At 39.1% G+C, this 72089-nt stretch overlaps 2 protein-coding genes and 1 long non-coding RNA gene across 4 annotated transcripts; 1 reads left to right on the forward strand and 2 right to left on the reverse strand.

Moving 5' to 3' along the window:
* Nucleotides 1–296: 296 nt before the first annotated feature.
* On the reverse strand, nucleotides 297–27871 carry kcnc4 (potassium voltage-gated channel, Shaw-related subfamily, member 4). 2 transcript variants are annotated; one of them, XM_057830687.1, is made up of 4 exons: nucleotides 27028–27871; nucleotides 13436–14360; nucleotides 11290–11466; nucleotides 297–3934 (listed from the first exon to the last, which is right to left on the reverse strand). In XM_057830687.1, the coding sequence occupies exons 1-4, from the start codon at nucleotides 27685–27687 to the stop codon at nucleotides 3867–3869; spliced, it is 1830 nt and encodes a 609-aa protein (XP_057686670.1). In that variant the 5' UTR covers nucleotides 27688–27871; the 3' UTR covers nucleotides 297–3866. The 2 variants fall into 2 exon arrangements, with proteins under 2 accessions (XP_057686670.1, XP_057686669.1); XM_057830686.1 differs by lacking the exon at nucleotides 297–3934 and having other exon boundaries at nucleotides 11203–11466.
* Nucleotides 27872–33297: 5426 nt separating this feature from the next.
* Nucleotides 33298–35506, forward strand: LOC130912190 (uncharacterized). Its single transcript, XR_009062563.1, has 3 exons — nucleotides 33298–33425; nucleotides 33621–33756; nucleotides 33994–35506. It is a non-coding gene; the product is annotated as an uncharacterized LOC130912190 (long non-coding RNA).
* A 2228-nt stretch (nucleotides 35507–37734) lies between these two features.
* Nucleotides 37735–46125, reverse strand: mmp9 (matrix metallopeptidase 9). The gene is made up of 13 exons (XM_057830086.1): nucleotides 45881–46125; nucleotides 43900–44138; nucleotides 42937–43085; nucleotides 42569–42697; nucleotides 42324–42497; nucleotides 42055–42228; nucleotides 41680–41853; nucleotides 40965–41120; nucleotides 40696–40876; nucleotides 40480–40622; nucleotides 38738–38888; nucleotides 38555–38658; nucleotides 37735–38292 (listed from the first exon to the last, which is right to left on the reverse strand). The coding sequence occupies exons 1-13, from the start codon at nucleotides 46019–46021 to the stop codon at nucleotides 38183–38185; spliced, it is 2025 nt and encodes a 674-aa protein (XP_057686069.1). The 5' UTR covers nucleotides 46022–46125; the 3' UTR covers nucleotides 37735–38182.
* Between the last annotated feature and the right edge of the window lie 25964 nt (nucleotides 46126–72089).

Raw genomic sequence — 72089 nt, forward strand, 5'->3', positions numbered from 1 at the left:
AATATTTGCAGGTTATGTGGAAAGCAAATGTTATCAAATAATTTTGAGTGTTATTTTTTGCTTGTGAAAGGTCACATTAAGAAAGGGATTTTGGTGTTATTTTTTTGGTGAAGGTCTGGAAAAGTTAACTTTCATTTCCATTCATTGCACAGGGGAAAGATGATTTGACGTATGAGTGTTTTGAGATGCTGTATTCACAGAAAAAAATTAAAGGCACTACTATAACAACATGTGCAGTAGTAACACAGTATGTGGATGTGCTGGAAAAAAACAGTGTACTGCACATTTCATTCAATATGGAAAAAACCCAACACTTTTTATTTTTATTTGCGACACCGCGCTTAAAGGGGACTCTATTTAGTTCATATGTGCATAGAACACAAGACTATCTTACAAGCACATTAATGCATAAACAACTGATGTGCTTCTTTGTTATTAGGAAAATAATACATTCTTCATTCATGGTACATACACATATCATATATTTACAAACTTACAAAAAGAAAATAAAAACAATCAGAATAAGCCACATCCTGTACAAACAGTACAACTGTGCTTATTATATACACACTGTCTAGACATGGATTTGAATGAACTTGTAATAAACATAAGGCCACTATGGTAGACTGTGAAGAGGATTACTGTATACAATGTGTAATGCAAATGTCAATAGCAGCTGGTTTCAACACAGGAAGTAAACCAATTACGTTACAGCACATAGTCCAGCTGCATTACTCAACATGAGACCTCACTGGAATGTGAGCAAAATGGATGCTAAGGCTGGATTTACACAGCACAATTAAGTGCAAAATTGCTATTCCAATCATGTATGCATTTTTAAAAACTGTTTATTAAATCTACATTTCCAGAGTCCTGCACCGTGTGACTCTTTGCGACAGTATAAAAATAAATTAATATAAAAAAATATGTAAAAAAAACAAAATAAATAATAACAATTGGGCAATGAGCACATTGAATTTTAAAAAAAAGTAGTACCTTGACATAAGATCGCTTTGACACACGATCTTTTCGACATCCGACGTAAAATTTGACTTGCCATGCCATTTGTTTATACATCTGACGACATGCTCGAAATACGACGATTTATGACAGCGCCGCAGTCTCATTGATTTCCCGCAAGACGGGTGTACAGGTGATTTTTTTCTTGTGAGAGAAATCAACATGGGTTCCAAGAAGGTTAGTGCAGGTGGTGAAAAAAGGAAAAAGGTGACGCTTACCATTAAAATGAAGATGTAAATGATAAAAAAATATGAGCGTGGTTTGTGCATCCGTGCAGTGGCTCGACAATACCGCTGTAGAATGTCTACGAGCTCGACGGTCCTCCTCTGACCTCTGTTCGCCAGTCTTTATACGTTAAGGTGACAATTAGTATTGTGGTAACATCTCCCAAGAAATTGCCAGCTTCTTCAGGTTTTATTTATTTCAGACCTTGTGAAACACAGGACGCCTACTGTCCGCCTCAGTTGACGTCAACAACAGAAAATTAAAAGAGAAGATTAAATCTCTACTGCATATATCTCACTATCACTTCAGCCACGGGATGCATTTAGGTATAGCACGCAAAACACATCCGCCACATTAGAACCCGATTCTTTACATTATTACAGGAAATATTATTATTAGTCTGATTTTTATTTATAATTCATTTGTTTTGCTATGTGTAATTGCCATTTGTAATTGTACCAGCAGTATTTATTTAGTGTAGGTTTTCGGACTTTGGAAATAACTAATGGTTATTCTTATGGGAAAATCCTGCTAGACATACTGTACAACCTTTTCGACTTACAAACAAGGTCGTGGAACGAATTAACTTCGTATGTAGAGGTACCACTGTATACTGTATATGTAATATAGATATCAAATAAATATTACAATGGAAAGTGTTCAGTCCAAGTCCTTCACCCATGAGCGGAGCATCTACATGAAACTTGTCATAATTTTCGCTTTGTAAAATCAGTTTGGCATAACTATTTATTCATATATATATATTTCACCAAATGCCCAAACAAATTCTAAAAGCATTTTTGTCTTTGCTTTGGACAAGCAATGGCTGCATATTTTGGATTGGTATGGTTTTGAATTTCCGCCGTCTGCATGAAAGACACCAGCATACGTCTTTACAGCACTACACTTATTTAGTTCATATACACCTTAATTAAATTGAACATATTCACATTTGATTCGATGGCCATACCCAAATGTAACTTATTGATTATATCTCTATTTTGTGTTCTATACACCATTTTATATCGCCAACCTCTTATTAATTTTCATTCATTTATGCAAGTCCTTTTGGACACAATTTTCAAAATTGATCATAATTAGCAAAATATCATCATATTGTTAATTTTTTGTGTTTCCTAAAATTTTTTTTTTTTTTAAAGATGACGTCGGTATATGCGTACATCCTGTTTAATATCTATATACTGTACCTCTAGTGCCGCATGTTTTGTACTGAACGTAAATCCCTTTTATATTCCTTTTCCTATCCCTGTAGTGTTGTTTTTAACCCATATTCAATGTTCCACATGGTTTTGATGTTATTATTATTATTTTTTTTATCATGAGTTAATATTGTAAATATTAGCCGCCTGAATTTAGCATATTTACGTCAGTCAGTGGATATAAAAAGTCTTTATGCTCTAGAATCTGGTTGTGTTCAGAATTCACCAGTCAACATTAAAACTCATGTTCCAACGGATTGAGCACACACCTGCCACCATATTGAGTGCTTTTCCTGAACCCTCCCCCCAAAAAAACCCTTGGCATTTCAAGAGGTGTTGTAGACTTTTTATACCTACTGCATTTACCGAGTTGCCCAGATTTCTGTAATATCGTATATTTAAACTATCGTAATAAATTCCCCATGCTTTTGCTATTGTTTAAATTTACAGCAGATGTATCTTAATGTATTTAAAGACTGACAGATATATTTTTTTGGCCTGATTCCTATTCGGATATCTGATTCACCCTCCCTTCCCCCCTTTGTTCTTCCATGACACATCTCCCATTTGTGCCACTTAAGAGTAAAACACGGGAATTGCCACTTGATCTTCAGCATGCAGTGTGAATCCAGCCTTTTTGTTGCTGTTTTCTACTACATGAGTCAACATTTGGTCCTAACTCAACCAGCATTTACAGTAAATGTCATAAGCAGACAACATTGCACCAAATGGATTTGATTTGTCTCAAGACAAAATAAAAGTGGGATAAAATTGGGTAACTTTACAAATGCTGTGTTGCGCATAAATACATTACTCCTTAATCCTAATCCCAAACACAAAAACAAAAGGATTGTTTTCCCTTCGAAACCTAGTTCACAGTTACTGTTATGCTGTACATACAAAATCACAAGGTTAGAAGTATATCCGACATACCCACTGGCTATTCCCAGCGCAGCACTCAGCGGCTATGCAATGTTGAGTTCAGGACAGTATTGCATTTGATTTATTGTTTGTAGTTTGGTGATCTGTTCTTATAGACAGAGTGACAAGTTCATCAACAATTAATCCAAAATGGGAGCAGGGGGGAAAGGTGCATAGTTAGAAAACAAAACAAAAAGGTAGCCAAAAGCAGAGGTAGCCAAAAGCAAAGGTAACAGATGTAAAACTAAAGGCAAATGTTGCTACATTACTAAATAGTGACGGGACCTACTGTACAGCATTCGATCATGCAATACATGCTGTCAAACATGTGTTATGTACATGGTCAAAGATGCAACTCATATTCACCTTGTTATGTGTGGAGGAGGGGAATCTGAAGAATTGAGTCTAGAATCCTTCAGAAAGTGTAAAATAAATACAGACAAGTTCATGCCCCCACCCCCTTATCCTAGCCAATCAGCATCAGGTCATTGAGGTGACATCTGCTTTCGTATAGGTTGCAGGGCCTGCCATCTTGTCTTTACAAGTTTCTGTTAGACACAAAATAATAAAAATTGAGAAAAACATGTCCCAAATGCTATGCTACGATGGAAAAATAGCAACATCTGGACAACATATGAGGTTATGTTGCCCACACAACATTATTAAGTATGTGAATTAAAAACACTTTAACATTAACATAAAAATAACCAATAAAAGCATGAAATATCCCAGATCAAAAAATCACACTTTGTTCTGGTGTTTGAGTACAGTAAAAATCAGCGCAGATTTTTTGTGTTGCCCAGCAGAAAAAAATAAGGCTCTGAAGGGGTTAAAAAAATACACCAAAAAAACCCCCAACTTCTTATTATCATTATTATTATATACGATTTATAATTATTACAATATAATGGGTACCTTTGGTGTAGATGTTAACTTCCAATAGCAACCTGAAAAAAAAATCATCATATTCTGTATATACTGTTTTTTTTTTTTTTTAAACGGTTCTTGATGAAACGTCTAAGACGTAGCAAAACAAGCAACACAAGGAAAAACGTTCATTGTAATTGAATTAATGCTAGCCTGTTAAAATGATAGAGTATGCTAACTTGTACTAGGATGCAGACATCCCAAATTTCCCGGAAGTTCTGGGAGTCACCCTGATATTAATATTGGCTCCCTGATGCCCGTGAGTCAGAAAAAATATCCAGGATTTTTGACGATGCAAGGGAGTGTCTTTTTTTCTTTTCTTCTTTTGTGCGAATGACAGTGCGCAGGCAAAATAATAACTTGACTCGACTTGACAGAGAGCGCGTTGGTTGGCTTTGTCAGCAAAATTAGCCAACTGGCTTCCGGTGTAGGCGGACTCTGCCGTCACCGAAGTTATCACTCAATCAGGGAAGCCCGCAGCATGGCAGAGGGCAAATCCTCCAGTAAAAAATGAAAATACAAAACCCACTTTACGGCAGAATATACTGGAATATATCCATCCATCATCTTCCGCTTGCTCCGGGGTCGGGTCGCGGGGGCAGCAGCTTTAACAGGGAAGCCCAGACTTCCCTCTCCCCAGCCACTTCAACCAGCTCCTCCGGCGGGATCCCAAGGCGTTCCCAGGCTAGCCGAGAGACCTAGTCTCTCCAGCGTGCCCCCAGGGCCTCCTGCCGGTGGAACATGCCCGGAATACCTCTCCGGGGAGGCGTCCAAGAGGCATCTGAACCGGATGCCCGAGCCACCTCAGCTGGCTCCTCTCAACACAGAGGAGTTGCGGCTCGACGCCGAGTCCCTCCCGGATGACCGAGCTTCTCACTCTCACTCTAAAGGTCAGCCCGGACACCTTGTGTAGGAAACTCATTTCGGCCGCTTGTATCCTAGACCTTGTTCTTTCCGTCACGACTCACAGCTCGTGACCATAGATGAGGGTAGGAACGTAGATCCACTGGTAAATCAAGAGCTTTGCCTTTCAGCTCAGCTCCTTCTTCACCACTATGGACCGGTGCAGAGTCCGCATTACTGCAGACGCTGCATCAATCTGCCTGTCGATCTCCCAAATAGTGACCGGCTCCTACTCTATAGCATGGCTTCTGCAGCTGGGGGTTGGACTGCCAACTACCTATGCACGTGACCCCTTTGGCCCATCCCACAGGTGGTGAGCCCATGGGAAGGGGACTCCAAGTTGCCTTTTTGGGCTGTGCCCGGCCGGGCCCCATTGGGACAGGCCCGGCCACCAGATGCTCGCCATTGAGCCCCACCTCCAGGACTGGCTCCAGAGGGGGCCCCCAATAACCTGCGTCCGAGCAAGGGAAACCTGAGTCTATTTATTTTATTTGTCATAAGGGCTCATTTTGAGCCATGCTTTGTCTGGCCCATCACCTAGGACCTGTTTGCCATGGGTGATCCTGCCAGGGTCTTAAAGCCCCAGAAAACATAGCTCCTAGGATCATTGGGACACACAAACCCCTCCACTACGATAAGGTGATGACTCACGGAGGGGCTGAAATATATCCCTGTCTGGTTAAGGGGAAGAATGATGACACAGTGTTGAGGTGTGCTGTGTGCAACAATATTGCCCAGGAAAGACTTAATGATTGTAGAAGACATGTTGAGGTAGGCTAAGTTTAACAAAGAATAACCTGCATTCTATTTCTGTAGGTTAAAGACTATCATAAAATTATTGTAGACTAAATTATTGAAAAACAACAACAACAACAACCATTAGTTAATAATTAATTGATTCTTTTTCTTTTGTTTTTATAAATTGTTTATCATATTTTCCGCGCTATAAGGCACATCATCAGAGTATAAGGTGCAACTTCAATAAATGGCTTATTCAAAGACTGTTTTCATATATAGGGCACACCGCATTATAAGGCACAGAAGTAGTACTAGTAGTAGTAGTAGTACTGGTTGGGGTTGTGTTATGCATCCACTAGATCGAGCTGCACTAATGGGAATGTCACGCCAGGATTAAACAATATCTATAGCGGAAAACAGATGACTTGAAGTTCTGCTTTGAGACCCCCAATTTGGCCAAACTCAAAATTGTCCAATATGCATGTGTGATGCATCATTGTAAAGCTTAAAATCTCAATTTTCTGGGGAAGGAAAAATTTTGGACAGGAGAGCATTTAAAAAAAAAAATAAATAAATAAACAGCGAAACCCTATCTGGAGGTGAGATCACGCGAGAGCAGAATTACAGACGCCATGACTTTAACAAGATATTATCGCGTACTTACCTTGTTTCGATCCAAAAACTCCATGTAGCATGTATCACTGAGTGTCAAGAAAGAGCTGTGAAGGACCACAGCTGGATATTTGGGGGATTTTATCGGTGAAACATGGTAATATAACAAGGGTCGCGAGATTTTCTTTTTCATTTATTTACCCTTTTAAACTTTTTTTTTTTTTTCAATTTTTCTTTGCTTGGATCCATTATTTATCATCTAACATATTGGAGAAAATGCAACGGCAAAAAAAAAAAGAAAAAAAAAAATACAATTAAGTAATAGTTATGAGGTAGATATCAATGACTTTTTTACAGACGCCATTTTTTTCATTGTGACGTAATTTGTTTAAATGTTTAAAATATGCGAGTGAATAATTTTTTAAAGTCATTAAAAAAAAAAAAAGACAAAATAAATATCATTAATCAGTTAATGATTCTAAGCTAAAATGACAGACATTTTGAATAATACATATAATTAATTACCTTCGTTTTATGGCTGGGTTGAAACAAAAGCGGCGGTTGCGCGACATCTGTAAACGGGGGTTTCCAGGGTAAAACAAACACATTTTAAAATAGTTCGGGGACTTAATGCACCATGAATCTGCTATGGCAGCATATAGACATATTGTTCTATCAAACACAACAGTTGTTTTGGCTTAAAATATAGCAGTTTCTTTTAAAAAGGAGTGCAAGACCAGAAACTGCTTTTTCAATCTTGTCTGTTTACCGCCCTATCCATACGTAAGGCGCTTTAGATTACAAGGCGCACTGTCGGCTTTTGAGAAAATTGAACTTTTAGGTGCACCTAATAATGCAGAAAATACAGTTTGAAATTATTATTATTAATTTATTAATAATAAAAAAATTGGGAAAATTAAGTGACCTTAAGTGTGTACTGTATGTATGGTGCATGGTCGGACGATGGTGGTGGTGGGAGGCTGGGGGGTTAAATGGGCAGAATGGGCCCCGAAATTAGTTTTTGTAACCTGGGATGTCTGAAGATGTGTTAGGTCTAAACTTAATACTTGCACTAAGAAAACAACAAAGACCTAGGAGAGGGACCGGAGTAGGATCAGACTAGGAACGAGATACGTTTTTACGCTAACGGCCGTCAGGAGAAAAGGTTGATGCGAAGTGCGTGGCTTACAACAAGCTTATCTGCCTTTCCCCTGAGGAGCGCAGCCTTTTATTGACAGAGTGAGAAAGTTTCAACATACATGTGTGAGTTTCACATCTTGAGAAATAGCTGTTATCTTGAGAAAAGAATGCGGGCAGTTATTTGTCTTGTCTCATTGTGTTGAAACTTTATGGTCAGCAATAGAAACCTAAAACAGGAAATCTGGCCCTCTGGGTCATGCTGGCATCTGTCCTTCAGTTGAATGTGACCTTCCGCGACACATTCTTTCTTTTGTAAGGCCTTAAGACTGTTAAATAAGACTGTAGCTATAACTATTAGTTTTAAACACATATTATTAACCTTAGCACGCAAAAGCATTAAAGCACATCTTACAAGATGTCAACACGCATTTTGTTCACTTGCACTTGATAATATTTTTAATATGCTTGCAAATGGTACTCTAACAACTTTACTTGATAAAATTAATATTAAGTTATACACTTGCTATTCTGACAAATGTATGTTAACGTAGTAAGATAGTAACATATGGATGAAACAACCCACATGACAGATTGATATGGATTTAGCATTTTCCCCGTAGTAAATAGCAGAGTTAAATGATGGAAATGATGTCAGTGGTACACTGTATAAAATTGCCGTAAATTTACAGCACATTTTGAACACTAAAATACAGTTTTCCTGGATTACAGACTACTACTGTAAAGCAATTTTACATGATCAGGACTGTACAATAACAGTACATTAATGGCAACCCTGCTGCCAGGTCTTTAGTGTTATTTTACACTCATGTTTTTTTACATTGTAGTGTTTCTATTCCGATTTCCATGCTTCAGGAAGAGGAGATGTCCACTCTTTCAGTCCCTTCTCTTAATGGAGACCTTTTAGTGGCAATCATGCAGACGCTTAAGGATGCAGAAAGACGTTGAGGCCATGCAGCTCTTGGCAACACACAAGAGTTCAGCTTGGCAATGCTGTTTTTCAGAAACAAGCTGTCTGGCTGTTCTTTCACGCAAATAATAATGTGCTTCTTTCAACTAGGTTTGCATCAGAGTACGTTTGTACAAATCCACAATTTCAGCGAATGCTTTGAAGCTGGGTACAACCCGCTCAATTCCTTTATTCCAGCCCACCGTATATTTCTGTTATCAGGAATCTTTCTTTTCTTTTTCCCTAAATTGAAATATTTGCTCTTGATTATTTTTTAAAATTACACAATTGTTTGATCACATTAAAAACCAATCATTTATATTTAATCATTTCATTAAATAATTGATTATTTATTGCAAACAATGCAATGAAAATAGTCACATTTAAAAAGTTCATCAAGCCTTATTTTTATATTAAATTATTTTGGGGAATTTACTTTAAGGACAAGAAACTGATTGAATTGCTAATACAGTAATGCCTTAGCAATTGTGTTACTTCTGTAACGCGTTATCCTTAACACTGACTATGATGTGGCTCACGAACGGCGCACTCATGGCTCAGAATTGAATTACCCCCCTCCTCTCTCTCTTGAAGATTGAGTTTTGAGCTGTTGTGTTCTGCTTTCTACTGTAGAGCTTTCTTTGTTGAGCGTATTAGTTGACAAAAAATCTGACATGTCCACAATAAGACCCTTCATTATCGTGACAGTTGTGGAACCTGCTTGACATTTCACACATCCAGGAGCTTTTAGGAAGGGTTTGCCGATAATTGTTTGTAAGGTTAAAAAAAGAAAAAAAAAAAATCTATGAGTCGTCTCACCGGAGCCAAACTCCAGTAAGTGGCCCATTTTGATGTTGTTGTTGTTTTTCCTTTGACATTCTAATGAGCTTTTATCGAAACAAAGTGCAGTTTTGCACGAAAACGTATTTGGTGGGAGTATTGAGTGGTTCGATTAGAGCTTGATATATCTAGATTTTTTATTTTTTTTTGTAAACCACGCAGACGTGAATTACTGTGCACTTCTGGTTTTAAAATTTTGTAACATGAATAATTAATTGTCTGTTTACCTCGTGTATAATATTTAAGCCTTAGTTAGTGGTTTGTGCCTATTCTGGCGCCCTAGTGTGACAGTTTAGACTGTGCGAAATGGTGTGTGTGCCTCTAATGGAGCATGTTTGCCCTTTAATAATATGTGAACCATTAATGTAGAATACTGGATATTCTACATGGCCTTTAAGCTTCTCGTGTAGCATTTTAGATCATACGGAATGGCTTACACACCCAAAGCGTATAATTTTAAGTAGAGCTGTCCCGACTAGTCGACATAGTCGACGTAATCGATGACGTAAATCCGTCGAAGAGCACAACATGCCGTCGACGGTTAATGAAGGGTTAAAAAAATATATGCGTGGAAAGTTAGAATGTCGGATGCTCTGTTTGCAAGCGGGGAAAGCGGCACAAAGCCAAAAAAAGTGCACCAGAGTGTCCAAAACATCGACTTATTTCAAAGAAACAAAGGAGAGTACACTCTTCTGTCCTGTCTCTTCAGTGCCAAGCTTGGCTGCACGTCGGCCGTGAATAAACACCTCAAGCGCCTTCACGCAGTTTGTAATTAAAAAAAAAAATTTTTTTCATTTTTTGTACACCAGAGGGTGTTGTCGCCTTACTAAATAATAATGTTTAATTGACAATGGGCCTATAAGTGCTATTAGTATTGTTCTTAATTCTAATTGAAAGGTTTATTTCATGTATGTTATGGTTTATTTTATGGTATAGAAAATTATATAAGGTTAAAAGGTCATAAATATATACAGTGATTGCACTCAAGGGAGAGATTGTCAATGATAAGGTAAAGGCAATTCATATAGGCAATTCATTGATATATAAATAAGGTTTAAAAGTAAAAAAGGTGAAAAGTTTTTGTTAATTTCTAATTGTGTTGCTTTATTTGTGTGCACCGTAGCCTTTACAGTGTGTTTACATCAAGGATGGAATAAAAGTTGTAAACCATCAGTTTAAGAGACCATCTTTTCAATCGGGATGCTACATTAGTTAATTCTATCAGCATTTGAACTCATTGTTTATTTGTGATTTATTATTGTTATTTACGTGTTTATTTGTACTTTAATAAATGATTTGAGTGTTCCAATATGTTTTTTGTGAATTGATAAGCGTCAACAAAAATTTCATTGCTAAATTAGTAAAAAAAAAATAATAATAAAAAAAAAATTTAATTATTAGATTAGTCGACTAATCGTAAAAATAGTCGGCTGACTAATCGGGAGAAAATTAGTCGTTTGGGACAGCCCTAATTTTAAGCCATGTGTGATTGTCAAGCTCAACATTTCAGACTTAACGGTCTGTGCGGCTTTAATGTACCCTTTCTGACTAGATGTGATAGCCAATGCACATCTAGGGTAGCATAGTTATGACCATATTATAGTTTGTGAACCTCTAATTCAGCATTAACATATTTGCATGTCCTATAGACCATGAATTAGCCACATGCAATGGTCTGGACACCTCCAGTGTGTCATAATGACAATTTGATGTGAAAAAGGAAGGTGATGCTAAGTAAACCTCCCAAACTTTGCGCTGTGTGGAGTAGTAAGTCACCATAGTGGACGCTGGGCTCTCCAGGGGTTAGCAGGAAACAGGTGGCTTCCTTCTTGGTGCGATCTCTCCCCCGGGGACAGCGCAGGGACCATTTCTCACTGGGGGACAGCGGCTGGGTCAGGCTGCAGCCTTCCTCCTCAGAAAGGGCCACGTTGGCGTCGCCGTTCTGCTTGGAGTCTGACAACAATACACACACAAAAAAAGCACACACACACCGCCAGATAAATGCCAACGCTTTTAGCCACTGCCCCCGCAGGTCCTGACAACTAGTGATTGCTGCATGAGACCTGCCTTAGATCAAATTCTCTTTCTGCAACATATTCAGCACACCTCTATGAAGCATACTGGTGTCATATTTCAATGTCTTTTTACCTGCCATTAAACATTCACATCATACTATACAGTATTTAATGCTTGCCTTGCCTTGCCTTTGGAACCCCTATCTTGGACTACACTTACCTTGCATTTTATGGTCTGTGTTAATTGTAATGCTGCATATTTATACTGTATTGTACATACAGTATAATTGTCCGTGTATAGACCCTACCCACATGACGTCACAACTCCTTCCTCCTGACTGGTGCCGCCCAATTGTCCGTCAACACATCATGTTTACCTGTTACGGCTACGTACATTCCTCCTATTTACGACGTGTTTTTCTGCTCGTTAACATTAATAATCAAAATGGTGAAGGCGTGTGTGGCGGTCGGTTGCAATAACAGAGAAGATAGACGGAGAAGACGGAGAGACTACCGGATTCCGAGAGACCCGGAGAGAAGAGAGCGAGACGGGCTGCTGCAATTCGACGAGAAAACTGGGCTCCAAACGATTACCACAGATTATGTAGTAGTCATTTTATATCTGGTAAGATGCATTTAATATATATTTAGAGGGTTTTGGGCTGACAACCACAATTAAGATAATTGCTAGGCTAATCGCCGACAACATACACGTATGTATGTAGTGAGAGTGCTATCGCTAAACCATATAAACATTAAAAGCCCTAACTCCATTGACAAACGACATGAAATACCTTAGACTTGACAGTGGATGTTAGCAATAACAAAAGATTTTGAATTGAAAATTTCGTAACTCACCTTTCCAAGCACAAGATAGATTCCTGCCGAATTTTCGTGGACGAGGACCTGTTTCACCCAACCAGCAACGAAGTATTTATAAGCCTCCAAGCTCTTAAAGTTTTTCAAACTTTCGTGAGAATAGGCTGATTTTGTGTGGACAAGATAGTTGTACATATCAGGGTAGCTAGCAGATGTCAGGCAAATACGGCGGCGACAGCGGGTCAAAAAACATCGATTTAGGCATCAAATATGGATCTGGCAAATGGATAAACTGAAGCTTTTCCACATAACGCCTTTTATGCAACGCATCAAGTGAGTTTACGGCATCCAAAAGCACCGGGTCTTCCATGAAATGCATTATAAATAGCTCGATCAATTGAGACCATTGATAATACAGACACAAAATGACGGACAAGGGGGCGGAACCATACAGCGAGCACGTGATTTTGTGACGTCGGTGGGTAGGGTCTATTGTCTGTGTGCTTGTGAGGATTAGCAGTAAAGATTAAGTATGTATAATAGCTTTTTCATCTCTCCTAGCCTACCATAATTACATGATGCTTACAAGGTCTGTGCAAAAGTGTAAAATAGTGACCTCATATTCAATGTTTGGTGTACCTTTGGTATACCATCATGGTATTACCATGGTATAACATCATACAAAATGGTTGGCGCACATGTAATGTATCAAAATGACACTTATTGGTTGGTACATTTTATTGTGTACCATATTTACATAGTGTTCTGTGCACTTCTGCTGCAGCAGATTTACAACATATACTGTATATAAATGATTCTAGTCCTAGTAATATATCATTGACATTTTATTCATAGGTCTGGACAACTGTATTGGGCTCTTTTTATGTCATACCCAACTGTTTTCGCTCTCTGCTGGCCAGTTGTGTCAGCCTTTCTTTCTTTTTTTGTTTTAGCTTTACTAGTGTTAATATGATGGAGTTTTTTTGTTTGATTTTGTAATTTCCATAATCTGCTTTGTAAATATACAGTATTTACAGCCCTCTTATCTAGCAATGGACATAGATCCACAAAGAAAGCGGCGATCTGACCTGTTCGGTTGTCGTCGGCAGCGAGTGGACACATGTCACTCTGAGTGCTTTCCCTGCATGAATTGCTATCCGACTTGCCGAAGGAAGCCGAGTCGGTCTGCGCGTCGGGGTTGGGGTTGTGCTTTTTCTTTTTCTTAGGGAGCTTCTGCTTTGCCATGGCCAGTGAGTAGTACATCCCAAAATTGTTGACGATAACCGGCACGGGCATGGCGATTGTCAGCACTCCTGCCAGGGCGCACAAGGCCCCCACCATCATGCCCAGCCACGTCTGCGGGTACATGTCTCCGTAGCCTAGTGTGGTCATGGTGACAACAGCCCACCAGAAGCTGATGGGGATGTTCTTGAAGTGTGTGTGTTTGGCACCGGTGGGATCTTGTGGACTGGCTCCGATGCGTTCGGCGTAGTAAATCATGGTGGCGAATATAAGAACTCCCAGAGCCAAGAAGATGATGAGTAGCAGAAACTCGTTGACGCTCGCCCTTAGCGTGTGCCCAAGTACGCGCAGACCCACAAAGTGTCGAGTAAGCTTGAAAATCCGAAGGATGCGGACGAAGCGGACCACTCGTAGGAAACCTAGGACGTCATTGGCCGCCTTGGCCGACAGGCCGCTCAGGCCCATCTCCAAATAGAAGGGCAGGATGGCCACAAAGTCGATGATGTTCAGTGAGTTCTTGATAAAAAGCAGCTTGTCTGGGCAGCATGCAATCCTCACCATGAACTCAAAAGTGAACCAAAGCACGCATATGCCTTCCACCAGGGTGAGGATCGGCTTAGTCACCATCTCCACACGCACCTCTTCCCGTGTCACGTTGCCCACAAGCACGCGCTCTGTGCGGTTCTGGAGCTCGTTGAATGCTTGGTGGGTCTCCAGGCAGAAGGTGGTGATGGACACCAGAATGAAGAAAAGGGATGCCAAGGCCACTCCCTGGTGAGAAAAAAAAAATCGGATGACACTTGATCAGCATCTTAACTAATGCAATGCACATGGAGTACATTTGTAGAGATTTGTTTTGTTGTTGTTGTTTTTATTTTTCTTATAAATACAGAACATGTGCATTTATCTTTTAAGATTGTTTTCAGACATCTATATAGGTATCAGTTGGGCCTTCTTGCCTGTGCCTTTGAGGTTCTACATATGCCATTAGCCAGGTTACTTCCATGTGGCTTGAATTGAATGACGACGAGATAGAGGCGCTCCTTTCATTTAACATTTTAAATCGGACATTTTTTAAATTTTTTTATTTATTTTGAGGTCTGCGGATATGTGATACTTGACTCAGCAGTCATGTTTTTGTCCTTCAGTTGAACCTTAAACTTTGGTTAAGTTTTTTAAAATCTGTCTAACAATTAATTGGATTATAGTGTCATCTGGTATGCAATATAAGCAGAAATTTTCTACTTTACTTTCTAAATGCTAACAATATACCGCCGATTCAAAATAATCGGTGAAGATTGGGTTGCGCTGACAGATATACTCAGGAAATGTAAAAACAGACTGAACTGTTCGATTGTCACTGGCCAACAGCATACTTTATCACCCCACCTCAACATTTTTTTCAGCTCTTGAGTGCGTTACGCATTTCTGCGTCAAAAAAGCATTAATATGAGGAACAGAAAAGTCAATTAATTAGCCAGTCCGTCGTGTTCACCGTGTCTGATTTTCCACCATCTCAATTTTCTAATCAACTCACTCGTTAAAATGAGAATCACAACCAGCCGCTATCCTCTCTTCCAACGAAGCAATCTACCTCATGTAAAAGCCTTTCAACAAAGATATCACATTCAAAATACTGTAGAATAAGTAAGGCTGAAAATAATCATTTATCCCATTCACTTCTGCATTGGTCTATTGACATACAAGGGCTTTGCTTACACTTGGTCAGTTAAGTGCATTATTATCACCATCTTGAAAAGGGCTATTCTACGTACAGTGGGGGCAAATAAGTATTTAGTCAACCACCAATTGTGCAAGTTCTCCTACTTGAAAAGATTAGAGAGGCCTGTATTTGTCAACATGGGTAAACCTCAACCATGAGAGACAGAATGTGGAAAAAAAACAGAAAATCACATTGTTCGATTTTTATAGAATTTATTTCAAAATTAGAGTGGAAAATAAGTATTTGGTCGCCAACAAACAAGCAAGATTTCTGTCTGTCAAAGAGGTCTAACTTTTTATAACGAGGTCTAACATGGTCTAACGAGGCTCCACTCGTTACCTGTATTAATGGCACCTGTTTTAACTCATTATCGGTATAAAAGACACCTGTCCACAATCTCAGTCAGTCACACTCCAAACTCCACTATGGCCAAGACCAAAGGGCTGTCGAATGACACCAGAGACAAAACTGTAGACCCGCACCAGAATGGGAAGAGTGAATCTGCAATAGGTAAAACGCTTGTGTAAAGAAATCTACTGTGGGAGCATTTATTAGAAAATGGAAGACATACAAGACCACTGATAATCTCCCTCGATCTGGGGCTCCATGCAAGATCTCACCCCGTGGCGTCAAAATGATCACAAGAACGGTGAACAAAAATCCCAGAACCACACGGGGGGACCTAGTGAATGACCTACAGAGAGCTGGGACCACAGTAACAAAGGCTACTATCAGTAACACAATGCGCCGCCACGGACTCAAATCCTGCAATGTGTTATGATCAGATGAAACCAAAATAGAACTTTTTGGTAGAAACACAGGTTCTCATGTTTGGAGGAGAAAGAATACTGAATTGCATCCGAAGAACATCATACCCACTGTGAAGCATGGGGGTGGAAACATCATGCTTTGGGGCTGTTTTTCTGCAAAGGGACCAGGATGACTGATCTGTGTAAAGGAAAGAATGAATGGAGCCATGTATTGAGAGATTTTGAGTAAAAATTTCCTTCAATCAGCAAGGGCATTGAAGATGAGACATGGCTGGGTCTCTCAGCATGACAATGATCCCAAACACACAGACAGGGCAAGAAAGGAGTGGCTTCGTAAGAAGCATTTCAAGGTCCTGGAGTGGCCTAGCCAGTCTCCAGATCTCAACCCCATAGAAAATCTGTGGAGGGAGTTGAAAGTCCATGTTGCCCAATGACAGCCCCAAACCATCACTGCTCTAGAGGAGATCCGCATGGAGGAATGGGCCAATACCAGCAACAGTTTGTGTCTCTCATAAATATGTTCAATTAGAGGTGCACATTTGATCAATACATACGGTAGTGTCAGGTCCAACATTACTGTATTAGTAAATGGACGTGTTAGACAATGAATAGTGTGTAACACATGTACTCAAAGACAAACTATGGATTTGTCATACCGCCCTGTTTTCAATGAACAATATTGCAGGCAGCTAAAAGATTGAATGGAGGTCTGTTTGACTTTACATCGTAGGCAGCCTGTCTTGATTGTTTACTAAAAGCCAGAACAAATTGTATCGCCCTCACTAAATAAATATTCCCGCAGCTGGATAAATAAGTCTGGTGCGTATGTGCTTGAGTGTCTGCGTGTATTCCGTGAATGTGTTTACATTGTTTAGCGACTCATCTCCCTTTTAGGATGAAACGCTACCACTGCTTTTGAGTCAAGCTAGGTAAAAGTGTGTGTGTGTTTGTGTGTAGATTCGTGAATGTGCGTCTCCATCTGTATGTTTACTAATAATGCATGCGTTTGTATTGACCGTGTCTTGGTGACATACTGTAGATCCGTTTCCACCTTCACTCATGGGTCACTCCCTTAGTGGACAACTATTCTGGGCATAGAATAATTATGTAGCCGGGCTGTGCATGGATTACAATTACATACACACGGCACTATTTGTACGTATGAAGTCTGTTCTTTCCTATAGAAGTCCTAATATACATTTATGGGCACTAAAAGCCTTCATTCATTATTTCTATTCTGAATAATGTTTTGGGTCTTTATAAATGGAAAAGAAAAATCTTTCCACAAACAATGTTGTGCCTGGCAGTGACTGCATACTGGATTAATTTGGTCATTGTCAAGAGCACTTCCAGTTCGGCCCGATAGATGAGAAGCAGCCAGGGAATTTTCTAACGGTGCAATGCCCCATTGTTTCTGCAAAAAACGTCAAAGAATCTATCAATTACTTACTGGTATATAGGTGACTGGTCAGATAAGATTGGCACAAATGTGAATCAGTGTGCTCTCATACACCCTCTTCAGTGTGGTAGCCACAGCCATCCTAAAGCAGGTTACTGACCACAATGAAGAGGTTGAATCCTGTCTACTTCACCTCACACTATACAGCATCTGCGGTTTCATGCACACAGAAAATTAAATGAGTGTCAAAGTATTTGAACCGGAAATACTATTCATATATTTACAATTTATATATGACATAATGAACATTATTAGATAAAAAGAAATTAAATATGCACAAGAGACTAAAGCTGTAAAAGGAAAAATGAATTTAGGTAAAGTTATTTCTTTTTGTTGTGTTGATTAAATTGCTTTTATATGTTTCCGCATTCTGCAAGGCCATGACAGTTTAACTAAGATCAATGGGGAAAGTGAGTGAGCCAACTGATGATTGGAGAAAAAAAAATGACTTGGGCAGTTAGTCAAACTTGGTTCGTTTATCACCACCTTTGCGTTGGCTTCAAAACCCTGACGTCGTTCAATCTCTAGTATGTATCCACAATGTAAGAAAGACAGAGTGTGATCACACTTGAGTAAAAACTTTAAACACATCGTATGGCTTTATAAGTGTGAGCGCCGTGGCACATTGTTGTCAACAAACGTACAGATACACAGACACACATATACGTGTACAATCAACTTTTTCCATTTGTCCACTAGGACCGTGAATATGATGTGAACACCGTAAGTTCTACAGTGTATCACAAAAGTGAGTACACCCCTCTCATTTCTACAGATATTTAATTATATCTTTTCATGGGATAACACTGACAAAATGACATTGAGTACTGCTTGTCATTTTCCCTCCAAAATGTCATGTGACTCGTTACAGGAGTGCTGTCAGCATTGCTGCAGAGATTGAAGAGGTGGGGGGGGGGGGTCAGCCTGGTAGTGCTCAGACCATACGCCGCACTCTACATCAAATTGATGTGCATGGCTGTCACCTCAGGAGGAAGCGTCTTCTGAAGACGGTACACAAGAAAGCCTGCCTGTCTCATTTCAGTGTGCCTCATCAGAACATAGGACATGGTTCCAGTAATCCATGTGCTTTGTTGACATGTCTTCAGCAAACCGTTTGCGGGCTTTCTTGTGTACCGTCTTCAGAAGAGGCTTCCTCATGGGGTGACAGCCATGCACACCAATTTGATGTACAGTATGGTCTGAGCATTTACAGGCTGACCCCCCCCCTCTTCAATCTCTGCAGCAATGCTGACCAGCAGACCTGTAACGAGTCACATGTTATTTTGGAGGGAAAATGACAAGCAGTACTCAATTTGGACATTTAGGGATTAATGTTTTTTCATAAGGGTGAACTCACTTTTGTTGCCAGGGGTTTAGATATCAATGGCTATGTTTTGAGTTATTTTCGCTTCAGACCCTTCACACCTCCTTCCTATCACCCCCCCACCTCCCCATTAACCACCCCAAGATGACTATTTTCCTATTTTGTTATTTTTAATATTATTGCATACAAAATAGAGAAATAAATGAATTATGTTATATAGGCAGCACACAGACTACTTTTCATTGTGTCAAAGTTTCATTTTGTCAGCGTTGTCCCATGAAAAGGTATACTTAAATATCTGCAGAAATGCGAGGAGCCTACTCACTTTTGTGATACACTGTATGCTGCTTTTGTACAGAGGGCCGACAGCAGTGGCATATGTACAGCCACCACACAAGAATTTAATGGTCTGTGTACTTGCTAACATAACATTTTTACAAATTACATCATATTCAAGGCCCTTGCACTGGAAATGTGCCGATTACAGGTTTCAAGGTATACTGTGGTATGAAAACATCAAGGTTTTAAAACTGCAAAAATTTTCCGTCATACCGTCCTTAAGGTGTTAGCTATTTTTTATGTCCCAAAAATGCATGGAGAAATCCCTTGATTGCACCTGTAAGGCTCAACCCTCCATCACGGTTGTTGCTCAGTGTCAGTGAGTCAGCTGTTCTACACGATGGGTAGAGGAGGTGAAACTTTTTCCCCCATCAAAGAAAATGAAATCGCTGGTATGGGGATACTTCGGTTACAGAGAAGTTAGAGACAGCCGCGGCTTAGAGGAGGAAGGCCAACCGACATGTAAGACATGTCTGCGGAGGGTAGCTGCGTCGGAGGCAATACCTCCAATATGATTTTGCATTTATACAAAATTAAAGATTAGTAAATACTGTCATGAACGTTTCCTGCCAGCTACGAGAGTTAACTCCAGCGTGTTTAGTGTGTCTAGTGGTGGTAAAACGTGGTGTTTTTTTTCTCTCTGGCAACTGTCTATGTTGAGAAAGAGAGTGTATATATAATGTAAACATGATACGAGTCATACACACGTGCTTTTTATGGAAAAAAAAATCAATTATTTTTGTTCTGATGGTAATAATGTTGAGCTGTGGGTTTAGAATATATACAGTATATATTTTTATTTATTTATTTTGACTTAACATTATACTTATGTTCCAATTTTCTAATATATTTTGAAAATAAAAATCTCGTTCAATGGAATTTATTTTTTTTAAACACATCTCAAAGTAACACATTTTACAGCTATAATTGCAATTCCATGATAGTGTGAAACAGTAATATTTTGGCTAAAGGTTATAATACCGTCAGAATATCATACCAGCACATTTAGCATACCATATTCAGGACAGCTTTTTTCTGGGTACTCTGGCTTCCTCCCACATCCCAAAAACAGGGATGCATGGTAGCCTGATTGAACACTCTAGTCCATAGGTGTAAGTGTGTGCGTGAATGGTTGATCGTTTCCTTATGCCCTGCGATTGGCTGACAACAGATTCAGGGTGGACGCCGCCTACTGTCCACAGTTAGCTGGGATAAGCTCCAGCACCCTAGTGATAAGTGGGTTGGAAAATGAATGAATGAATATTCAGGACACTGTACCTTTTCAGGACCAGTATCAGACTTTGAGGAACGAGCTTCTGACACAAATCAAAATGTCATGTACACATTGTAACAACACATGCATAAAACTCTGGATCTTTTGTACACAAGCGCTATTTTATAGCAGCTATCAAGAAGCTAGTATAGTAAGGAAGTTTTTCAAAGTACAGGTAGTCCCCGGGTTATGACGTACCCGACTTATGTGATTTTGACTTTACGACGGCGGAGTCTCGTCCACCATTTTGTCTCCAGTGTTTTTTTTTTTTTTTTTTTTTTTTTTTTAAATAGACGCGTAACAGTGTAGAGTGTGTGTTTCAGCTCCGGATTTTTGTCAGCGTACCTTTTTCACCATACTTTTTGGCATCATGTCCCCAAAAAAGAAAGCAGGATCTTTGCATGATACTAGTCCAGCTTAGAGGAAAGCCATTACGATAGAAACGAAGCTGAACATCATCATGAGGTCGGAGAAAGAAGAGACGTCGCCGAACATCGGTAACAATTTTGAGATTGGGTAAAATTTGGGTTACGTCCCCAGTGTAGGAACAGAATTCGTTCGTAACCTGGGGATTACCTGTGCTGCATAATGGTGCATAATATGCTCCACTGATTACTAATAACAAAGTGTAACATTTAGTTACCTCATTTCCACTATTATTCAAAACACAGCATCTCCACACAGAGAAAAACTTTTGGAGGAAATTTTCGAGATTTCAACAGCTAAGTTAGATGTGATATGCCGTCACCAGTATCTTCATTGACACTCGGAGAGCTTGTAAATTAGTTCAATAAGTGTAGTTCAATGAAATACAGTGATCCCTCGTTTTTCGGATTTAACAACATTGGAAAGAGATACATATAAGACATGTTATTCCATTTTTCCCCAAAGTATAATTAAAACAAAACAAAACAAAACAAAACAAAACAAAACAAAACAAAACAAAAACCACAAAATCTTATATGTATATTTACATTTTAATAAATGTTTTTTAAGCACTGCAAATGTAATAGTCATGATATAGATGAGGGATATATAAAAGAAAACCATGATTTGTACATGTATACATACTTATATAAATGTAATAGTCATGATATAGATGAGGGATATATAAAAGAAAACTATGATTTGTACATGTATACATACTTATATCTTAATATTTGAAAACAGAAAAAAATCTGGAGTGGACTGCTGTCGCAAAGTGAAGCGCGAAGTAGCTTAGGATCATTGTATGTCACAACTAAGCTAATCTTATCAGTAGGTGTTCACTTGTGTTCACAAAAGTGCAGTGCCATCTGTGTGTGTTGTTTTAACATGTACATCACAGTAACTTCTTTGGTGTAAATGGAATCCAAAGTTTTTTTTTCTGTATAAGTGGGCTAAAAGGTAACGCCTGAAATGTGTTCAAGTCCAAGGATGCTGACAAAGAAGAGGTCCACTAAAAGCTCGCTTCGCTCTGCGGCCATTAGCTTGCACATTAAATGCTACTTACACAAGTATGTATCTACCATAGAGGTGCTGCGAGAAACTCGGCCTATTTTCTGCACACTTAAAATGCTGTTTCCTTTTTGCTGATGTAGGTCAGTTCACATCAGCACCTCAATACCACAATAATGGAGAAATATTTGCATGCATTTTTCACCCACATTTGAAAAATTTCCACAAATACTGTATTTTTCGGACTGTAAGTCGCAGTTTCTTTCATAGTTTGGCTGGAGGTGCGACTTATGCTCTGGAGCGACTTATGTGTGAAATTATTAACACATTATTATATCATTTCATAGGGATGGGAATCGAAATCCGATTCCAATTTCGAACCGGTTCCTTGTGTTTCGAGGCCTCGACATCACAATGAAAAAGCCTGAACGATCCCTTTAACGATTCCTAAAGACGCAAATCGCGTCATGACATGTCTTGTTGTCCAGACGCATCAAACTAGCATGGCGCCAAGAACCACCCGCTCCAAAGTTTGGTTACACTTCACCAGGAAAGAGGTTGAAAATGAAAGGTTAAGATAGTTTAGCACGAACATTGCAGCAGTAAACATAACAATGACAGCACGTAGGTTCAATCGCTCGAAAGTGTGTCTTCACTTCACGAGGAAAAATTACAACAAAACGACTTGCAGTCTTGCAAGGTGGAGATTACTGCATCGGGAGGGAGTACGACTGCACTGTCCTCATTGAGACGCTAAGGCTTAGTCCTGGCTATACAGCTAGCTAAACTCCTAAATGAGGATACAGAAGACGTTGGTATAATTTGCTGAATTTATTCAACCATCACTTGAACAGTGAAACTAAAAATAGAAATGAAACAAATCAATTTCGTCCCCAATAACAAACAGGTTTGCATCAACGTTAATCAGTGATGATTAGCTGCTAATACAGTGATAACAAAATGGTTAGCATGCGTTCACTAGCATTAGAACATGGTTCAAACCACTACACAACTGGATTTAAGTGTCTGATCGCGAGTGGAAACACACAACAACACAAAAGATGATACATACAGGCGTTGCCTCTGTAGATATTTTACAAATATTAAAAAAGAACGTAGGCTCGTAGCAGTGTTTCCCCTCTCTCACTGACTCGCTCACTCGCTTGGATGCGGCATTTCTTCTTCGCGTGTAAGCGCGCTCTTCTTCACGTGAGCGCGTTCTTCTTCGCGTGAGGAAGTGCAAGGGCGCCCCCACTTGAGCGTGAAAGTGTCATAAAAACTAAAAGGCATGCATTTCAATATACTGGTAAATAATATACGGCCCGCCCCCACATTTGGTCCAGCCCCTGAACATACTAGAGAGCATTTTGAATTTTTTTTTTTTTTTTTTAAATTTCTCAATAGTGTTATTTATTTTCTGGCCTTTTTCTGTGAAGAACTCAGAGAGGGTTATTTGGTTATTATCTATCTGATTAATAGTGTTATTATTCTTTATTATTATTATATTATATTATTATTTTTATTTTATTTACTTTTGTTCCGTGAAGAATCCAGTAAGGGTTATTTGATTGCGGCTTTCTGAAAAACAATAATTTTTTACATTTCGGCACTCCTGCAATCGTCACACTTTTTCTGTGTTCTGTTCAAACTGACCCCGGCCCCACATCAGTTAAAAGTTATGTGGCCCTCACAGGAAAAAGTTTGGGGACCCCTGCTTGAACACATATTGCCAACGGCAGAACAACGACCTATATGCCAATATATACCAATATTTTTTATTTCTATTAGAAAAATGTTTCAGTAAAATGTTACAAATTCTTGTGCATTTGCCACTTATTGCCACAGTTAATATTGAGGCTTTGGGCCTCTTTTGACCTCGTTGTGAGTTTGTAAGGTTTTGACTTCTGATTAAACAAATTCGATGCCAATCAAAACGTTTGTTCTTCTTTTTCCCCAAATTAGAATCGATAAGAGAATCGATAAAGAATCGAATCGTTAAGCAATACCTATAATGGAATCGGAATCGGAAAAATCCTATCAATTCCCATCCCTATCATTTCATATGTTATTTTGGTGTTTTGGAGTGACACTGATGGTTTGGTAAAATTGTTAGCATGTTCTTTATGCTATAGTTATCTGAATAACTCTTAATAGCTATGTCACATTAACATACTGGCCACCTTCGCATTTCGTTGTTCATGCATCATGTCACATTATCCTACTGTACACTTATTCAGCATGTTGTTGTCTATTGTATTTTTATTTTAAATTGCCTTTCAAGATGACATATCCGTTCTATGTATTGAATCTTATCAAGTAAATTTCCCCCAAAATACGACTTATATTCAATTGCGACTTATATGTTTTTTTCTTCTCTTCATTGGGCATTTTTGGGCTGGTGCGACTTATACTCAGGTGCGACCTATAGTCCTAAAAATACGGTTAAAAGATTTCGTGATGTCAATGCTAGGGTGCACATAAACAATCAGCGGTCTGGTTGGCTGTCATGTCAAGGTAAATTGAGACAAACAATAGATTAATGCCACTAGACATCAGGTGTCATACACAAACTAAAGACACGTTGCTGGCCAATCCCACACCATTTACTGTATAAACAAACAATGAACTGTTCACCAGCCATATCAGGGCAACACGTGAATAAACAACAGACAGATCACCAGTCATTGTCAATGAAAATTAAGATTTCCAAGCACTCCTACTACTGCTGTTTTTTTTCATTTTAACTGAAGGAAACATGCTAACCTGTTATAGGAAACCCCTTACAAAAAGCAGATGGAAAACAAAAACTCAGACCTAAGAACGGTGAGACAGATGTGCAAAGTACTTATCTGGTGTGCTTTCTTATATTGCTGAAATTCATATGGATAGAAGGGATGGTCCTGCCTCATCTTCAACTTTGATGTGGCTGTATTCAGAATTAACCACTTGCAATCAAATGCACGATAGCAAAAGTCTGCACACCTCTACCTAACAATAAAGTGCTCCAATTCAGTACGTAAAGAAAAAAAACAACAACAAAGCATCCCAAAGTTTCATTTCAAAGCTTCATTGTAGGTATAATGTTCTTTTAGTGATGACCAGTCATTTGCGCTGAAAATGATGAGTTGAAACTCAGTTTAAGAAATAGGCAAAACACACTTAATACCAACTTATCTACCTATTATTTAGAGTATGATAAAGATATAACTACTATGGTCAAGGTTATGTATACCTATCTGCAACGGCAAAAGCAAGAAGTCACACAAATGCTAGCAAAATTTCAATGGTCTACAACTATCTTGAAGTCCCTCTGAAATAAGGACCCAACTATTGTATAGTATTTATTTCTTTTCTATTATAATGTGAGAGTGCTTACTTCACGCTACCTTCCTGCGGATATTCTCCTTCTTTTACTACGGTTATGTTTTCCTCAAAGGTTTTCCTTAAGGTGCAAAAAACACATGCACAATATGACAATGTGCAAAGTGTATTCTGGATTTTTCTGTATTTGCTTTAATGGAATTGAAAGGGGACTGGTTGCTAATTAGAATATGAGCAAAACAGTTGATTGAATAATAATTATTCAAGTTCCATTTGGCCAAGCACATGCTAATATAAATATTCAGTAATACAATGTAAAATGACTCTGTGGCAGTATCACTCTACAAATATCTTTTCAAGCATATTGGAGTAAGTATTTTTACTTGGCTTTGATTTTATAATGCTTTTTATGTTGATTTTAAGAGTGGGAACCTCTTGGTACCTCACGATACGATACGATTTGCGATAGAAAGCTCACGATAACGATGATCTGCCGATATGGCGATACAACGATTATCGATACATTGGTCAGGAAATCATTCTAGGATATTCTACAAACAACTAATAAACAGAAAAACAAGCTTTTGCTGTGAATTGGAATGAGTTTATCACTAGTAGACGTCCAATCCGTTTGAACTGGGAGGGGTGGGAGCGAATGAACATTCGTTCATCCGCTGCCATCCCTCCCACTGCACCCCTCCGTCACTGCAATGACGTAATTTTGGGCCATTTACGGTCATTTACCTGTTGATTTTCAGTTACTTCCTGTTGATTTTGGGGTATTTTATGGGTGTCTCTCTGTTTATTTAGAGTTACAGAACAGTAAATGACCTGGGAATCATCCAAATGAATAGGCAGTGACTCAAACTCAACAGAAAATGACCTGTAAATGCCCTAAAATGAACAGCAAGTGACCTGTAAATGCCCTGAAAATCGGACAGAATGACTGTGAATGATCTGGTACGAATGAATAAACATTCCCAGTCAATATGGATTGGGCGTCGAGCACCGTCAATGCAGCCTTAGAGTTAACTGAAACACTATTATGGTGGAAGATTTTTGGTAGCAACTTGTTGGTTAATTTTTTTTTTTTTTTTTTTTTTTTTTTTTTTTTTAGAAATTGACACCTTTTCAAAACGATATCTTGATTCCTGGCAGGAGCATATCGATAACCTTTTGGGATACAAAGTATCATGATATATCACCATTTCGATATTTTGTCCCACCCCTAGTTGATTTGTTGTTGTAGTTATAAAAAAAAATAATTTGGCACTTGAAGCTTTAAAAGAGTGGGTAAAGAAAATACATGTGTAGTGAATTAAAGCATGATGATGGCTGCACAACCAAAGAAGAGCTCTAGAGATGTAAACTGAACATTCAAAGCTTCTTCTTGTCATCTAAGAATTAAAAGGAGAGAAGGTTTTGATCAAGTGCATCCCAGCAGAAAGATAGTTAACAATTTGACAGTTTCATCTTTTTCGTCTAGTAGTGGAGAAAATGAAATAAAAGTCACCACTTCTGTCTGTGAACCATTCTTGCTGTTCCTGAGACACAAAAGTTACCTGTTGCACCTGTTCGCACAACATGTTGCTCCCAAAGGAGAAAAAAAAATGTTTTTGTTCATCTTTTCGAACATTTGGATTATTGAATGTGGGTCAAATTAATCAATTTGCAAGTGAAACAAAGATTTAGGTTCGTTTAGGTGATACGAATGGAACTCAACCTTATACCTGAATGTTCCTGAAAAGATACCTGTTGTTCGAGCAACCTCCGTGCTGGAACCCAAACTCACCCTGGCTGCTCTGGACGAGTACGGGTCGTCAAAAAGGGCCCATATCTTCGGCTGCCAAACTTCACAGCAACCCCTAGACCTGCCCGGGCACTCCTCGATGCCGAAGCGCCGCGGCATGTCACCGTCGTCGTCTGTGTTGTCATCCGGCTCGGGCGGTTCGAAGGTCTCCAGGGCCTCCTCGGCGTCGCGATGCTGGCGGTAAGTCATCCAGCAGCACGGCTCCACGTCCGTTTCGTCGATGCCCCAGAAGGCCAGTTCCTCCTCGAAGAGCGGCCCGCACACATCGGCCGGACAGTGCAGCTTGCCAGTGCGGTAGTAGTTGAGCACGTAGGCGAAGATACCCGGGTGACGGTCGAAGAACAGCTCCCCGCCGGCGCTGCTGCTCGGCGGCGGCGGCGGCGGCGTCGGTGTCGGCGTCGGAGAGTTGCACGACTCTTCGGAGCCCACCTGCGGCTCCGGGTGCGCCAGCCACGCCAGGCGGGTGCCCGGCAAGGTGCGGAGCGTGCTCTTGTAGGTCTCGTGCCGGGTGCCACCTACGTTGATGATGATCTTATCCGAGTCCTCGCCTCTGGACAAATCCTCTTTTAGACATGATTTAGAAGGAGGTTTATTGCCAGACTTGCGCCCTCGGTAGGACGAAACGCACACGGAGCTGATCATCGTCAAATCGGCGCGCTAGATGATGACTGGTTGCTCCTTGTGTCAAAGCATCAAGCGCGCCCTCATCGCAGCTCCGACGCACACTGAAACCACTTGTTTGCTAGACGAGTGTGGATTGAGATCTTTACTCTCGCGCGCCGATCGTATCCTGCCGCCTATTCCGGATTCTGCAACTTTTCCCTGGGAGACATTCAACAGTTGGAGCAGATGTGCGCCTGCGGGGAAAGGCTGTTGTTGCGCCTCATCCTCCCTCAGCGACGCCAAGCCACGTAGCTCTTTAACCCTTTATAGGGCAGATGACTATTTTTGGTAATAATAAATAAAAATAAACAATAGACTGATATACTATACATTTCATTACAATATTGCTTATTATTAGTTATTGTATTTTTCAATTCATTTATGAATACATTTATAAATGTATAAAATGTTAATAAAAAGACAATATTGATAAAAGCTAAAATGCATAAAAATAGAACAACACTCTTGATTTTTTTTGGAAAACTTTTATTTTATTTTGTAATATTTAAGTCATTGCCTGCCGTTGACATTGGTTATATTAATCTGTTTAATTTAAACTTGGAGGACTTGCCGTGAATACTCATCTTTCAATGCCATTGAGAGCCCTAGAAGTCCAATCAACTTAAGGACTGGCAACGAATTATTGCCATTGCAAGTAAAAAATGTAGTGGACGTCCATCGCCGTCAGTGGCAGAAATTAAGTCAAACGAGTGCCCTTGAAAGCCTGTTGGCTCGTCACGCAACCACTCCCTCGCATATGTTTTTCCTCTTTTCAAAGTGTCAAATATGCTCCCCTGAGCTTTAAAAACACTCCTTTAACATCCTTTGAAAAGCAACTTTAGTGATTGGATTGAAATTTCTTCAGTTATATTTATATTTTTAATTCCAGTACTACTTAGCACTTCACAGGGTTTTATACCAAGCTTGTAGACATTAAATCAAATTCTCAAATAATTGAAGTTTCAAAAAGCTTTAAAATGCCTACTAATGCCACGGGAGGGCGCCAAATCACATTTTTGGGATAAATGAAGCTTCTCATGTCGACATGGTGAGGTGTCTGGAGCACCAATGTTACAAGATAGGCGCAACCCAAATGAGGCTCGTAGTTCCTCGGCATCAAAATGTCAAAAAAGCTCTATTTTTGATAGGGACAGATCCTACACTCACATTATAATATATTCCAATAATTATAATCTGATCTAATAATTATATACAGCCTATAATTGTAACAACAGTTACACCTCAACTGGCACATTGATTCCTCAAGATGAATTTCTGTCTGTCAACATGGCTAATTGGCTCAAAGATATTCACTGAACCAAGTGATCCCAAAACACTTTGCCTTGAGAAACTATCTATTTTTTTTTTTTTTTCCCCAACTTCGTTTCAAAACAAAAACATATCTCTTTCTCAATTAAAATACATTGGAATGCCATTATAGGTTGATGATGATGATGCAATAGATTCATCAGACTTCGGTGCAGGCAGTGTGTATTCAGTTCTGACTCAGTGACAGAAAATGGTTGTGCGAATGGTTGCCCTCCAACTGTCCAGTGACCATTTTGGGATGTTGTCAAACATTTCACGCACTGTCAGTTCAGTTTGTAGTCTCCAGCACCCTGTGACACAAGTTGTATGGAAATAGTTTCACAGAACGGATGGAATGCCAATGTCCGTTTCTAAAACTCATCAGTATTGTCAAATAAAACACTCATGCTAGTTATGAGAGAATACAAACACACCTAAAGTGGCATCACTGTGGCGTGTATACGTAGCCATGGAGCACAATATTCTGTGACCCTTGAAAGATTGGTCAAAATGTCAAAATCTTTCAAATTGGCCCTACAGAAGGGAATGTCTTGTAACAAGTGGTTGTGAGTGAATGAGTAACCTCATAAAAAAGCGAATTCAAAGGAAAATTCATAATCTTAACCCTTAAAGGCGTGCAACATGAAGCAATTGTCAGAGAATCCTAAAATGTGAAAAAATAAGGTCTTAATGGGAACCTTTTCCCCCCAACATTTGTAAAGAAAAAAAAAACAAAATGATTAAGTGCTCTAATATATAGTGGGGCAAATAAGTATTTAGTCAACCACCAATTGTGCAAGTTCTCCTATTTGAAAAGATTAGAGAGGCCCGTAATTGTCAGCATGGGTAAACCTCAACCATGAGAGACAGAATGTGGAGAAAAAAAACAGAAAATCACATTGTTCGATTTTTAAAGAATTTATTTGCAACTCATCGTGGAAAATAAGTATTTGGTCAATACCAAAAGTTCATCTCAATACTTTGTCATGTACCCTTTGTTGGCAATAACGGAGGCCAAACGTTTTCTGTAACTCTTCACTCTTCGCTTGGTGTAAAGAAATCAACTGTGGGAGCAATTATTAGAAAATGGAAGACATACAAGACCACTGATAATCTCCCTGGATCTGGGGCTCCATGCAAGATCTCACCCCATGGCATCAAAATGATAACAAGAACGGTGAGCAAAAATCCCAGAACCACACAGGGGGACCTAGTGAATGACCCACAGAGAGCTGGGACCACAGTAACAAAGGCTTCTATCAGTAACACAATGCGCCGCCACGGACTCAAATCCTGCACTGCCTGATGTGTACCCCTGCTGAAGAAAGTACACGTCCAGGCCCGTCTGCGGTTCGCTAGAGAGCAATTGGATGATCCAGAAGAGGACTGGGAGAATGCGTTATGGTCAGATGAAACCAAAATAGAACTTTTTGGTAAAAACACAGGTTCTCATGTTTGGAGGAGAAAGAATACTGAATTGCATTCGAAGAAAACCATACCCACTGTGAAGCATGGGGGTGGAAATATCATGCTTTGGGGCTGTTTTTCTGCAAAGGGACCAGGACGACTGATCTGTGTAAAGGAAAGAATGAATGGGGCCATGTATCGAGAGATTTTAAGGGAAAATCTCCTTCCATCAGCAAGGGCATTGAAGTTGAGACGTGGCTGGGTCTTTCAGCATGACAATGATCCCAAACACACAGCCAGGGCAACAAAGGAGTGGCTTCGTAAGAAGCATTTCAAGGTCCTGGAGTGGCCTAGCCAGTCTCCAGATCTCAACCCCATAAAAAATTTGTGGAGGTAGTTGAAAGTCCGTGTTGCCCAACGACAGCCCCAAAACATCACTACTCTAGAGGAGATCTGCATGGAGGAATGGGCCAAAATACCAGCAACAGTGTGTGAAAAGATTGTGAAGAGTTACAGAAAACGTTTGGCCTCCGTTACTGGCAACAAACAGTGCATAACAAAGTATTGAGATCAACTTTTGGTATTGACCAAATACTTACTTTTCACCATGATTTGCAAATAAAATATTTAAAAATCAAACAATGTGATTTTCAGTTTTTTTTTCCACATTCTGTCTCTCATGGTTGAGGTTTACCCATGTTGACAATTACAGGCCTCTCTAATATTTTCAAGTGGGAGAACTTGCACAATTAGTGGTTGACTAAATACTTATTTGCCCCACTGTATATAACCCTAGATAAATCCTGATTTTTTTCCCTCATGGAACCCGCAGATGCATGTGTTGACTTACATCCATCAATTTTTTTTTTTTTTTAGAAAGAAATTTCAGAATTCGGAACAAGTCTCAAAATCATTAAATTATAAGTGTAACAAAAGTGACACATTTGGCAATAAAGGGTTAGTAATTATTTTTTCCAACATATACTTTATATATATATAACTATACATTTTTTTTTAAAAAGGATTTCTATATTGATAACATGTCATGCCATGAGCTCACTTGTTGTGGCCTGCTCCTTGAGTGTTGACCAATCTGCTGCCTCTTGTGTCACCCACCTCTGCCACATTGTCTCCTTACCTCATGTCTGCATTTAAGTTACCCAAGTGCTGTCTGTTCTTGTTTGGTCATTGTCTAGCCAATGTCTTTTCGTACGCCAAAGCCCTCATGTTCAGATCCCCTGTTTGAGTATGTTTTGATGCCTTTTGTTTGATCTCCTGGCCTTTTGTTTGTACTTTGGGCTTTTGTTAATTATCATTACAGTTTTTCTCAACTGCTTTGACACGTTTCTCAGATCAGAATTGAAATTTCCCAAACTACTTGTTCAACCCTCACAACATGTTGCGCAAGTAGCAAAACAACATGGATTACCTGCAAAAGCCAGTTTTCTGTGCAAAATACTTCGACTATCACTCAAAATTAAATTTCTGTGTGAATTAACATGTCAGTGGTGTCAGAATGACAAGTCTTTGTTTCATTGTGTACACACAAGTCAAATTGCTTAGTCATGCTCTCAATTGAACAGTTACTCTGGTTGAAGGCTCTGATGCTGAAGATGGTGTACGTATGTTTTGATGCAAATTGCAAGTTACACTTTTGTGTTTACACTTTTACTGTTTTTACAATATTGACAGACCATGTCATTGCAATACAGAAAGCAAAAGACAGCACCTAGTATCACAAAGAAATATAACATAAAAGCAAAATTAAAAATGTGAACATAATCATCTGCAACTTGCTCAAAGGAATGAGAAACTGCTTTTTTGATGTGCGCTAGTGATACGATGTTGCGAGGATTGACCATGTAGTTTTGAGAATTGCTAGTCTGTTCTGAGAAATGTACCAAAGCAATTGAGGAAAAACTGTAAACCCCTTTTGATTTCACCTCCACCTTGTCTCGCCTCCCCGTTTCCCTGCTTTTGGGTCCACCTTGACCCCACACTCTGACATAATGTAAACTGAGAGAATTAATGTTAAATCACTGCCCTCAAACATGTTGGACATTCTTGGGGGTCTCTCTTGGTCAGGATATGGTTTATTCCACCGACAGCAACCAGACCATTTATTATTTTAAGTAAATACCCCGCTTTATACCCCGCTTTTTTTCTTTTGATTTTTTTTTTTTTTTTTGCTTATGTGTCTCATGCACTGTCATGGGTAGAGGCCCACTGGCATTTTGAGTGTGCAGAGCACAGAATTTGGTGCTATGCCCCTGGTTCCCGGCCTTCATAAAACAACATGCAAAAAGGCAACATATTTTTAAGGAGAAAATTATCACTCTTTTATATCATACTTTATAAAAACAAAGTGCAGTACTGTATTACATACTCAAAATACTAATGTGAATTTTTGTCAGTGGGGTAGAAGGTATGGAGGACCAAAGCTGCCAAAATTAAAAATAAAAGTAATTAAAAATAATTCAATAAAAGGCAAAATATAAACGACTATAAATACAAAATAAGAATTAAGATACAAAAACTAAAAATAAATCCAAAAATAAATATGGAAATAAATAGCTAATTAAATAAAAGTAAAAATAAAAATGAATATATATACAAAAATAAGAAATTACATTAAAAATGTAAGAAAAAATACAAAAATAAATGTGGAAATAAATACAAAAATAAATATATTGATTGAAATAAATGTCAATCAATAAATAAAAGCGCTTTGCCTTATATTTACTTATTTCATTGTCAGCGCCAACTTGCAAGTGGAAATGTAATTCAAATGAGGGGGCGTTCCTAAGGGTGCCATGGGTTGAAGTATTCGCTTATTGGTTGATCGACATTCGATTTCTGAAATCTACTAGCCATGCCTGCCACAGATGACAGAACGTGGGTCTGAAAGTCAGGGAAACAGCCGACCTAGTTTAGTAGTCCTACTTGGTGAGAAGTGAGAGAATATGCATTATCCACCGTCGAATGTCAAAGCATGGTATAAGGTGAGTTTGTATGACAGTGGCATATTTTAAAATGAAAACTTGGTTATTCGTATGGCATGCTGCACTCTCTCTATATATCTGACTGCTACTGGTATCAAAGCTACTTGTAACTGCTCCAGTGTAGCTTAGCAGAAGTTACAACTAAGTTCTCACGAAAGCAAACGATATTCCTGCTCACCATAACATTGTTTTTAGAGTCTCTGACTTGAATAATTCCACTGACATCGCAACGTTGGATGCTCGGTGATTACAGGGATCCCAGGATCTCATCCAAATTCTGGGTTCAGACTGATGCAAGGACGTCTCAGGTTCCGACGTACAAAGGTTCAGAGTAAGTGAATGTCATTAATAATTTGACTTGGACTATAGTTTCATTCATTCAAATGAAGTGTCAAGAGGAAATATTTGTGTTAAAAAAAAAAAAATAACAAGCCGAATCATGACTTTGCCATCAGGGTTAAACCATTTTGTTATTTCAAGTCCTGTTTAAACACTAGAAATTACTTCTTCAGCTTTTATGCAATGCAACTTTTTAAATTGCAACTTGTTTTCCTGTTTTTTCATGGAGGACTTCGTGTGCAAGAATCCATGCCACGTCTGGATCCACCGGGAATTGTCCGCACACTACAACTACAAACTGTTCGGCGTGGATGATATTCTGTGCCAGCCCCCAACAGTCAAAGGCATAGCTATGGCAACGATAAAGTCATAAATTAAAGCTCTGTATTGAGGGACTCGGAAGGAAGTACAAAAATAAATTAAGACCATATTTTTTTCACCCATTTTGGAACGATAAACCCATATACAGTATAATATAGACCATTTTAAATTAAGTTTAAATATTTCATGCTTTTATTATTTATTACGCGCTAGGAATCTTAATTCATTTAGATTTGGAGTGCTTTCGCTGCCAGCCTCTCCCATTCAAAAATTGATTGGATGTCAAGCGCTGTCAGTGGCAGCCAATGAGTTAAATGTTGATGTTTATGGCTTGCAAAAATAAGAAACCCTAAAATTTTATGTCTCAGAATTACGAGAAAAAAAAAATTCTGGGCCCTGCAACACATTGTCTGTTATTGCAGAAATGTTGGTATAGTTTTAGTTGCCACTTCTGGGAGATGATTGGATGAAATTTTACCCATCAAAATCAAATTATGAGGTGTGGCACGCCCTCTTTGCTTGTTGGCTCTTTGAAAATGGCTTAACAAGTTCAACTTCAAAAGGGATAATGTAAAGTGCACATTTCTAATCAAAAACATAACATAAAAAAAAAAAAAAAACAATAAAAGCATGAAATATCCCTGACCAAAAAAGTTAATAAAATTATATAAATGCGAACACTTTCAGTCTAGGGCTAGGCACATACAGATGAGGCTAATCAATAACTAAATTTGCCATATACGATGTGTGCATGTTTAGTTATATTTTAGGACTAGTTGGTTCAACTTTAAATTACATATTTGCAGTTTTATGTGATGGTCCACATGGTCATCCCCCCCCCATGTCGATGTCAGTCCCAGAAGTGCAGCTGCGACAGGCCTCGACTCCTGAAGAAATTCAGCAGATGTCAGAATTTTCTAATGTATTGAATGTCAACAACGAGACTATCCAGCCTGCGTCAAATATTTGGACTTGTTTTAAATGACAGCATAGAATGTTGGTTGTCGTTGATGTGACAGTACCTCAATAATGTGAAGAAATAATAAAGGCAATGATTGTTTTTCTGCAAAGTAATATTTTATTGATGACCAGTGTAATACAATACAAATGATAAACAGGCAATTGATGTACAAAAAAGGACTTCCAGCACAACTAACTCGTTCATCAAAAAAATTGTCCACTGGACACCAACATGAGCCACTTAAGGTCAGTACAGTGGTACCTCTACATACGAAGTTAATCCGTTCCAGGAGCTTGTTTGTAAGTCGAAATGGTCGTATGTCGAGCAGGATTTTCCCATAGGAATACATTATAATTCCATTAATTCGTTCCACAGCCCAAAAACCTGCACTAAATCCTTAAAAAATACTGCTGGTACTATTACAAATGGCAATTACATATAGCAAAACAAATAAATAATAAATAAAAATCGGATTAATAATATAATAATAATAATAATTCCTGTAATAGTGTAACGAAACGGGTTCTAATAAGGCGGACGTTTTTTTCTGTACCTGAAGGCACTGCGGCGCTGACGTGACAAAGAGGGAGGGGAGCGGGTGAAAGTTTACTTTCGCTTTCAATGCTTTCTTGAGAACATCGTCAATTGCGGCAGACAGCAGGCGTTTTGTGTTGAATAAGTTGTGAAAGAAATGATGAAAACGTGGCGAAGCTGGCGATTTCTCTGGAGATGTTACCACAATAAGAATTGTCAGCTTAACTTATAAAGACTGGCGAACGATGGTCGGAGGAGGACCGTGGAGATGTATTGTTGAGCCATTTCACGGATGCCCACCCTACGCTCATATTTTTCTGTCATTTGCATCTTCATTTAGAAGGTAAGCGTCAACTTTTTCCTTGTTTCACCACCTGTACCAACCTTTTCTGAAACCTGTGTTGATTTGTCACACAAGAAAATCCGCCGTACATTCGTCTGCGGTGCTGCCGTTGTCGTCGTATTTCGAGCATGTCGTCGGATGTAGAAACAAATGGCGAGTCAAATTTTACGTCGGATGTCGAAAAGTTCGTGTGTCGAAGCGATCGTATGTAGAGGTACCACTGTAACTTTTTCCCCTAATACTGGCCAACTGCTCACCATCAGCATTCCCTGAAATGTAAATTTATTGCGTCTTCGGGGAGCTTTAGGGTAAAAAAAAAAAAAAAAAAAAAGCACGTAGATAAGTGAGGACGAGAGATGTCTTATTGTTGAGGAACGACACCCCAACCTTCCTCAGAAGTATCTAGAAGAAAATAGATGACAACAGCAAAATGGTATAATAGATTAGCTACGAAAGCATTAAACGAGACACCAGCCGGTGCAAACAGTCTTCCGGAGCACCACACGAACTTGAATGTGTGAATTTTGCTTCACTAAATTGCGCTAACGCTAAACTATTCCTTGTGAGTTTAATGTTGTTAGCAGCTTTATCCATGTCCCGCCTTGCCTCGCAGTCTTCCGAGACCCAATGCAAGGTATTAGCTTATGGAAGATTATATAGATTCAACATACCTCAACTGGACTTAAGTAAAAAGTTTTTAAAAAAACACACACCAAATTACCAATTTAATACGTACCTTGTCCTCATCCAACCGATTGCCAGCATATCGTAGCCGCTTAGATTCCGACCTTCTCGTCTGGTCCCATTATTTTACGAAGCAAGCAAGCAGCAGGAAGGCAGACATTACTTCGTCGATCGAGAGGATCACTGAACTGGCATGTCGATCGACCAATGGGTGAATAGTTCAACACATGTAGTACCGCCCCCTCATTTGAATAACATTTCCACTTGAACGTTGGCACTGACAATGAAATAAGTAAATATATGGCAAAGCGTTTTTATTTATTGATTGACATTTATTTCAATCAATATATTTATTTTTGTATTTATTTCCACATTTATTTTTGTATTTATTCTTACATTTTTAATGTAATTTCTTATTATTTGTATATATATTCATTTTTATTTCTACTTTTGTTTAATTAGCTACTTATTTCCAAATTTATTTTTGTATTTATATTTAATTTTTGTATCATATTTCTTATTTTTGTATTTATTTTCGTTTTTATTTTGCTTTTTATTGATTGATTTATTTTTATTTTTATTTTTAATTTTGGCAGCTTTGGTCCTCCATAAGAAGAAGGCAAAACATGAAATGTCCACTAGATGGGAGAAGTTCACTGTATTACCTCCTTCGTTCGCATCCCTTAATATGACTGTCCTACATTACACTGAGAACAGTTCTTTAAATTATTAACCACATATAAAAGAAGAAAAAAAGAGAAAACTTTCGATTCATACGTTAGCTGATTTTATATGACATTTATTGCAGCTGTGAGGAGTTTAGGAGCAAGATAGAACAATTCAGATGCAGTTTTACTGTCAAATACTGTTAAAAAGTGGGCAAAAAATGTTTTTCACCCTCATATATTTAAATAAACCCATTGCAGTTCCGTTTGGGTGAGGGGCTCGAGGGTCCACAGTTATTTATCTATTTATCTTTGAAGCTTGGTTTGCCAGATCTATTAATAAGATTAGGAAAAATAAAAGTAGTTTCGTGAAAATTAATGTTGGAAGGAAGGATTCATTTTTTCAAAGTGTAATCAATATCAAGCAAACCCTGTAACTGTTCAGAAAAAAACAACGGTAAGTACCATCACATTTAGCTAAAAGTTTATTGCATTGAAATTTCAGAAAATGCATAAATAATTTAAAAAGAGCCATGCATTGTAATTCAGTGCAAGTATTGGCTATGAAACCATAAAAAAATAAAAACACAAATCTTAAAAACACAAAAATAGCAAAACAATCAAATACTGTTAAGTCTGCACCTGTCAGACACTTTTGGTATAAATTATTCAAACAACCTGGAATTGAGCCTATTTAAACCCCAAATGATTCGCCGCCAATGTTGGCCATTATTATACTGCAATTTCACATGAAATCACATCAAGGGCAATGTTGTTTATATGCTTTGAGGCCAATGCAATGGTGTCACACCAGTGAAGGACGGCCTACGGTGAACCCCGGAAGACATCAGGCATCGCACGTAAACACTGATTAACGGTTTGCCTGATTCCAAGTGATTTCCGATCCCCTTCAAGAATCGGAGCACGCCAGCAAGTCGTACTTGATGTAGCCGACGCGGTCCACCTGCTTGCGAGGTGTCATTCGCCAGTAGAAGCGGTCCCAGTAGAAGTAGATGTGACCTATAAACCAGACACGTTTAATCTCTAACAAAAGAGTGCAAAGTCGAAAATAACTCTATTGCTGCCAAATGAATGTACCTATGTAGGTTAAACCAGTTTGAAAATACATGTTTTAAAAGACTGAATGTAGAGAAGATTTACACATTACAGCACCCCGACACAAATCGAACAGTGTAAGTAATCAGTAACAATGTGCAACATTGCCCACTTAATGCTATGCCACTGATGGCAATCAACACTTATAAGTGAACATCACATTTACCGTTAAACTCGAAGACATCATGAGGCTCACTGGGAACACCGCCAAAGGCTGTGTGTGTATATCGTGGGTATCCCCTTTCGACCATTTGGGCCTTCATATCGAGCCTGTTTCACACATAATGATAACAAACAATATGAAATACATTGCATATTATTACATTTAGGTGACGGAATTTGAACTCACCTCCAGTATTTATCTCCACTGAAGAGCAGAACTTTGGATTTTCCCCTCTGCAGCGCACCCTCAACTTTCTTCACGCTGGCGGGTAGGCCAAGCTTCTCAATGCTGCGAGGGCCCAGAACGTTCTGTCCTGTATATACCCAGAACTGGCGGCCTACAGAAAGACCGACAGTTGGTAAAGAATATATTTTGGGTTGTGTACAAATACCCTACATACTGGTACAGTATATTATTGTGTATAACAGTGAGTCCTAACCACTGTTCCGTTGAAATATACGGTACAGTACTTATAATCCAATGACAATAAAATTGTGAATCCCCATAAATAATGCCTATTTATTCATCTATGTATGACAGCAATGTACAGTGACAGACACCACGATTGTTTGCTATTTCACAAGCTGACAGAACAGTACTTATAAATCCAATTTCAATCAAATTATGAATTCCCATAAATAATGCCTTTTTATTCATCTATGTACGAAATCAATGTAGCGTGACAGACACAACAAGTGTTTGCTATTTCACGAGATGACAGAAGCAACAGTACAATTAACCAATGCATTTACCCGTATTTTTCGGACTATAGGTCGCACCTGAGTATAAATCGCACCAACTATTAAATGCCCAACGAAGAGGGAAAAAAACATATTTAAGTCGCATCGGAGTATAAGTCGCATTTTTGGGGGAAATTTACCTGATAAAATCTAACATATATGTCATCTTGAAAGACAATTTAAAATAAAAATACAATTGAGAACAACATGCTGAATAAGTGTACAGTATGATAATGTTATAGGACGCATGAACAACGAAATGCAAACGTGGCCGGTATGTTAACGTAACATAGCTATTAAGAGTTATTCAGATAACTATAGCATAAAAAACATGCTAACAAGTTTACCAAACCATCAGTGTCACTCCAAAACACCAAAATAACATGTGAAATCATTTGATAATGTGTTAATAATTTCACACATAAGTCGCTTCAGAGTCTAAGTCGCACCTCCAGCCAAACTATGAAAAAAACTGCGACTTATAGTCCGAAAAATACGGTAGGTGTTGCCATTCATAAAATGATATTGCTTCCTGCAAGTAGAGGCACTCCATATTCAACTTAACCGTCCTATGACATATTTTAAGTGAGTAAATTGGGATGATATTATCATTATTTCAGTATAGATAGCTTTTGTCTAGTGATGGCTGGATAATAGAGGATGGTGGAGCACCGCCTATCACGCAAGGTGATCTTTACGTTGCATTCCATAAAGACGAAAAAATATAATATAATGGCGTGTTACAAACCAACACAATTCATACTTTTTATATACAGTATATGAAGTGCAATAACAAAAAACTGGCTGCTATTGCTACCATTTACTCTTAAGACTATTTGACCGATTTATTGTATTTTACTGACTTGTGTGCACCCCCCCCCCCTCCCATTTCAGTTAGTTAATGTTTATATGTTCCAATACTTGGCACATAGTTATATAATTATGTTGTGCCACTGTGTTCTGCACTGGGATTTTCACAATGTAAAATATGTGCAATGGTTCAAACGGAATCAAGACACACTGCTCCAGAAACATGTAATCCTCTCTTCAGAAACTGGGCTGCTTCAAAACAACTAGCCTTTGCTTAGTCACAACACCCAGGTTGCACTCTTGCTTGTTAGGTTGCCAAGAGCCATGCTTGTCTTTTGGGCTGATTTGTGTCTTTTACAATGCATGAAGCTCACGTACCAGAGAAGAAGTAAAGTTTCCCCGTGAAAAGATCTTCAAAAGCTGCGTCAATGACTGTCGGCAGTGCCGGCCAACGTTCAGAAACTCTGAATGGACCTTTGAGCTCGCCATCATTTCTGCTGCTGGATTTCTTCCAGTAATATCTAATGAGAAGAACACAAGAATTTGAGCATGTCCGACTCACTAACTAATGTGCCACCATGTTGTTTTCCTTACCCGTCGCTGAAGAAATACAAATTGTTTTCAATGTTGGTGATGGTGTCAAAGCTGTTAACTTTGCAAATATCTTTGGCTGTGGGATCCACAGGTTTTTGAGTAGTGGTAGTAGGAACCTGAGTTGTGGTGGTAGTCGTGGTGCGAGGCCTAGGGGGTGTGGGATTTGGGCCTGTTCTACGTCCTGAACACAATATAATGTATTTTATTAAAAATATAATTCAACCTTTGGAATGTGAAAGGATATTAGATCGTGCTCTATTTCGTTTTACCATAGAGATACTGAATGCCCGCAACGTCATCTTTATGCAGGGAGAAGTTCTCCACGTAAGTGTACATTGGGTACATCAGTGCCTGTCGAATGCTGGAGTGGTCCAGACCGAGTGCGTGTCCAAACTCGTGGGCAGCCACCAGGAACAGGCTGTAACCTGCGATGGTTTACAAGTCAAAAAGGCATAAGAATCCCCAAAAGTGAGTTTTGAATGCAATGTATATAGTGGTTCATATCCTTCCACAAGTCTGAAATTTAACTACCAAGTAGATATTTTGTGAGCTGACCATTTCTTTAAAAAAAAAAAGTCCATAAATGAATTATCAAATCATAAAGTGCTGCCTCTCCCAATGAAAATTGGTATGCTCTTTTTGCAAGATTGATAATCTCTTCAGATCTGGGCACAAAGTGTAATTTATGGATTTATTTTTCCAAGTGCTGCCAGCAGTCAAAACATAGCATTCTGACTGATATTGCGTTTGTCGAATAACAAACAAATGAATTCTTCAATTTCCTTTATCTTTGAGCTGCCATTTTGACCAACAACCATCTTCTGCTGTTGAAGGAAATTAACACAGAGAGACTTTAGAGATAAGATTTGTATTGTGAAAATCACATATGTGCCTCCACGTTTTCACTGTGCTGTCCAAGCATGTCAAATAATTCAAAATAAACCAAGACCCTGTGAAAAAAGTATGCTTCCTTTAAATTTTCACCTCTGTCATTACAGAAGCCCCATTTCTTGTCGCTGTCGTAGCTGGCGGTAGTGGCGCACCAGAGCTTGCCATCATCTCGGCCCTCACTAGTGCACGTGTCGTACTGTTGGCCAAGGAACGTAAATGGGAAGTGGCATGGCTCTCCTTCAGAGTTTCCTCCGGAGACCGCAGTATCTGCTCAATTGGAGAAAACAAATGACAATTTCAAATAGTTTGGAAATATGATGGTGAAATAATATTTACATTTAAAAATAAAAAGAACAACAACAACAAAGCTCTAATTTCCAATTTGAGTCTATTTAAAAACAAAATCAGCAAATGCATTGGCATGATCACACAAGAAAGTATTAATGTGTCATATTTCTCAACACACACCTCGGTTGGGGCAGAATCCGTATTTCTTGTCCTGGTCAAAGTTGTCTGTGGTGGCACACCAGCGATAGCGGTCTTCGCGGCCCTCCGTGGTACAACTGCTGTACTCCTTCCCTTGGAATACAAACGGAAACACGCAGGGTGCGGCGTCTGCGTTCCCTCCAAAAGTGTATAGAACTGTCAGTTTGGGAAAAAGGAAGTGGGTGGTAATGTTTTAGATCATTTTGTATTCCGTTCATTATTGAGTTATTTCATAACTATGTCAGACTCACGTTCACTGGGACAGAAGCCATATTTTTTATCTTTGCTGAAATCAGTGGTGGTGGCGCACCACGGGAGATTGTCCTGGCGGCCGTCGGTAGTGCAGGATGTGTAGGACTTGCCCTCAAAAGTGAAGGGGAAGTGGCAAATGGCACCCTCAGCATTCCCATAGCGGGTCTTCACCACTTTTGAAAGAGAGTGCAAAATGTTAGCAAAAGAGTGAGTTAAGTTCAGTGCGAGGGAAGGCATCAAGTACCTGCCCCCTTTCCTAGTGTCCAGTTTTCATCGTCATCAAAGTGGGCATCTCCCTGGATTCCATTGCCAGGAGGGTAAGCGTGTGCCAGGAGGCCATCCTTACCATCGAAGGGGTATGGGTCTCCATGGTCTGAAAAATGTCATAAAGTGCCGGTCAATGTCTGTGGTATGACAAAAATGTTCACAGGTAAATGTTACCCAGTCTATTGTTTGTATAACTGTGACCTGACAATGACTGGTTGTATCCCATAATACTGTAAATGCAGCTGACAAAACGTTCCCCATCCCTGATTACTGTAACAGATATTTAAAATCCAACCATTATTTTTTTTTATCACTGATAAAGATGAAACCTCCTGTGTCACATACCGCCTTTTCCAAATGAGACCATGATATCCGCCGTCCCTTCAAAGAGACGAGTGAATGTCAAAGGGGTGACGTCACTCCAAACTTTGAAAGCTCTGGCAAATGCATCATCAGTCAGGGAGCTGTCCAAGTCTGGAGAATAGTTTAGGATCCTGTGGAGGAAATGGTTCAACTTTTTACTAAACTGGATTTCTACTAGCTCACAAAAAGTTGTCACCTAGCATAGAAACTAGGGATGTGACAAAATATCAAAATGGTGATATATCGTGATACTTTGTAGCCCAAAAGATTTTCGATATTCTCCTGCCAAAAATCGAGGTATCGTTTTAAGAAGGTGTCAATGTTTAAAAAATAAATAATTAAAAGGAACCAATAACTGGCTGCCAAAATCTTCCACCATAATAGTGTCTCAGTTAACTGTAAGGCTGCCATTGACGGTTAGACTGGGAAGGTTCGTTCATTCAAAACCAGAGCATTCACAGTCTTTTGGTCTGATTTTTGGGGCATTTACAGGTCATTTCCTGTTGACTTTGAGTCACTGCCTATTAATTTGGATGATTCCAAAATCAACAGCAAGTAACTGAAAATCAAAATGCAAATGAGAAAAAAAAATCACCTCATTGCCTGGCATTGGCTGCCACTGACAGCTATAGATGTTCAATCCATTTGAAGTGGGAGGGATGGCAGCGAATGAACGAATGGACGAACGGATTGGACGTCTACTAGTGATAAACTCATTCCAATTCACAGCAGAAGCTTGTTTTTCTGTTTATTAGTTGTTTATAGAATATCCTAGAATGAATTCCTGACCAGTGTATCGACAATCGTTGTATCGCCATATCGTCAGATCATCGTTATTGTGAGCTTTGTATCACAAATCGTATCGTATCGCGAGGTAACAAGAGGTTCCCACTCCTAATAGAAACATTATACGTAAAAGTTGGTCATTGAGTTCTGTCAACTCACCTGTAAGTAATGTCATTGTGGTCCCATTTAAGGTCTCCGTCAAATGTTTTGTAGTTGGCCACGTCGGGAAGGCCACAGCGCGGCTGCTTCATAGCCTCAAGGGTGGCCGAGTCCAGCTGACCTGTTACTTCCAGACCCATATGTTGCTGCATCTTCTTCAGAGCTTTGGAGGTGGACACGATGGATTGAAAGCCACTGCGCTTCAGGCTTTCCAGGTAGCCAAACTTGGTCAGGTAACTCTGAGGATTTAGTACAGATAGTGAAAGAATGTCCAGTAGAGAAGATATTGACACAGGTGGGATCTAGCTGGAAGATTTGTCAATTTTACCATATTTGTTAAAATTTTATAGCTCTAACACTTTTAGGGTTAAAAAACACATAAATAAATGTAATATTTTACAACATGTAAAATGTTATCTCAGGTACAGTTTTGATCTTCCTCTCAATTGTGGAGGGTGCAAAGCACTCCATCCATTCTACAACAAAATGTGTTATAGTTGTGTAATGGTTCCTTTAAAAAGTGGGTTTTCGCTGACAAGAGTTGTTTACACTAAAAGCATTTTTGACGACAAATGGATCATTTACTAAAGTAGTGCGTGATGACCACTAAGCGACTATCCCAACCCAGTTTTTAAAAAATATACTGTACATATACAGCAAACGACTTTAACACCCGCTATGAAATAAAGTGAGCGAAAGCTTTTTCACATGATGTTACCAATGAGCCCAGTAAATGGCAATCATATTGTCAGCTGTGCTCAACATTGCTGAAGATTTGGTGACTATTTACCGTATTGTCCCGAATATAAGACGGCCCCCTCTTTTTCAAGACTCAAGTTTGAAAAAAGATTTTTTTGAACACCAAATTATTTTTTATACAGAAAATAATTACGGTACATCTGAAACAAATGATTATAACAATATATTTGAGAGGAAAAGCATGTTATTTTGCCTCATTCAAATCTTAATATCTGAACATTTAAATATGTAAACTAAAGTGCAATCACATTCGTAAATGAATGGCTTCTGGTTTTTGAAATGTAAATAAACCAATCTATTGTGGTAAAACAACAAAATTGCAATAACTGCATTCACCATCAAAGTGAAGTCTAACTGTAACTGTAGTCTCGGAACAAATCTGAATAAGGAAAAACATTGCAATAAAATAATGCAAACTGGTTAAATTTGAGAGTAGCTGAGATCTTTCATGACAGAACATCACTTCAATGGTATCTGGCGCCATCTAGTGTCGTGAATGGATATAACATCTAGACCGCGAATATAAGACGAACCCCACTGTTTCAGTCTTATTTCAATGCAAAAAACACCATCTTATATTTGGGCCAATAAGGTATATGCTACAAAAGCATTTTCTATTCACCCACATGCTTGAAAGTTTTGTGTGTAGTTTAAATCTTTATCATCTTTAAAATTAATCCTGTTTCTAGTATCTTTTTCTTTGGCTCCTTAGATCACTGTAGGTTTACTTCCTTGATCAACCTTCAAAGACTGTAGATTGTACAATATATGTCATGGGTATCTAATGTATAGTGTTTTACAAAAAAACTTGCCTGCCAAGCTGTAAATATTTTGCCAAAAGTTCCTTGCCTCTCACCTGCACAGCTCTACATGACAAAAGTGCGAGAGCGCTGGAGGACTTGTGGCATTACTCTTACAAAAATATCACCTAAAGCACTCTGTTTGAATAACTTTCCATAAAGTTAATTTGTATTTGTCTGTTATCAGGACAAATAAAGCAAATCTCCAAAGATTAAAAAAGCAATGACAATATACATTTTCATAATGTAATTATTTGCTTTTTTACTAAACAAATAGGGGAAAAAAGGATTAAATTTGATCGGAAATCTGAGATTGCCCAGCCCAAGCGCCCTGAGGTTAGTTTGCGCTTCCATTTCCCTGCACAGCTTGACTTCTCTTCAAAACTCACTTATCAAGATAACATGCACCATCTGGTACTTACTCGTGCCAGCTCCATATCAGTCATGTTTTTGATGATGTCTCCTGGAAATGTGACCTGGACTGACTTGAGGGGAAGGCTCCATCCATCCCTCAAGGTGCCGAAGCCCCAGAGCAGACATACAAGCAAAGCAAGGGATCTCATGGTGGAGCCTGTCAGTCTGTGATGATGAAAATCAAGTTGAAATGTGCAATCCGTCTAAAGTCCTCTTTTTGGCGTCTCGCCGCTCTCGTGTCCTTGTTTAGATTTGTGGGGCTTTTTATGCGACTTGATGTCTTAGTCACATCACCTCATCCCCACCCATCTCAACCTCAACCCTCCCACTCCACACTTAACACATGCTATCAGTTCAATTGCCTCGGGAGGGAATTTCCAAAATATTCCCATTTGACTTTGCAACAACAACACTTGAGTTTGGCATTTACAATTGTATTTGATTGCACAAATGATGTACTAAGCTTAACGCTCACTACTGAGTGCGTTCATGTAACCCTATCAAATCAATGGTCAATTATTGTATATTGAGACCGTGATTGATTTCTGGACCTTTACACTCGTTATGGCCAAAGTATCGGCGGGCCACGTATGGCTGCCCCCCCCCCCCCCCCCCTCCAAAAAAAAATCTGTTCCACTAAATTTGTGTCTGTTAAAAAATGAAATAGAAAAGGTCCAACTATTTTTCCAAGTACTTAAATAATTTCAAGTAATCAAATAATTCATTTTATTATTATTATTGTTCTACTTGTAAGTTTTATTAGTTATTCATCATTATGGTAATATTTTACTTATGTGTTTTTATTTAATATGTATATTCTCTATGTTTATGATTGTTGTTTGATGATAACATACTTTATATATAAGTATCAAATTTAATATATGCAAATAATTAAAGTATAAGAAATATATACTTTTATATTTTAACAAAGAATATGCATTCTAAAATACATGCTGTACCAAAGTACATCAAATTTAATATTTCTCTTTTAAGTTCTCCTAGAGTGGTTAATTATTATTCAATTACCATGAAGAATGAAGATGCATTATTCAATTATATTTATTTATTTATTTATATAAATGAGCTCGCTCGTATTCACTGTTTAAAAATCAAAAGTAGTGAACAAAAGTTTGCCCACCTCCCTTTAGTTCACACTTTGTTTTATGGAACATGCATTATGCCACACGGCCCGAAGTTTATTTTTACATCTTTTTTTATTTACTTCACTTTTTCATAAATTGAAATTAATTTCCTCCTTATCTGAGGTTGGATATGGAACAGAAAACAAGTTAGATTTAGGAAAAACAAAATTCAAATGACATTTTTTTTCCCAACCAACTCCTTTGGTTGGTTTGTTCTCATGAGGTAATGTTATGCTTTATTTCAGTCTGACACATGTCACAATGTAATGTAACATTCCTTCCTCTTTATCGTCATTCATTTGTAATGATGAGCGTAATTACTTTTTTCAACATGTCCCACGACTTCATCACCACAATGACACAAGCCCCCACAATTCACTTGCCTCATTTGGTCAAAAAAATATTGAGAAGTCTTTGTACCACATTTCTACACTTAATCTACATACACTGCTGGCCAAAAGTATTGGCGCCCCTGCAATTCTGTCGATAATGCTAAATTTCTCCCAGAAAATGATTGCAGTTACAAATCCTTTGGTAGTAATATCTTCATTCATTTTGCTTGCAATGAAAAACCACATAAGAGAATGAAAAAAAGAAAATCATTGTCATTTTACTCAAAACTCCAAAAATAGCCTGGAAAAATGTACAGGCACCCTTTGAAAAATCATGTGATGCTTCTCTAATTTGTGTAATTGACAGCACCTGTTACTTATTTGTGGCACATAACAGGTGGTGGCAGGAACTAAATCCCACTTGCAGGCAGTTAAAAAGTTACAATGGATTAAAGCTGACATGACCTCTCTCCTGTGTCCTTGTGTGGACCACATTGAGCATGGAGAAAAGAAAGAAGACCAAATAACTGTCCGAGGACTTGAGAAGCAAAATTGTGAGGAAGCATGGGCAATCTCAAGGCTACAAGTCCATCCCCATACGTTTAAAGCCCATGGCACTGTGGCTAAACTCCCTGGATGTGGACGGAAAAGAAAAATCGACGAGAGATTTCAACTAAAGATTGTGCGGATGGTGGATCAAGAACCTTGACTAACATCCAAACAAGTTCAAGCTGTCCTTCAGTCCGTGGGTACAACATTGTCAACCCTTATTATCCGTCGGCGTCTGAATGTAAAGGTACTCAATGGTCGGATACCCATGAAGACCCCACTTCTGACCCAGAGACATAAAAAAGCCAGACTGGAGTTTGCCAAAATTTACCTGAGAAAGCCAAAAACGTTTTGGAAGAATGTTCTCTGGTCAGACGAGACAAAAGTAGAGCTTTTGGGGAAAAGGCATCAACGTAGAGTTAACAGCGGAGAAAAAACAAGGCCTTTATAGAAAAGAACACACTCCCCACAGTCAAACATGGCGGAGGTTCCCTGATGTTTTGGGGTTGCTTTGCTACCTCTGGCACCGGACTGCTTGACCGTGTGCATGGCATTATGAAGTCTGAAGACTACCAACAAATTCTACAGCATAATGTAGGGCCCAGTGTGAGAAAGCTGGGTCTACCTCAGAGGTCATGGGTCTTCCAGCAGGACAATGACTCAAAACACACTTTAAAAAGCACTAGAAAATGGTTTGAGAAAAAGCACTGTAGACTTCTAAAGTGGCCAGCGATGAGTCCAGACCTGAATCCCATAGAACACCTGTGGAGAGATCTGAAAATGACAGTTTGGAGAAGGGACCCTATAAATCTAATAGACCTGGAGCAGTTGGCCAAAGAGGAATGGTCTAAAATTCCAGCCGAGCATTGTAAGAAACTCATTGATGGATACCGGAAGCGGTTGTTCGCAGTTATTTTGTCTAAAGGTTGTGCTACCAAGTATTAGGCTGAGGGTGCCAAAACTTTTGTCTGGCCCATTTTTGGAATTTGTGTAAAATGATAATGATTTCATGTTTTTTCCATCCTTTTTGTGTTTTTTCATTGCAAGCTAAATAAATGAAGATGTGACTACCAAAGCATTTGTAATTGCGATCATTTTCTGGGAGAAATTGAGCATTAGCTGACAGAATTGCAGGGGTGCTGATACTTTTGGCCAGCAGCGTAGTGCAGCATGGTGATATACTGAACTTACTCATAGTAATATTGTATATTATAATATTATATTATAATATATAATATTTTAATATTGTATATTATAAAAAAAAAAAAAAAAAAAAATAGGTGTGAATGCGTGGTTAATAAGAAATTTGAAATTGACTGGTGACAGTGCTATTGTTTGGTTTTACATTCAAACTATTGCTATTTTCATATCCAAGTGGGTGACGGCTGCTTGTGTTTTGACAGCATACGTATCCAAAAATAGATGAATACATTTTCTCATTAAATGGACTGTTGACTCCGTTGATGTCACCATCAGTCAATCTTTTCATGATGCTGCTCCAGCATCAAAGCATTGACATATTTGTAACCAGAGAACTGAATGCTGAATATCTGATATTAAATGTAGACTAGCTACAATTCATTGAAATGTACTTAATGTGCAAAATGAGATTTGTAAAAATGTAAAGGACTGGAACACTAGCACAAGAAACACATGTTCTATTGTTGACTTAAATGCAATCTTTCGTAATTTTATTTTTTAAATATGAAAAATATGCATATTGAAAAATATGCACGAGTGTGCCCCAGCACTTTACAAGCTGAAGGCTGTGCGGGCAGCCCTTTACTGGCTTACTCGTAAGCTACAGGAAACACAGGCATCAATAAGTCTACCATTAATTCATCAGCCCTGATATAAAAAAAAAAAAAAAAAAAAAACCTCCATAAAATCGGACTCCAAGGAACTGTAGATACTGGTCCATGGTACAAACATACAAAGTTTCAAAACAGTCCGTTCACAAATAACAGAGGAGTAGGATTTTGAATTTAGTGTCAGCAAGAAGAACAACAACAATTTGAGTGGTAACTTGACAAGCCTTCAGCCTGTAAAAAGCTGTTCCTCTACTTAAAATGCATTAATAGTTTTCCCAACTGAACAGACAAGTTGAAGTGTTTATTTGAGCATTTTGATGTTTGAATATGCAATGTTGAATTCTATTATCCATTTTAAAGTAAATCACTACATTTTGTAAGCTATTATACAGTATAGATTGATAGCAACATGTGAGCTAAGGCATGTTGATAGTGATGTTAAATTTCATATTTTTGTTATTCAGGGCTTACTTCTCTTTGAGATTTTGCACTAGTCCTTTTGGGGCGTCCTAAATTCAACTTGTTGCAGTTGTTGCCTTACTTGGTAAACAAAAAATGTACGTGCAATGACACAGAGAGGAGAGGTTGAACGAGTAAGATATCCTTCCTTATAATTCAATTTCCTGATGCGGTTTATCCATCCCTCATTACTGACACAAGGCGTAAGTCGTCATTTCACACTATGAGCATTCGTACATTTGAGAACTGTCACCTCAGTACTTCTCCTTTGTGGTTGCGCACCCGAAAAAACGCATTGATGATGAAATTCCCTGTTGTCATTCAACGTACAATGAAATACAGATTAATGTTGTTTGTGCCTGACACAAAGGCACAAACACAAAGGAAACAAATTACTAAAACAATCTGAAAAATGTTTGGCATTTTTATTCTTTAAAAATCAATATCTGGTCACTGGTCAGTGGCAGGACACGTAAACTAGCAATGAATTTGTCACCAATAAAGTGTCTTTTGTAAAATTAACATGCCTTTTTTTAAGTATGAAAGGAAAGCAGAGAATCTGAGGAAAACCCACGCAAGTACTGTGACGACATGCAAACTCCACACAGGAAGGCATAAATTCAGCTTCTGCCACTATTTAGGTTTATATGAGGCCCTGAGCAGCATCCACGTATAGGCAAGCCTGCTTTAAAACATCTGCCTCTAATTTGACGTGGCGTCAAAGCCCTAATGAATGCGGCTCCATGTCAACAAAGTCATCTGGATTTTGGCTTTTTAGCCCCCCAAAACATGTCTGGGACACAACCTTGAAAGTTGGAAAAGACAAATTTTCTGTGGCATTCTTCCTAAAATTGGCTTCAGTCATAACACACATACTCAAAGAGGAATAGGCGCCCACCAACATCACGAGTGCTGGATAGTATCATGGCACAAGAATAAGTTCCTCAAAAAGCATGTGGGCAGAATCCATGTAATGGAGTTTCATTTAAGAATACAGTTGATGATAAGGCCTTTTTTTACTTGACAAAATTCAGATTCCAATCATTTCCCCTGAAGCAAATGACAATCTCATTACAAGAAAATATAGCAATGACTATTTTACTTCCTCTCTAAAAAACAAACAACAAAAACAAACATCCCTTTTGTTGATGTTCAACAATTGAACAGTATAAAATTAACCAACTACCCATTTTGCAAAATATAACTGGAGTGGACATGGGCCAGATGTACTGCAAATTTTGCCCCAATTTCGTAAAATGGATCTGACCCAGTGTCTTTTTGAACACTGGCCTAAACTCAGTCTGGAGTCACTTGCCGGATCAGCAACCACTTTTGGGCCTGAACTGGTCCAAATTAGCAGACACTACATTAATGTTTGGCTCGGATGTGGCACACGTTACCCAATCTGAGCCAGATTTGTATCAAACCGTTTTCAGTATTAGATTTGGGGTCCATTTTGTTCAGTGTATCATACTGTATTGTGTTTATATTGCAAATTAGAATTTAAAAGCAATAATATCAACACACATTCTTTTTCATACCATTTATTAATGCTAACATATTAATGCACCATAACAATACATTGTTTTTTCACAAAATATTTTAATTGGAACAAGCAACTCCACATTAAAGATGACCTATTTTTACGAGTCAGAGGCAAACTGGCAGTGGTAGAAAGAGTTCATTGAAGATGAAAGGGAGTCGCAGATAGTGGCCGAAGAATCCGGTGGGCAGTTTGGTAATAGAACAGATGAACTGGGAGGCAGGCGTTCTGGGAGGCAAGCAGTACAGGATCTAGGGAAAAAAAAAAAAAAAAAGTGAGCTCAGTATCAGCTTTAAAAGATTATTTGCTAGCTGAAAGTCACGTTGGTCAGTTGTTGATCTAGCGATAATGTGAGTCCAAGGAGCGGTTTAAGTAAGCTCCTGGTAAGGCACCTGGTCCCAGGCTCACCCATCTGTGCAATCAAGGCAGTGACACAAATACACAATCACAAGGAGGAGGGGCTCAGTTTGAACAATAGTACCATATTTTTCGGACTGTAAGTCGCATCTGAGTATAAGTCGCACCAGCCATAAAATGCCCAACGAAGAGGAAAAAAAAACATGTATAAATCGCACCGGATTATAAATCGCATTTTTGGGGGAAATTTACTCAATAAAATCCAACACAGAACAGATATGTCATCATGAAAGGCAATTTAATACAAGAAAAAAAAATACAATAGAAAACAACATGCTGAATAAGTGTACAGTATGATAATGTTACATGATGCATGAACAACGAAAAGTGAATAGCCTGTCCTAAACAGGACGCTACAGCTAGGTCCTGGCTATACAGCGAGCTAAACTCCCAAATGACAAAGCTGGACGTCTGTATAATTTGCTGACTTAATTTTGGCCGTCGTTATGACACCATCATTTGAAGAGTGAAACTAAAAATAGAAATAATACAAATCAGTTTCGTCCTCGATACCAAACAGGTTCGCATCAACGTAAATAAATGATAATTAGCTGCTATAACAGCAATGACACAAACGGTTACCATGCGTTCGCTAGCATTAGCACATCGTTCAAACAACCACACAAGCATAAACAATGAACGTAGGTTCGCAGCCGTGTTTCTCTCTCTCTCTCTCTCTCTCTCTCTCTCTCTCTCTCTCTCTCTCTCTCTCTCTCTCTCTCTCTCTCTCTCTCTCTCTCTCTCTCTCTCTCTCTCTCTCTCTCTCTCTCTCTCTCTCTCTCTCTCTCTCTCTCTCTCGCCCACTCCATCAGACGCTGTGTAGCTGTCTGTTTTCTTCTGGCGTGTGAGCGCTCTTCTTTACGTAAACAAATGCGAGTGCGCCCCCACTTGGGCGTGAAATTGGCACAAACTAAAAGCATGCATATCAATATAAAAAAGTCAATACAATCGAACACACATTACCAAAGGCAGAACGCGAACGTGGCAATAGCTATTAAGATTTATTCAGATAACTATAGCATAGAGAACATGCTAACAAGTTTAGCAAACCATCACTGTCACTCCAAAACACCAAAATAACATGTGAAATGATATCATAATGTGTTAATAATTTCACACATAAGTCGCTCCTGAGTATAAGTCGCACCCCCAACCAAACTATGAAAAAAACTGTGACTTATAGTCTGAAAAATACGGTATTTAAACATTGAAACATTGACATCAACATAGAGTACATGTCTTCTCCCTTCATATGTTGTTATACAACAAATTTTGAATTACTTAACTTGCTGACATGGAAGATCACTTATACACCGACTATTTTATTAACGCTCGGTTGAATAACGTTTTTAACAGTCAAACAGTGACTTCAAAACGCGATTATGACTTTGAATGAAGCACTTACCATACAAATTTGTCATCCACTGATGTGTCGTGACTCCTGCGTGCTCTTCTGTTTAGTTGCCTTTCAGGTGCGCGCTGACAGTGACGTCACATGTTCACCGTTAAATTTCAGATTTTGAGCGCGTCCGGTCTGCACAGTCCGCCCCAGAACAGTGCATAACCTCTCATTTGGACTGTCATGTTGCTGATCCGGCGCACTGACGTTAAGCAGGCTTGATTGCCATGCGGATCTGGCGAGCAGAGGCCGAATCCGGCACGCAGTCGCCTGCTACTGGGGTAGTCAAGTCAAGATTTCACTGATATTGTTTTTTACTTTAAAGCAGGGGTGTCCAAACTTTTTGCAAAAGGGGCCAGATTTGGCGTGTTAAAAATGTGGGGGGCCGACCTTGGCTGACGTCCTTTATGTAGAACAATATATTTAAGCAAAATTTAGCTAGCCATTCAGTGTGTCACATTTGCTTGATTATTTTTGTAATGAATAATTTCAACAATCTCGCAACTAGCCTTTGCGGCATTCTCTTTTGACTCTCTGGCTCTTGCGAAATACTACTGCTGTGAAATTAAACTAGCTTCAAGTTGCTTCAATTTCTCGCTGCGTATCTTCCCTGTAATCTTGTCGTTTATGTCAGCGTGTCTTGTTTGGTAATATCGCCTCACATTGAAATCGTTAAAAACAGTGACTGTCTCTTTGCAAATGAGGCAAGACACAGTTGTTGCATATTTTAGTGAAGAAATTTCCACCTATCCTTGAAGCGTCGGCCGTCACAGTCAACTTTCTTTTTTTTGTTGATTGTCGCCATTTTAGAAAATGGAAGTACCGTATTTTTCGGACTACAAGTCACTCCTGAGTATAAGTCGATCCAGCCATAAAATGCCCAACGAAGAGAAAAAAAAACATATACAAGTCGCACTGGAGTATAAGTCGAATTTTTGGGGGAAATTTACTTGATAAAATCCAACACATAGAACAGACATGTCATCTTGAAAGGCAATTTAATATAAAAATACAATAGAGAACAACATGCTAAATAAATGTAGTGTACAGTGCATGAACAACGAAATGTGAATATACTGTCCTACGCTATGGCTCGGTCCTGGCTATACAGCGAACTCCCAAAAGACAATGCTGGACGTCCGTATAATTTGCTGAATCAATTTGGTCCTCGATAGAAAACAGGTTCGCATCAACGTAAATAAATGATAATTAGGTACTAAGTAACAGGTTAGCATGCATTCGCTATCATTAGCGCATCGTTCAAACAACCACACAACTGGCTCTAAGTGTCCGATCGCGGGTGGAAAACACACAACAACAACAACAGAAAAGATGATACACGCAGGCGTTGCCTCTGTAGAGATGATTTAAAAGCATAAACAATGAAAGTAGGTTCGCAGCCGTCTATTCTCTCTCGCTAACTCGCCCACTCTCTCACTTACTCACTCAGAGCTACGTAGCTGTCCGTCTTCTTCTGGCGTGTGAGCACTCTTCTTCACGTAAACAAGTGCGAGTGCGCCCTCATGTGGGCGTGAAAGCGCCACAAACTAAATGCATCCATTTCAAGATAAAAAAGTCAATGATACAATTGAACATACACTGCCAAAGGCAGAACGCGAACGTGGCCATAGCTATAAAGAGTTATTCTGATAACTATAGCATAAGAACATGCTAACAACTTTACAAAACCATCAGTGTCACTGCAAAGCACCAAAATAACATGTGAAATTATATCATAATGTGTTAATAATTCCACACATAAGTCGCTCCTGAGTATAAGTCGCACCCCCAGCCAAAATATGAAAAAAACGCGACTTATAGTCCGAAAAATACGGTAATGGGTCACACGGAGTAATGTTGCTTACCCCTTAAATACCTGCAACATGAAACAATTATCAGAGAATCCCAAAATGTGAAAAATAAGGTCCTAATGAAACCTATTTTTCAAATTTGTAAAAAGAAAAGTCAAAATGAATAGCCTATGTGTAATAAGTGTTCTAATATCAACATTACAACCCATGCTAAATCATGTTTTTTTTTTTCTCATGGAACATGCAGATGCATGTGTTGACTTGCATCCATCATTTTTTTTTTTTTTTTTGGAAAAAGAAATGTCAAAATTCTAAATTAGACTCAAAATCATGAAATTTTAGGTTTATCAAATGTGATACATTTGGCAATAAAGGGTTGAAGTGCTGTTGCCTTTTAGTGGGTAAATGAGGAGCAGCACTTCGTGTGTAAGCTACTTCATATGCTGGTTGCAGTACTGCTGACCGATTTATTAAGTCTGTGTGCGGGCCAGACGTTATTGATTTTATGACAGAGGCTGGGGGCCGGAGGAAATTTGACCACGGGCCGGACTTTGGACATGTCTGCTTTAAAGGAATCTAAGTCACATGACAGATTTGGAAGAAATATCATCAAAAGTTGTCATTGCTTACTAGAATAATTTACCCAACCCATCTGCCAAACAACAGGGATATAATACAGAAAATTAGGAACCCTGCGAAAGTTCCGTATTATACACTGCGTTTTTAACACACACAAAAAAATAATTGCATATGCGCACACTCGTTCTGTCCCCACACTTCATTTTTTGATTGAGTGTGACTCCATTGTTAAAACAATATTCTGATGTGTTTGTATTAATCACTGTAACGACCAAAGCCACTTCCTGTCTGCCAAGTGATGTGCCACTTCTTAAGCAAGCATCCTTCCTCAGCAGTTTTTTTAAAAATCATGTCGAATTTGTGGTGACATAGAAATACACGCAGAGCATGACTGTGTTTGATGTTGAGCCAATATTAGCCCATTTGGTATTTCACAAGCTGACTTTGTGTTCTGGGAAATGTTTTTTTTTTTTGTAGCTTTCCACTATGTTGAGCCATTGGCTGATACTGTGCTTGTTTTTTTTTTTTTGTGTGTGTTGATTTTTAATTTATTATTTTTGTATTTCATAAAATTTTTTCTTAATTGGATCCTAAGCCTATCTTCATAGAAAAAACATTTCCCCCTCCACAGTTTAAAGGACTCGTAAAAGGCAGTTAGTGCAGTTGATCTATGCATGTGGTAGATCATCAAATACAAACACACCATTGCCCTCAACAACGCCAAACCTTTATGTCCAGTATGTTCATCTTATCAGTAGTTAACCTAATCACCTCTGTTGTTATCTCTAGTTCTGTGTTGAACAGATGTTTGGCTTTAAAGTGCAGATGGCACAAGAAAGCATGTTTATTTCATCTTACAGGCAGACCGCTCGGATGTGTCTGGAAGCGATCGAGTTATTCAACTTTTTTAATCCTGCGTAATGAAAAGGACCGACTTCCGGCCAGAGTCTAGGGTTGAGGAAGAAGGCGGATGTGACGTCAAAGAATCTATCTATCTATCTATCTATCTATCTATCTATCTGGTCGCCTGCAGGTGGATTAAACATTTCTGTTTCCAGCGGCTGGTGAAGGATGAATAGCAATAAGGTAATAAATTCAATTGTGGCTAAACAATAGCATATAACGGTTAGCAACTGTATGGCTTAGTGTGGCTACCCAAATCCCCCCCCCCCCCCACCCCGAACTCGTCAGCGCTGATGAATTCGGTTGATGGGGGGGTGTTAGCTTCATGCCAGCGAATGAAAGCAGGGATTTTTTTTCCCTCCTCAGACAACACTTTTTGTCCCTTTTGTTGCTCTGCCATCTTTGCAGAATTCGCGCGAAAGCGTTTGAATCGACTTCTGTCTTTATAATGAATGGGGAAAGGGGGAAGTGATGTATGCCGTAAAGCGGTCAGCACATTAGTAGTTTTTTTTCGCGTGGCAGGGTTCCTGCCACCCTCCTCAAAGTAATTAGTGCCAGTGAAAGCGATACAGACCCCTTCAAGATATAAAAGATGTGTCATTCAACTAGTTGTCAGTCGACATATTATCACAAATCTTATGAAAATATTTTATAAAGGTTTAAAAGCTACCAAGTGTTGCTTTAACAACTCACATGTGCACAGATGCCCAAAATGCATGTAAACTACTACCACAGTCCACAACTTGTCCCAATACGAAGTAAAAATATGGTCTGTTTTTCCAGTTTACACTGGCAAGGGTTTTGTGTATAATCCCACTAGCAGAAAAAAACACTAACACAAATAAAAACATTACATTTTTTGGCCAGTGCTAAAGCAGCCATAAAATGGGCGTAACCCACACCACGGTCTTCAGTATCGCTTGTAAGGCCGACGCTGTGTCATGAGCTATAAATCTTCCAGTTTGACAAGAATAAATCCGTGAGCGAGACGGCTGTCATCGTGCACTGGGGCAATGCATTTGTGACTCATATTGCCCTGTAGTAAAACCCTGGTGATCAAAATGAAATGTCCAATATTGCTTTCAAATCATCAACAGGTAAAAATACAAGAATTATTCCATCACACCCACACTTGAATAAGGACATGCTCAGCTCTTTCCAAATAATGTGCTTTACAAAGGCAACCTGTTAAGAATTTACATGCTGTAAGACTAGCAAAGAAATCTTAAATATCCTTTAAAGTGAATTCAGACTTTAAAGATAATTAAAGATAATTGCTTAAAAACATGCAAAGAATGCGAACTACATACAACTCAACTGTAGAGATATACAGGGTGACCCAAAAAAAAGTTTACACTGCCATAATACAACTTAAAAGCCATGTTTATTCATCTTAGAATTAGAATTTAATCACAAATTATACATTATTGTAAAGAACATGTACAGTATACTCTATTTTTCAATGTGTCCTCCCTTAAGTGTCACAACAGCCTCCAGGCGTCTGCGGAACGCTTGACAGGTCTTCTTTATGTAGGATGCTGTCATCTTTTCCCAAGATCTAACAATGGACCTCTCCAAGGCTGCCACAGAAGTTTGTGGCTTCTTACAGGCACTGTCCTCCACAGTTGCCCATATGCTATAATCCAGGGGATTGAGATCTTGACTCTGGGTGGCCACATATCACCTTGTCAATCAACTTTTTGGTCCCCACAGAACGGGCACTTCCAGACCCAGGTTTTCGTGAGGCTGTTCCAGTATCTTTCAGCTTCTTTTTAACTTTGTAGACTGCACATCTGGATATTCTCAGATTTGCTGCAATCTCAGTAGGTGTCAGACCGGCACGCAGCAATTCAGGTACAGCTAAAGTTTTCTTCATTTTCAGCAGAAGCACAGGAATTGTAGCAACAAGAGATTACCAGCTGCATTGAGTGACCTTAATGAATCACTTAAGCATGACAACCTATTTAGATATGTTTCAATGGCTTTTAAACAAGCAGTCAACTGAGTGTAAACTTTTTTTTGGGTCACCCTGTAGCATTAAAGTACTTATTCATAACATCTGCCCTTGTGAATAATGAAGGGTTACTCTATCATGTGAGCTCAAATATAGAAAAAACAAAATGAGGAGGGCATGCCGTGGACAGTGTTTTTAATCTTAGTTTAAAAAAGTAATTAATTATAGTTACAAATTACTTCTCCCGAAAAGTAATTGCGTTAGTAACTCAGTTACCTGAATGTAAAAGTAATTAGTTACTTGACAAAGTAACTGGTGATAATTTTCATGTTTTTTTTTCCTAAAAAAAAAAAAAAAAAAAAAAAAAAAAACCTGGTCACACAATCTGAAGTTTAAAGGGTTTTTGGGTCAGTTGGCTCTAGCCCAATTCTTTACCCTAAACTTAAATAGACACAGAGGTATTGCTGATATTGCGATAACTAGATAATAACCTTTGCAATGTGTGGAAGTCATTTAATGTTCTGAGTCAATTGTTAAAGTTGTTAGTTCCCTTCCGTCTATTTTCGACATGAGTAAGTTTTCAAACTGTTTCATCATTTAAAGATGTAAGTTTAAGTTAAGTTTTGCCGATTTAGGAGCATTTTAGATAAAAAGTGACTTACAGTAGGGAGAACATGTATTTGATACACTGTCAATGGGTTTCCCAATGGCAGTGTATCAAATACTTGTTCTCCCCACTGTAGGTTCGCCAGAAAGGTTGTCTACAACAAAGCCTTCATGAGAAGTCTACTGCTTTAAGATGGCGGCTGTTTACTAACGCATCTAGTTCTTTATTATATATGTTGCCAATGACGCCATGTCTGTCATTTGCATCTAGTTTTGTGGGTATGTGATATCTACCAAAGCATCATGTGGGCGTAGTTTTTAGGCTATCGGCTACAGTCAGCTATTATTCAAGCCACCTAGCATGGTAGCATCGCGTTTGCAACGGCGTCACTCTCCCTTGCCTCCTCCCAACTCCTGCTCTGCTCTCTCGTCTCCGTGAGTCCGTCTTTTTCCAGACTTTTCTCGCGGCAGTCAACCAACATCATAACGCACGCCTTTCCCGCCTCAAGTAACGGTAACGGCATTGCCAAGATGAGAAAAGTAATTAATTACATTACTCACTACTGAAGAAAATAACGCCGTTAGTAACACCGTTATATTCTAATGCCGTTATTAACAACACTGGCCGTGGACAAATCTGTTGTTGCCCAACTTTAGAGCTAGCCTTGAGTAACTCTCAAGTTAGCTGATGCAGGCTCTCAATTTCTCATGCACTGAGAGTTAGACACACGCGTTCAGGCCATTCCCACATCCTACACTACACCCTATATTTCTCAAAAAAAAAAAACTTGATCATTGCCATAATTTAAAAGTAAAATAAAGTTGCCTGATTTTAAAGCTGTTCCATTTACATTTGGTGCCAGCTGTCATATTGACCTAAGGAAAGTGTGGCAGTTGTACAAAATGGTCCATCTCATTGATCACATACATTAAGCTAATTGTCAAAAGGCAGAATCGGCATAGCAAATAACCTGAGGCCATTTTGTGTCGGAGCACTTCCTTGGTGGGCTGTTCCGTAGCGGACATAAGGTGAATTATTTTCTCCACTAAAAATCTTGCTGAATTCTTGACAGATTTACAAATGGCTTGGTATATAACAAACTGAATTAATGTAGCTCAGAATCTGTCTGGATTTTGAGAAATTTTTATGAATATTCTTAGATCTACAGACCAGAGGTTGCGCTAGACTTTTTCGTTGTCTGTCATTTTGACTGACAGGGTCATAAAAATCCGGTCATAATCTATTTTTACCCGTCACTTAAATTTTAAAAATGTTAATAATGACATATTCAATAGTATTTAGTTTTCATTCATCTTTAATTAATATTCTGTCCGAACAAGCTTAACAGAGAATCCACGCCGCGCCATCACACATCAAGCAGCTGTGCGTTATTAGCGCCTAGCTTGCCTTGAACAATGCTTTTTAGGAAGGGTCGGACTTGACAAGTCATTAAAAAATAAATAAATAAATAAAAAGGGTTTGAGGATAAGCCTGAGAATGATCGGTTTTCTCTCTGCTCCATATAAGCAATATTTCAACATTGCTTACACGGCCGAGAGTCGGGGCAAACTGCTCGTATGTGTGTGTGACATGCACGAACAGTGCGTGCATGCTATCGATCCATATACTTTGACTATAAACCTGTACAGGGATTATTTATGCCTGTTATTTGTGTCCTCTTTTTAATAAGCAAAATATGATATCCCTGGAATGACGGATGACAGCCAGCATGTGTGATTGTATGGTCATTTGTTTTGATGCTTCTGCGCATGCGGGTCGTCTTGCTCAGCGCATGTCGGACTGCGAATTAGTGCATGCATGCATAATACTTGAATGGTCTCAATGGACAAAGGACAGTCTGAACGGGCACGCCAAAAAAACAGATATGACAAAAAATCGGATTGTGCATTAAGACCTGTAGTATGAACGTAGCCATAGGCTTGTTGCTGTTAAAAAGAGGACACAAATAACAGGCATATATAATCCCCGTTTAGGCTTATATTCAAAGTATATGGATCGATAGCATGCACGCACTGTTCGTGCATGTCACACACACATACGGGCAGTTTGCCCCGACTCTCGGCCGTGTAAGCAATGTTGGAATATTGCTTATATGGAGCAGAGAGAAAACCCTTCCTAAAAAGCCGTGTTCAAGGCAAGCTAGGCGCTAATAACGCACAGCTGCATCGCTACCGTAGCTACCGTACCGTCTCTCGCTTTTTGATGACGTAATTGCTGCATTAAATCCGATTTGCGGGACTGGACAGTACAGACCGCCGCGACAGTCTGGAAAAATGTGGCCCAGATCGGATGTAGACCACATATGAAAGTGACCCAGATCGGATTTGAAATGGTCCCGTTCTATGCGACTTGTCACGTTCAGACAGTCAAGTTAATGCCTCACTCGAGTCGGAAAAACACGAAAAAATCGGATTCGTGCATTAAGAACTGTAGTATGAACGTAGCCTTAGTTCGGACGCTCAGTTGCCTTGACATTTTTCCGAGTAAGGCCAACGACGTCATGCATCAAGAGAGACAATTGCTAATTAATATGCTCACTCGCCACCCTGTGGTCTGGGGTGTGAATTGCAACCTGTCAAAATGACGGATGGACTTCAGTTTTTTCCGTCACCGTTTTAAAAAACCGGTCAACGACGGAAAATATTCGGTTAACGCGACCCCTGCTACAGACATATTACTGCATCTGGGATGTTTATGATAAACCAAGCTTTTGAAAATCGGTTGAAAACTGAGCAATCTATATCTATTTCAAAGTACACTCTCTATTATTCTGTTTATCGAATAGACTCGACTTGACAACCTTGTGACTTGACACTGATCAGCTTGACAAACCTGTTACTCGGCTTGACTCAACATAACTTTATTACTCGACTTGTCCACAAATGGTAAGACTCGGGACTTACTTCAGACCCGAACTAATTGATTTACACTTTAATCTCGCAGCATTACGAATTACATCTTGTAATATTATAATTTATGATTTCATTCTAGTAGTATTAAAACTTTTATCTCGTAATATTTTGACTAATCTTGTATCCTATTTTTTTCCTTTCTTTAGACTTTTTTTGACTGGATGTTGAGGAAGGTTCAGGGCCTGCTCCGGCAAATAAAGTTTCATGAATGAGAAAACATATTTGATTGGTTGCTTCCTCGTCGTCGCTGAAATCTTTCGTCTTTCAGCCATCTTCTGTGCAACATGAAATTTGAACACGCGACATCACGGGGCGCGTCCTATCTGGTCGAATTTGTGGGCGCCTGACACGTGTCATCCATCGTGAGGCCCTCTTTCGCGCTTCTATGTGCGATTACATTGACTTTGTTTGGGAACCCATTGCGTAATGAGGAAAAAACATGTCCGGTCTGAATGCAGTTTTAGACCGGTGTTGTGTCCATTTATGCTCGCTCGTCAAAACTCCTTGTTGTTGACAGTAGACGGCGGACTACTGGACCAACAATTATCAGCGTCGCCATATTTGTGCAATTAGTCAATATTTTCCGTTGGCATTTTACAACAACAACAAAAAAACTATTTTGAAAGTGTATTTTTTTCTCTAATATGCTCCAAAAACACAGTAAAGCGAAAGTAAAATTGACATAGTGAAGAGGGCATGTCGGGTAGGAGATGAAGTTCTTAAAGCGACTGCATCCCATTTCCAGTCGTTCGAGACAGCTATGATGGAATGACAAACTTATGTTAAGACGGGTATGAAATATATAGCTTTTACAAAGAAATTCATGGTGAAAATGTTCCTTGAATGTGCTTTAGAATGATACAATGTGCCTGAAAAATAGACGATGCCCCCCTTTACTGGACCTTTATTTAGGGTATACGTATTTCCACAAGTGGGAAGGTACACCTCAATGGCTCTGTACATAATCAATCATACTGCTAATAAAAATTTTAAGGGCAAAATTTTGGACACAGGATTGAATTATTATAAATAAATTCATCGCAAGAGGGTATTTTGTTTTCATGACAAACGTCATGGAGCAGATTGTGGTCCAATTTTAAGCTACAGCTTTATTTCAAGAAAAGTTGGGAAACTCCTCATTTAACACACAAAAAAACCCCACCACCAGCAACATTATACAAACACTTGTGAGAATACGACTGAAAATTAAGCATATGCGTGTGCGTGTGTGTGCAGTTACTCAACATGCTGGGCCAAACCCTGGAGGCTTGGACTGGTTTGCTATGCTTGGATTGAGCCCAGGAACAAAGAGTGTAGTGTGCATAGAAGGCCAATGGTGTGTCTTTTTCGTCACACCTTAGACCTGTTGCAGCGAATTGCTGGGCACATACTGTAGACAGACAACATGCTGCAGTTGCCTGCCTATTTCCGATCTCATGTTGATAAACAATGGACATATTGACAAAAAACAATTCGCACATACATTGGCGCTAATATGCTAATGTATTTTTACACCACAAAAAAAAGTACGGAGCAACAATGACTCGAGCTTGAATGTATCCTGGGAGTCAGCTGCGTAGTTAGCTGTTAACTTTGTTAAGGCTTCATTTATACATATTTCACTCTATTTACAAAATGTACACTGAACTATAAATAGAAGTGGGAAGCAGAGCGTGGCTTTGGCTGGCAGCCACACGAAACTAGCACGTCTGCTGAGGCGTGGGCCGCCGCGTTTGCATCAAGTCCAGGCAGGCATGTTGACTTTATAGATGGCCTGTTGTTTCACGGCCTTGCTTAGAAGCTCATTACTGTCAATCGTGAGGGGAAGCCTTTATGGGCGCGTCACCTACAGACATCCAAAGGGCAACCGCAAGCAGTGACAGCAAACCGAGGCATCTCATCGTAGTACTGAATAATTTTATTGTGTTCGAAACAGAGCAACAACTTTGTCCCTTTTTATTTTCCAAACTTCCGCCACATGCAACTAAAAGAAAAATATATCAGAACTTTCAGGTTTGAGGTCACCAGGACAATTACAGGTTTGTGGGTCACTTGGATATGTCTGTTTCTTTTAAATCATTTCATTGTTTCTCCACCTTAACGATAAGTAGGCTAAATTTCTAATATGATGTTATCCTGAAATAAAACGACTTTCGAACAGGAGGGTTTGTACTATGAAAAACGGGGTTCTACATCCTCATATTCATTGTCAGTTCTACAATCGAATCTCACTCAGACCTTGACGTCATGCTCCACCTACTCTACAATAGACAGGCTGTTCTAACGGAGAGTTTTTGACAAATTCCGTGGAATTATTTTGTCAAACTGCGAGTCACGTTAATCAACCAGACTGGCAGTTTCTAATCCAAAAGTTTAATTCCTGTTAAATTGTGATCATGAGTCTTTAAAACCATGCCCTGGAAATGTTTGAAAAAGCCTGCAATACCTGACATTGGCCATTAGGTTTGGCTCCTCTGGTTGCAGAAGTGAGCATAATACATTCATACTCCATTCGAAACTGCCCAATTACACAATCAAAATAAACGAATTTAAAGTTTGGTTTGGATTTGGATTGTATGGCGACATAAATGCTTCATGAATACTGTATGGGGGTATGTGATTTTTTTTTTGTACTACAATCATTAAGATATGATCTTTCTCTTAAAAAAAATATTATGAGTGCGCGGGGGCCACTTTCATTTCCAAGGACTCTCGGATCTTTACCCAGTCGTCGTTTTGGGGTTCCACCCATAGACTGACGTAGAGAACGCATACCACCTAAATACCCCAAATATGGGCTTCACAAACGTGGATGGAAACATGTCTGTCATGGCAGAGTACTTGTCACTACCCGATTGTGACGGGCTACCGGATCGTGATGGATTCATACTTTGTATACGCAAAGCGACGTCACTTCCACTCGATCATTAATGGCATATATACTGTATATATAACTACTGTATGTGATAGATTCAACGATAAAAATACTTTTTTAAAATTTTTTTATAAGAAAGCATGCAGTGATTATGCCGTGGATAGAAGAAAACACAATCCCTTTAAATGCTGAAACAGTTTGAATGTATATGTGTATAACATGAACTCAAACAAATTATACGCACATAGGCAAATATAGGACTCTAAAACATTTTGACAATAACACCGATTCTTATATACAGCATATCTTATCAAAGACTAACTAAACAGACTAGGCAATCAATAGATATTGTGAAACCCTTGACAAACATTGCAAGCAATAACGAAGTTTGTAACATTAAAATAAAATGATTTGTTTAAACTATCAGTTTGAAAGATCTCTGAAGGGTTTATTGGGGTAAGGGGAGAAGAAGACACAATAATAAGGAAAGCACTTTTTTAGTTCTTGAAAGACACTAAGTCAGTGTAATGGTGGAGGCAAAGGTGCTGCATATTCTTGTACAGTGGGTGGTGGTATGCACCTGAAAATTGCTTGCAATCTGCCATTAATCAAAAAAAGGATTTTAACACACATGCGTAGTATGGCTACAAATACCTCCCTCTCTCTCTCTCTCTCCGATGATTTTATGCCTATAAACTTAGATTAAATTAGGAAATTAATTATTATTCAAATAGTCTGGCATGTGGGTTGAATAATAATGTTTTTATATGTCCGAATTTACCACATAAATCACTCGAGGGGCATCACGGCTCAAGTGGATTGGCATTGGCAGAACCAGAGCCTGCCTAAGATTTGTTTATAATTAAATAAAGTCTTAACGTTTCCTTTTTATGTGTACACATGCCCGACCGTTTTAGAAAATTGTATGTCAATCGTTGAATCTATCACCTTTATATAAAACAGGGGTGGGCAAACCGGTCCTCGAGGGCCGCAGTGGGTCCTGTTCTTTGTTCCAACTGATTCAGCACAGATGGTTTAACCAATGAGGTTTCAGCGGAAACAAGAAGCACTTGACTGCAATTAACTGATTGCACTTGTAAGAAAACATATTGGTGAAAGGCTGTCCTCATTATGGGTTTAAACAAAAACCCTCACCCACTGCGGCCCTTTGTGAAATAGTTTGCCCACCTCTGATATATACTGTCAACACTCGATGGGAAGTGAAGTCGGTTTGCGCATACGCAATAGCAATCCGTCTGGACCTGGTAGCCCGTCACAATAGGGTAGTGATAGCCCGGAAGCAGGCTTCAAATGGGAACCGGCGCACGCTACGGGTGACGTCACCCGCACTCTGTCCATGTCCTCTAAACCGTCAGTGGATTTTTCTTGTGATATGGGAACATAAATGTATCTCAACTGTGTTTTGATTGTAGAAAGTGATGCTAGGAGGAAAAAAAATCAATCCAGGATGAAATTGATTCAGTTCACTGAAATTGTCCGCACCAAAGGAAAAAACTTTCCCTTCCATGCATGTTTCCTTGAGACTTTTGTTGAATAGTTTTCTTATAGAAACATCTGCCCAATTCTGCATTGATTGGTGGCACTACTAGTGTTAGGCGCACATTTTGTAAAACCTCCCTGCAAGGCACATGAAGTAAGACTATTAGGGTAATAGTCTTCTTTAAACCAAAATGGCTGAGTTTCTAAATATTCTATAGCATGAGTCCTTGAGATTTTTGGTGGGTCCTTGAGACAGATATGCTGCCCCAATCCCATGAGGCTCGATCAAAGTGGTTTTGAATGTTGTTTTAATCTCAGTTTTGCGCTGTCGTGTGGAGGAAAGGGTTCTATGTGTTAACTGAAAAGAAAATTAACTGGATTTCATTCTGATGTTAAAAACAAAAATGTGTTCATTTAGATTGGTTTTCATGCTGTTGTCTGACTGCATCTACTGGCACAAAATTGTCTTGCCTGCTCATCAATTGAACTGAAGAACTGCTGTAACAGCAGTAACCTGGTATGAAGTGAGTCAAATCTGATGGCTTTTTCAATGCCTTCATAAAATAGAAATAAAGCATGGGAATTTCCCAGTGTTGATCAAGGACAAACAGCTGATAGCAGAGAGGAAGTGAGTCAGTAGCAGCACTTGTTGAGGCAGGCACTTACTGTTTGCCTCCCACTTGCGTGTGTTTGACCACTCTGTTGGCAATATGTATGCCTTACTGGGGGTTTGGAACTAAGATGAATGCAATATTTGCCTCCCAGGCATTAAAAAAAACAAACAAACAAACAAACAAAAACTAGTAGCTGTACTGCTATATATACAGCATGTGTCATTTTCCTGCTTGAACCCTGACATTAGCGTTTTTGCGGTCATGCATCTGTCAATGACTCCCCTTCAGTGGCAGTTTCAGTTTGCGAAGCAATGTGTGTAAAAATGGAGCAAGAGTGTATGTATTTGCTCAAAATTTACTGGATATTTGAGAGCAGACAAAAAAGGAAATAGGTTGTACACGAAAGCAGAGAACCTCTATTAACGGGAGCGGATATATTTTGAACTTGCCTGCATGCCGTAAAAAACTGATGCTCCTCCAAAACAACAACAATAACAACAAAGGGAAAAAAAAAAAACCAACAACAACTCATCTTTGATCCAACTTTGAGCAAAATCTATTTTCTTTTTAATTCATTCACTGCCATTGAAGATGGTAAAACTCCAAACACAGTGAATTGGGAGGGCTGGTAGTGATCACTAATAGAATATACTGCATGCAGAACTATTAGACAAGTTGTATTTTTGAGTATTAATTTTATTAATGTACGACCACTGTGCTCTTCGTAGATCCAAAATGTTAACAAACCCTCAAACATCAACATTTTAAGTAATAAAAGTGAAGTTTTGCATTTCTTGGGAAAACATATACAGTATATGTACGCTAATAGACAACTGTTAGTGTGTAATTTTTTATGCAACTGAATGAAAAACAAAGATTTTTCCATTCATTTGTTTATTGTTATCTGTTGAAGTGAGAATAGGTAACTAACCATACGCTGAATTAACCTCTTTTAACATTGACCACTCCTTAAATTTGACAGCAAATATCCTTGGTCGCAGGCGTAATGAGTTTTTCTCCAATCGTGAAAGGTTTTAGCAGTACGGTTCACAATGAAGTATGATGCTCTCAGTGCATTCGCTTTTCTTGCCTCATTTGCTAGCTTTTAGCCACATATTATTCAGAATGGACTTGGTTGTAAGCTTCTCTTCTAGTTCAACAGGTGGCCTTTTCCCCGTAAAAAAGTTGTCCAAAGACATTGCCGCCCATAGCACACAGCCAACAGCAGCCGACGTTACTGTTTACATTGACTGACGCTGGACTGCTATAGATGTGCAAACACCCCACTAGAGGGCGAAGTACACAAACCTCTACTTGGATTAGTCAAGAGGTACAGGGGAGATTGCGTTCGTCAACAAATTATTCATTATTTCTCTGCGGCCAGATGGTTGGGATCCCTGCCTTAGAGGCCCAGGCCTGGTTGCTATCACACCCCAGCAGCCCCCTAAGTTCCGTGTGATGGAGAATGACTATTATAAAGGTCAAATTCTTCTTGAAAGATGCAAACATTTTCCTGTGCCGCTGCTTGAAGAAAGTGTCTTCTAAAAATTGACAGTTGGTCTCAGAGTAGACTTTGAGCCAATTTTGTACTCTAAAAGGTCCAGCTAGCACATCTTCACTAATACCTATTCATATCAGTACATCACCTCCAAGTTGCTGGCATCTGAGTTAAAATTGAGCTCTGTGTCCATGATTGATCCAAACATGGGCCTGTCCACCCAGTCAGCCAAGAGTCACTCTCATCTCATCAGTCCACAACAGAATGGATAGAATGGATTAGAAAGACTTTATTATCATTGGACGGAGTACAACATGATTTAAGGCTTCACCATAACATGCACCACATAAAACAAAAGCAAAAATACAATAATGGCAATAAAATAAAATAAAATGAAACACGTGTTACAGTGTTTTTATTATGTATTAGCCTTATTGTACTTTTGAATTTTGGCACAAAAGACAGAACCTTTGATGAATTTGTCTTACTGTAAATATTCCTTCTACCATTCGTTGTTTCTCTTATGTGTATTGTTCAGAGGTGGTCAGGTTTCAGCCCTTCTTATTTTGGCCAAGTTTCTTAGAATTGAGCATCTCAGGTAGGTCGAAATTGTGGAATATGGCAGCACTCGAGGACAATGGGTTCCTAGTAGCTTCATGTTTGGTTCTTCTCTAATCTTTGGCAATTAATTTGCATGTTCTCGACACGTTTCTTGCTACCCTGTTGATAATTTGCAACAAAAATTTGTTGGTTCTGTGATTACGTCCCATTATCTTAGACAATTCTCAAAAGTTCTGCGACCCAAGGGAAAGACTTTTCACAACCTTTGAATTTTCATAGTCAGTTAAATGTCCTTTCGGCCCATTTTTCCTGAGGAAAAGAATCTGACTAATAATTATGCACACTTTGAGGGTCTAGCTCAGGGGTGTCCAAACTTTTTGCAAAGGGGGCCAGATTTACAGTGCCTTGCAAAAGTATTCGGCCCCCTTGAACCTTGCAACCTTTCGCCACATTTCAGGCTTCAAACATAAAGATATAAAATTTTAATTTTTTGTCAAGAATCAACAACAAGTGGGACACAATCGTGAAGTGGAACAAAATTTATTGGATAATTTAAACTTTTTTAACAAATAAAAAACTGAAAAGTGGGGCGTGCAATATTATTCGGCCCCCTTGCGTTAATACTTTGTAGTGCCACCTTTTGCTCCAATTACAGCTGCAAGTCGCTTGGGGTATGTTTCTATCAGTTTTGCACATCGAGAGACTGACATTCTTGCCCATTCTTCCTTGCAAAACAGCTCGAGCTCAGTGAGGTTGGATGGAGAGTGTTTGTGAACAGCAGTCTTCAGTTCTTTCCATAGATTCTCGATTGGATTCAGGTCTGGACTTTGACTTGGCCATTCCAACACCTGGATACGTTTATTTTTGAACCATTCCATTGTAGATTTGGCTTTATGTTTGGATCATTGTCCTGTTGGAAGATAAATCTCCGTCCCAGTCTCAGGTCTTGTGCAGATACCAACAGGTTTTCTTCCAGAATGTTCCTGTATTTGGCTGCATCCATCTTCCCGTCAATTTTAACCATCTTCCCTGTCCCTGCTGAAGAAAAGCAGGCCCAAACCATGATGCTGCCACCACCATGTTTGACAGTGGGGATGGTGTGTTCAGGGTGATGAGCTGTGTTGCTTTTACGCCAAACATATCGTTTTGCATTGTGGCCAAAAAGTTCAATTTTGGTTTCATCTGACCAGAGCACCTTCTTCCACATGTTTGGTGCGTCTCCCAGGTGGCTTGTGTCAAACGAGACTTTTTATGGATATCTTTGAGAAATGGCTTTCTTCTTGCCACTCTTCCATAAAGGCCAGATTTGTGCAGTGTACGACTGATTGTTGTCCTATGGACAGACTCTCCCACCTCAGCTGTAGATCTCTGCAGTTCATCCAGAGTGATCATGGGCCTCTTGGCTGCATCTCTGATCAGTTTTCTCCTTGTTTGAGAAGAAAGTTTGGAAGGACGGCCGGGTCTTGGTAGATTTGCAGTGGTCTGATGCTCCTTCCATTTCAATATGATGGCTTGCACAGTGCTCCTTGAAATGTTTAAAGCTTGGGAAATCTTTTTGTATCCAAATCCGGCTTTAAACTTCTCCACAACAGTATCTCGGACCTGCCTGGTGTGTTCCTTGGTTTTCATAATGCTCTCTGCACTTTAAACAGAACCCTGAGACTATCACAGAGCAGGTGCATTTATACGGAGACTTGATTACACACCGGTGGATTCTATTTATCATCATCGGTCATTTAGGACAACATTGGATCATTCAGAGATCCTCACTGAACTTCTGGAGTGAGTTTGCTGCACTGAAAGTAAAGGGGCCGAATAATATTGCACGCCCCACTTTTCAGTTTTTTATTTGTTAAAAAAGTTTAAATTATCCAATAAATGTTGTTCCACTTCACGATTGTGTCCCACTTGTTGTTGATTCTTGACAAAAAAATTAAATATCATATCTTTATGTTTGAAGCCTGAAATGTGGCGAAAGGTTGCAAGATTCAAGGGGGCCGAATACTTTTGCAAGGCACTGTAGTGTGGTAAAAACTGTATGGGGCTGACCTTGGCTGACGTCCTTTATGTAGAACAATATATTCAAGCAAATTTTAGCTAGCCATTTTGTGTGTCACATTTGCTTTATCATTTTTTTAAATCAATAATTTCAACAATCTCGCAACTAGCCTCTGTGCCGTTCTCTTTCGACTCTCGGGCTCTTGCGAAATACTGCTGCTGTGAAATTAAACTAGCTTCAAGTTGCTTCAATTTCTCGCTACATATCTTCCCTGTAATCTTGTCATACACGTCAGCGTGTCTTGTTTGGTAATATCGCCTCACACTGAAATCTTTAAAAACAGCGACTGTCATTTTGCAAATGAGGCAGACGGTTGTTGCGTATTTTAGTCAAGAATAGTCCAATTTCCACCTATCCTTGAAGCGTCGGCCGTCGCAGTCAACTTTTTGTTGTTGTTGTTGATTGTCTCCATTTTAGAAAATTGGGAGTAAAGGGTCACACGGGGTAATGTTGCTTAGAGTGCTGCTGCATTTTCCTGGGTAAATGAGGAGCAGCATTTAGTGTGTAAGATGATTCATATGCTGGTAGCAGTACTGCTGACCAATTTATTAAGTTTGTGTGTGGGCCAGACGTTATTGATTTTATGACAGAGGCTGGGGGCCGGATGAAATTTGACCACGGGCCGCATTTGACCCCCGGGCCGGACATTGGACATTCCTGGTCTAGCTCTA

The sequence above is a fragment of the Corythoichthys intestinalis genome, chromosome 2, assembly GCF_030265065.1.
Source record: "Corythoichthys intestinalis isolate RoL2023-P3 chromosome 2, ASM3026506v1, whole genome shotgun sequence".
Taxonomy (NCBI): domain Eukaryota; kingdom Metazoa; phylum Chordata; class Actinopteri; order Syngnathiformes; family Syngnathidae; genus Corythoichthys; species Corythoichthys intestinalis.

Coding starts and splice junctions, on each gene's coding strand:
- kcnc4 (XM_057830686.1), bottom strand. CDS start 27,687: ATGATCAGCTCCGTGTGCGTTTCGTCCTACCGAGGGCGCAAGTCTGGC. Junction 14,361..27,027: donor ACTCGTCCAGAGCAGCCAGG/GTGAGTTTGGGT, acceptor TTTTCTCACCAG/GGAGTGGCCTTGGCATCCCT. Junction 11,467..13,435: donor TGCCGACGACAACCGAACAG/GTCAGATCGCCG, acceptor TATTGTTGTCAG/ACTCCAAGCAGAACGGCGAC.
- mmp9 (XM_057830086.1), bottom strand. CDS start 46,021: ATGAGATCCCTTGCTTTGCTTGTATGTCTGCTCTGGGGCTTCGGCACC. Junction 42,498..42,568: donor GACACTAGGAAAGGGGGCAG/GTACTTGATGCC, acceptor CTCTTTCAAAAG/TGGTGAAGACCCGCTATGGG. Junction 38,889..40,479: donor GAAACTTTACTTCTTCTCTG/GTACGTGAGCTT, acceptor GTCTTTCTGTAG/GCCGCCAGTTCTGGGTATAT.